We start from the raw sequence: 72,089 nt of genomic DNA on the forward strand, positions 1-72,089 counted from the left end.
CGTATCTTGTACACTTTTAATTTACAGCTGTTGGAAACAAAAATCTCTAAATTTCTAGGATTTTTGGGGGGGTACTTCTTATCTGGTTATTTAAGAGAATAAAGCAGTCTCTGAGATACTTAGCTTTTCAAACTGTAAATGGATGCTCTAGTGTTATATATTACTTTTTCCCCTAGTGTTATTTTACCAAAGCATCTTGTATTGGGGTATATCTGTGTCAGTGTGAAAAAAGCTGTGGCCAGATATTGGGGAAATAGGAGGCCGTGAGATACTTGGTTTCCCTCCCACCTCTAAACGTCAGTAATTATCAGGCGTAGTAGTATTTCTACTATTTTCATTTCCTCCTTTCAGCTTTGGGTTTTGTTGACTAAGACACTAAAATGGATTATACCTGAGGAAAAGATGGGATGTGCCAAATGGTTAGAGAAAGTTATTTTTAAAATCTACTTTTTGGAGGGTTTCTGTTATGTTTTTGTTACTAAGCAGAAGTTTGGGTGTATGGATGAGAGGCTTTTATGGAGTATTGAATCTACTTCTGCAGGTCATAGAAGAAAACAACTGTATTTTGTGAACCCCCCCCCATTATTAATTCTGGAATTTAAATTTAAGCAAAGTAACCTTCAATATATTAATTAAAATACTTACTAAAACCATATAACTTAGTAGGAAATCATATGGTATTTTCAAAAATTTCCCCAGTGCTGCCTAAGCAAATGAATGTTTTCTGTTCTTTAATATGTTATAGATAAGTATTTAATATACCAATATTACTGATGTTAAAATTGAAGTTGTCTAATTCCTGAGGTTTTTAGTTTGGGTTTTTTTTTTTAATATTAAATATTTAGTTCTTTAAATCTTAAAATCATTTAAGACTGACATTGCCACTGGGTGGCAGCCCTGGCTTCTCCCACTAAGCAACAGGAGTTAGCAAATATAATTAAGACTTTGATGTACAATTTTTCATTTTCATTACATCCGCTTTTTAAAGCCTTTTAGTTCATATTTCATTATCTTTGTCAGTCTCCCTTTGTTTATTGAAATGATTATTAGTAGACAGTGTAATAGAAATAAAAGTCGTGTGCTTACCTTTTTTGCTGTAAAATCACTTGAATATAAGTTGAAGAAAATAGTTTCAAAGTGTTAAAATATGACTAGGTAGTAAACATCTTTTTATTTAAACAAACATTTGATGATGCTTTCTTTTTCTCCATTTTTCCCCCCCAGTCTTCCTTTTTTTTTTTTAAGAGGTTTGTTTAAAAAAAAAGCAATTAATCTTTTGTATCACAGACATGAACTGTATTTATAGCAAACCCCACTGAGCTTATGTTAAGGATTTTGAGAAAGCAGCTAGGAATGGAGTAGCACTGGAAGTAGATTGCACATTTCTGTGCCATAATTAGATTCATAATAACTAGAGAGTTCCCAGATAGCCCACATGACCATTTTAACAAGCACTGCATTTACTTATCTTCCACAAGTTGGCCATCTGGTTGTTCAACAAAACAAAGCTTGAACAGCATCCAGGAAGTGAGGCAGGCAAACCAGGCTATAGAACTTTAACATTTGTTAAATCAAGCAAGAGAAAATGTATTCCACACAGATATAAAAGGTGTCATCACTCATCTTTTCTTTTTCTGTTGCCACATTTTTCTTCTTTCAGGTATCCTGTAGTTTCTCAAGTCCTTCTTTAGTCCCTCTCCTGTGCATGCACAGGTGGGCTGCAAAATGCCAGGGAGTTGATGAGCCAGTAATACCTATTGTGTGCTGTTATTATACTGGGACAAAAACCTCACTGGGAACTACGGAATTTTGTACTTAAACTTTTTATCGATTTTTAAAAAGTCTTCAACCAACCCTTATATCAATGACTGTTTTTATAAACCCTAATTTTACTCGAAGCAATTTTCTTAAGAATCAGAACAACCTTAAAAAACATCTATATAGCTAGTGAGTAGCAGGGCTTGTATTAGAAACTAGGTTTCCTTATTCCCAGCCTGATACATTCTGTTTGGTGACACACTGCCATCTGTCTGCTTGTTTTAGACTCAGAGTTCTGGGGGTAGCCTGGGTGGCTCAGTTGAGTGTCCAACTCTTGGTTTTGGCTCAGGTCATAAGCTCAGGGTCGTGGGCTCAAGCCTTGCATTGGGCTCTGCTCAGCAGGGATTCTGCTTGAGATTCTCTCCCTCTTGTGCTCTCGTTCTCTCTCTCTAAAATAAATTAAGTCTTACATTAAAAAAAAACAGGTAAAGAGTTCTGGGGAAGAGCATATTTACAGAAATTTTCTTCTACATAACGAGGAGACACTTAGCTATCAATTTGAACACAGATAACACACTTAACCCTGCCTAACCCACTTCTATAAATAACTTCTCCAAAATCTTGGAAGAAGTTATTTGAGAACTTTATATAAGTTCAGTAATGAAAGGCTATTGTTGCAGTATCTATTAATTGGTCATAGGTACTTAGGATTCAGCTGAATGTGTATGAACACATACAATGTATCTTTTACTATACACAGTAACACAGGTATGAAGCACAATTAAAGACAGTGTCACAGATACATCACTAAAAACAGGAAGGCTAACTAATCCATTGCTATTGCTGGCAGATGAGCAACTTGGGTTGGTAGAAAAAGGCCATCCTTATAGATACAGGTACATAAATTATCTCCAGCTTTAATGCTCCCATCCTGTCTTCTACTCCAGAGATTGCAAAGAAGCAGGGGCACTGCTGTCAGTGTAACTTGTGAGAATTAGGAAAAGGCACCTCTTACCCTTCACCCCCTGCCCAAATGCACGACCAGCCTTTTTCCTTGTAGAAAAGTCCAAATTTCACCACTGCCCCCTCCCACATCTTGGCTAGGTGCCCTGTTCAGGGTACAACCAAATAGGAATACAGTTCAGCCCACACTGTACAAAAAAAGGAATTGTTCACACTTAAAAATTGGGGAATTTAACATAAAATTTAGTTTTGGTTTCCCCTGAGTAATAAGCTGACAGTACTGGAATTGAATTCCCACAAGGTGACTATTGGATGGAACCTAATGTGAATGGTCCCTTTATGTTTATTAATGTACATGGTTAAAAAAAAAAGTGTAAAAGTCTCCTTTCCAACCCTTATCTCCCTAGTTCACATCTCCAAATGCAGTCGTTGTTAGGCCCTATTTCCTGTAACATGGAGTTTTTGGTTTAGAATCTGGAAACTTATTTTTCAGAAACACCTCAGATGCAATGTCCAAATCAACAAATTAGGAATGTAGCATTACAACATGATTTAGCCTTTCCACTTTAATATTTTGCTCCACGATAAGGGGGCCCTTTGTATTGTGTATATAGATAGATAGATCAGATAGATCTTTTAACTGTTTCCAAATGGCTTCACAACTGTAGTCACTTCTTTAAAGGACATTTGATATAAGATGACATCTTCATTTTATGTTCTGAACAGCATCCAGTGGACTTTTTAAAAAATGCAACACTGCTGGGGAAAACCATTATTTGATTCTACTGTGAAGCAAGGTAGGAAGCTCCTCTCTTCTGATAAGCTGGTTCTATTGGTTTAGCGAGTTTATATGACTCAACTCTGTCATCTTCTAAACACGTGCAGACCAGCATACTATGCATACTCCACACCCTAATTTCTTGCTGTTACATGACCTAAACCAAGTCATGTAACCGAAAGGAACCGAAATATATTTTTCTAGTTTACCACTGAGGTGTTTTTTGATCTGAAAGTATACAGCTTGCTGAGACTTTTTTGTTTAATGAGTAGAACCTAAATTGAGTGTGTGAGGTTTTGAAGAACGGGAGGAGTTTCAGTTACAATCGGCCATGTTCACAGAGGTAAATTTTTAAACCAAAGTGTCTTTTTAAGATTATGTTTGCTGGCCAGAGTACTTTTATTATCGAATATTTCAGAATTGGTCTGTTGCTCACAGTGGCTTAGCACAAACATTTAATTTATCTACTGGTCTGGCTGATTTTTAAATGTTTCACTCAAATTAGCTTTTAAGGCTAGGTAAAACTGGGCTCAGTATTCTGGAATAATGTAAATTTCATTTTTAGTTATAACTACAGAAGAGAGAGTAGTCAATTTCCTTTTGTCCAGTTTTTTGGTACCTTTTGGAATAATAATGACTTTCAAGCAGGAAAATATAAATAGACAATTAAAAATAGACATCTAAGGTAAAGATACCTAGTTGTTTTAAATAAATCTCTGGGCTGACTCTAAGAAGATTTGTATCTGAGACTATATAGAGAAGTTGCAGATAGCCTTTGGATAATTATGGAGATATTTGGGTTCCATAATGAGACTGAAGTGTTAACCTGTTTTAGAAGAACGATTATTGAATTGATTTTCTTGGGCTCTTATGGAAGAAATTTGTAATCCCTGAATAAGCACGTTGTTTCTAGGAGTATGTAATGCCAAATTTTACTTGTTTTGATATGTTTTCTAGACTATAGATAAGAGGAATGTTACAGAAAACAAATACTGATTTCCTCAGGGTATATGCTAATCACTTGGTGCCAAGATGAAAAGAATATTATTTGAACTATTATATATGTATGATTATGTGTCAGTGTTTAGCTTTTGGAGATACTTATCCATCATCCAGCCATCCAACCAACTCACCTCAAATATTTGAATGCTCACGTGTCAGAGTTTTGAGCTAGCAATATGATACTGAAGAAAATAGACAAATCTGTCTAAAAGCTGTCATAAAATTTATATTGCTAGTGAAGAGATGCCTAACAGTGAAGTGCTCTAAAGAAAGAATAGAGCAGCAGGTTGAGGAGGCTGAGAGTGAGAAGTGGGGTGTTAATTTATATAGGGTGATCAAAGGACGCCTCTAATAAAAAAAATTGACCTTTGAGCATATTGTGTGCTCCACTTAATAGAATCACTGATGACTGACCAGGATTAAACCGGTGGTTGAGTGAAAATACAGCAACTGTAGCCATTTAAAAATTATAGTACAATCTTCACTATTGCAGAGCATTGTTTCTGGTTTTCAATTTTTTAAAATTGAGTAAAATGGCATTTAAGTATAGAACTTTCAACTCAAAGGGCTGTTCTGAATAAAGCTTGATTCTCCATCTTAAGAGAAGTTGTTGGGGGATGTCACATTGAAAAAAAATCAATTCTAACTACAGGAAGAAGAACTTTGACAAAGTTTTTAATTGATCACACCCAAAGGAAAGAATTGAGGTTAAGGAAGGTTAAATTCCTGGTTCTCTCTGCTGGTGGCCAGACAATAAACTTAGGAAATTGGAAAGTATATTCAGAGGAGGTGAAAAAGGGCTATAAGAACCCTGAAAACCAGAGCTTGAAAGTGGAAATTACATCTGGAGCAGACTCAGTGGAAGCAGGAGTTAGAAGAGTCTAAGACAGGGGCTCCTGGGTGGCTCAGTCGTTAAGTGTCTGCCTTCGGCTCAGGTCATCATCCCAGGGTCCTGGAATCGAGCCCTGCATCGAGCCCCGCATCTGGCTCCCTGCGCCTGCTTCTCCCTCTCCTACTCCCCCTGCTTGTGTTCCCACTCTTGCTGTCTCTCTGTCAAATAAATAAAATCTTTAAAAAAAAAAAAAAAAGTATAAGACAAGGGGAATACCCTGTGTTACTTCCAAAAACAAACGGAGGGAGGGAGGAAGGAAGGAAAGAAAAATTGAGACTGGATTACAACTGTCAGATGTGCTAAAAACACAGGACACAAGTTAGGAATCTTGGTAAAGGGAAGGGAATTCTGTGCTAAGTAGGGCAAGGAATGGTTATTGGAATGGAGTAATTGACCATGTAGTCCATGCCAGAGCACCAGGACCTATCCTGCACTTGCACAACCCTAAGAGTGGTGGCCCTACTGCCCCCTCCCCCCTCCTTGCTTCATTTCTAGTCCCAGCCCTACAGAGCTCAGAGAGCTTAGGAATCTCTTCTTTGATCATCAACCTCCTTATCCCTCCCCACTGCGTCTTTACCTTTCCATAAAAACCTTTTCTCTTCTTGCTTTTTCTTCCATAATTAAATATCAAATACTTAAGTGTCAAGTAGTGTAATAGGAAAAAAATTCCTATTTCTAGACTGCACTTGCTTATAGTAGGAAATAGGTCCATTCTTCCAGCAGTTCATCTTCAGATATAGATGATCCTTCAACTCTGGAAAGCAGTGGAAATTAACCTGAGAAGTGCAGGAAACAGGTTAGCGGATAGTTTGAGCATGTTGCATGCAAGAGACCACAACCAGCTGATGAGGAGGTGTAGAAAGAAGTACCTCAGAGCCAGAAGAGGAAGGCAAGATCAGAGTGGGGGTGTCTAGGCAAGGGAAGGTGAGGCACAACCCTCCAGAAGTTCTCACCCAATGGCAGGCAGAGGTGATGATCTGAATTCCTTGAGTCATGAAACAGTCCTGACAGGGACTGTCATTCAAAAGCTGTGGCAGGCAGGTAGCATTACCCCTCAGTGTCCCTTGAGGTATGCTGAGCCCAAGACGGAAGCTCTCCTTGCAGTGGCTTGTGAAAACTCAGTAGTACTGTCTTGTCAGCATGGCAGATGGGCATCTTGACAGGAACCCATGCCCAAGTAGAGCTAACTATCCTAAGACCCAAGTTCTGTTGAACAACTCTCCTGCTTCCCCTACAGCATAAGTAAATGAGTGTTGTTCTGTCTGTCATTTTCTGTTTATGGACCTTTTCCTTTCCATCCTCAGTCTGTATTCCCTTTAACTTTTCGGTCCTTGAGCCTGGCTCATGCCACTGGCCCAGTGGCTAAACTGAATGCATCTCTCCTACCCAAATCTAAATTGGTAGATCCTTAGGATTCCATATTGAGATTTGTCTATTCCCTAAAACCTTTGCTAATTTCCGGGATCACTTACCCCACTGTGCTCCTTAGACACATTGTGGGGCAGTAAGGTGAGTGTAAAGGACTTGGAGTTAGGCAAACCTCAGTTGGAATTCCTGTCTCCATCCCTGATTAGCTCTGTGATCTACAATAAATAAATTTCTCTGAGCTCTGTGTCTTCATCTGAAAAGTCGGAATTGTCTCTTGTATAATGTCTTTATAATTATGGAAAACCTTCAGGGACAATTCCTGGCAGGTAGTAGATACCCAGTACTCATTGACTTTTATTGTTAGCTTTTAACATGTGGAAATTGTGGGCAGAAATGGACTTAGGATAGAGGGATCAGGAAGCCAGGAGTGGGAGAAGAAAAGTAAAAGTGGGGACAGGTGTTAACACCAGTATGTATGAAGCACTCCCAAACTGGGGTGTGTCCAGACCCAAAGGCAGAGGGGGCCAGGATCAGAAGCTAGGAGAGCAGTGAGAGACTGTGTAGAAGCAGCTGGTGACCAGAGGTCAAGGCACAGATGTGGCCACTGACTCAGTGCTGGGATCAAGGAGAACATGCACCAAGTGTTCTTGACCATGATGTAGTAAAAAATATACAGGTAATATTTACTGTACACTTACTTTGCCAGATCCCATTCTAAGTATACCATCCTATTTAGTCCTCACAACAGCCCTATGAATTAGGTACTATGGTCTCCAATTTACAGATGAAGACACTAAAACAGACTGTTTAAATGACTTTCCTAAAAAATACAACTAGTAAGTGGCAGAGCCTAGATGCCAACCCAGACAGTTGTCTCCAGAGCCTTCTTTTAACTACCCTCTAATAGTTATCTTCAACTGGAAGCCTTTCTTTGCTGATCCAGGGGCCGAACCGTAAGATGGGGAGCCTGCAAAGGACCAGCCAAAGTGAATAATCCCCAATGTATATATTGTTTTTTTTTTTTTTTAAGATTTTATTTTTAAGTGATCTCTACACCCAGCGTGGGACTCGAACCCACAACCCCGAGATCAAGGTTGCATGCTCCACTGACTGAGCCAGCCAGGGGCCTGTGTATTTATTGTTAACATTTTTTAAAAAAGATTTTATTCATTTATTTGACAGCGAGAGCAGGAACACAAGCAGGGGGAGTGGGGGAGGGAGAAGCAGGCTTCCCGCCGAGCAGGGAGCCCAATGCGGGGCTCGATCCCAGAACCCTGGGATCATGACCTGAGCCATGATCTGAAGGCAGATGCTTAACGAACGACTGAGCCACCCAGGCGCCCCTGTTGTTAACATGGTTAATACAGCATTTGTGAAGACTACTGTGTTCCTGGCACTGGGCTAATTGCGCTTTGCCTGTATTCTTTAATCCCACAACTATTATGTAAGACATTATCTATTTTGTAAATGAACCAATGAGGCTCATGGAGTTGCTTTCTTCCCATTCACATCAAAGGAGTACTACTTTCCCTATTCACTCCTCAACCTACAACTATCCCATGAGCCAATCTCTCCACTGAAACTCTTCTTACTGAGATTACAAATGGCCTTCCAGGGGCTAAATCGAGGGGACATTTTTCAGTGATCAACTCAATGACTCTTCTGCACTCCTCCTTGATTTCCCCATCCTTCATCATTTCCAGGACCACAGTTTGCTCCAGGGCTAACTCTCTGACCTATTTTTTCTCCCTATATCTCCATATCTTTTTTCCTGTGCTGGTCCTTATATATAGGTCTTCTCCAAGAGCACGTTCACGTGTCTCCTTAATCTACATACTCTCCTTGCATGTTTTCACCCACTTCCTGGTCTCTGCTACCGCTGGAATGCTGAAGGTAGGGGAAATGGTGCCATATCCTTGACACCCATAAGAGTTGAGGCAAAGATCATTAACTACTAGAGACTGCTGCTGCCCATAGAAGCATGTCAAATTGAAGTGTATCAAGGTGAACACATGAAACCTTCTGTACCACCCCCAACCCTACCTAGCCTGACCTCACCTCTCCCTCCTCCTTTCCATTTTTTTTTTAAAGATTTTATTTATTTATTTGACAGAGACACACAGCAAGAGAGGGAATACAGCAAGGGGAGTGGGAGAGGGAGAAGCAGGCTTCCCGCGGAGCAGAGAGCCCGATGCGGGGCTCGATCCCAGGACCCTAGGATCATGACCTGAGCTGAAGGCAGACGCTTAATGACTGAGCCACCCAGGCGCCCGTCCTTTCCATTATTTTGATTGAGGTGCTGCCATCCACCCAGTTACTCAAACCTAGAACCTGAAAGTCATGTTTTCCTCCTCCACCCTCCTAATCCACTCTATATCTAAGAGCTATCAATTCTACCTCCTTCATCTTTTGAATTTAGTCACTTCTCTCTACAGACCTGGGAAAGCCTAGTGGAAGCCAACAGTATCTCTCACCTCACTGACCAGCATAGTTTATTCCTTGCCCTCCTCCCTCCAGTTTTGTCCCTTCCACTGTTTTCTCCACTCTAGTCATAAACTTTTTAAACCTCCAATTCAGGGAATAACATGATGAGATTTGAGGTTTTAACCCCTCTTTTGACCTTCATTGCTCTCAGGATAAACTCTAACCTCTTCAACAAAGCATTCAAAGCTGTCTGGAATCCTGGTTCTGTCTGCCTTTGAGCCTCATTTCTTGCCACCCAATCTTGCTCTTCAGTTGAACGAAACTTCTTGTGGTTTCCTAAGTACACCATGCCTGGCTAATTTTTTTCAGCATTTAACACTCAGGTTAAAAGTCACCTCTTTCAGGAAGCTTTCTCTAATCCTCCAGGCTAGGTTAGGTATTTCTCCTTAATGCTCCTATATTTCTTTGTGGATATTTCTGTCATTTTATCTTCAGTATTGATTTATGATTATTCCCACACCTATATTCACCACCAGTTGAAAAGTTATTGGTTTAGGACAGGGTCTATTGAATTCCCAGATTCTAGTACACAGTAGGCCGTTAGTGAATATTTGTTGAATGAATAAATAATTTTCCCAAAGGGTATAATGGAAATAAATTCTGAAACTGGAACCAAAATCTGTGGCACTCTAAAACCCATGTTCTCCCACTAATGCACCCCACTAATGCTTACATCAAACAGTACAAAAAGATATGCACCACCCAAAAGAATTGAAAGTAGGTCTTGAAGAGATGTTTGTACACCCATGTTCATAGCAGCATTATTCACAATAGCTAAAAAGTGGAAGCAACTCAAATGTCCATTGATGGGTCAATGAATGGATAAGCAAAATGTGGTATGTACATACAATGGAATATTATTTAGCTTTAGAAAGGAAGGAAATTCTGTAATATGCTACAACGTGGGTGAATCTTGAGGACATTATGCTAAGCAAAATAAATCAGTCATAGAAAAAGACAAGTAATTGCATGATTCCATTTATATGAGATACTTAGTGTAGTCAAAATCATAAAGGCAGAGAGTATAATGGTGGTTGCCAGGGGCTAAGGGGAGGGGAGAATGGGGAGTTACTGTTTAATTGGTATGGAGTTTCAGTTTCACAAGATGAAAAGATTTATAGGGACGGATGGTGGTGATGGTTGCACAACAATTTGAATATATTAATACCACTTAAAAATGGTTAAGAAGGAAGTCAGAAAGACAAATACCATATGATTTCACTCATACGTGGAATTTAAGAAACAAAACAGATGAACATAGGGGAAGGGAAGGAAAAATAAAATAAGATGAAAACAGAAAGGGAAGCAAACCATAAGAGACTCTTAACTCTAGGAAATAAACTGAGGGTTGCTGGAGGGGGGATGGGTGGGGGATGGGGTAACTGGGTGATGGATATTAAGGAGGACACTTGAAGTAATGAGCACTTGGTGTTATATGCAACTGATGAATCACTAAATTCTACCTCTGAAACTAATAATACAGTGTATGTTAATTAAATTGAATTTAAATAAATTTTTTTAAATAGTTAAGAACATAAATTTTATGTTATGTGTATTTTACCAAAATAAAAAACAAATTTCAAAAAAATCCCCAAACAAAGATATACTGCAAGGAGTCTTGGTCCCATTTTTCTCCTCCATCTTGCTGATTCCCACTCTGCTCCAAGGTAACCAATCTTGGTAGTTTCTGTATCTCCTTCCAGGTTTTCTTTTTGCAAATATAAACAAATATAAAGCTATAATATTCACCTTCTGACTTTTTAAAAGATATATTTTTTTAACTTCTTTACTTTTTCTGGAGTATGTAGCAAAAGGAGCTAGTAAGTACCCAGTTTGAATGAACTCACAAGATGGAGACTTGGAAGAAGATAGGATAGCTATTTGAGGAGAGGGTAAAATAATCTTGCTTGCTCACCGCCATGAGGCTTCTAGGGACATCCAGGGTCCCCCAGGACAGAGCCTTGGTCAGCTATCTCTCCTAGGCAGATTCTCAAGCTCCTCAGAGTTACCCTTTCTCTGGAACTCTCCTAGGCCACTCCCTCTGATGTAATATCTGGGTTTGGACAGAAAGGAGGGAGCTGTCTGGGCTGGCTCCTCTTTTCTGAGCTGTCTGGGCTGGCTCCTCTTTCTAGAACAATTCAGTCTTCATGGCAACTCAGACCTCAGCTCCAACATCTGCATTCTGAAGCAAGGATGGCTGAGATGGACAGAATGCTTCATTCTGGAAGGAAACAGTGTTCCAGGTCGAGCTGAATCTGCCAAACACAGACCCTCTCTGTGGTTTTAGAAGAAATCTTGACAAGTCTTATCATGTGGTTTTTCTACGCCTTGATACCTTGTTTACTCATAGGTAAGTATGAATTAGAATATAGCCAATAGCTTGGGATTCAAATATAGGTTAAGAAGGTGAAAAATGCTTTAGCAGAGTTTGGAGTTTCAATATATGTTTAGAACATCTTATGTCTGTTTTTAAGAATGTTTCTCACATCTTAAACCTTCATCCCCACTCACAAAGCAAAAGCCTGCCTTCTGTTCGAAAATCTCTTTCCTAATGATCACAGAACAATTTGGAAAGATAAAGTATCAAAACAGATAGTCTAAAGATTAGCAGAGCTCCATGCATTTTATTATTTATCTCATCTGGTTTTAAAAGTACAACATGGTTATCTTGGTTTCTCTGTGTGTGCCTTGGAGATGTTAACTGTAAGGACAGGTTAAAGTAAAATAAAGATTCTAACAAAATATATATGAATAAAAAGGCTTAATTTGCAACCTTAGTATTGGGTATAAGACTTACAAAAATTGGATTTCTCCTGGTCACTGCAGAAAAAGTAGCAGTTAGGTACTCCATAGCATTTTTAAAAATTTGGTTTGGAGTATTTTCCCTACCAGTAAGATTATATAATTTTCTCTGCTCCATTCCTGGCTGCGTACCTACATGCTTTGTTGTTCCAAAATTGAAGCTCCTTAGTCTTTGATGTTTCTTCATGTCAAAACACTTTCAAGAGAAATTTCTAATTTTAATGCTCCAAGTTACTGGGCGCTTTGCAGTGTTGGTGGGAGCCTTGAGTACTTTCTGTCTTCTCTTTTTTCTTTTCTTTCTTTCTTTCTTTCAACACTGAGGACTAATTGTTTTAGTTTAAATCAGGCAACAAATTAGTCTAAAGCGATTTGCAAATGTTTAGAATGGCTTTAACATCAAATTTATAATGTCCCTTCCTAGCTCAAAAACTTCGCAGCTCCCAATTGTTCAGCACATGGCATTCAAATCTGCTGTTTGTTTCATGACCCAGCCTATTCAGGCCTCAACTCTATTCCCCACTGTTCTTTGACAACAAATAGGAACCACAGGTAGCTGCTGTCTTCACAATTGACCTGTAACACCCTCATTTCTTCCTCCCAGCTTTATGATTGTTATTTCCTACCAAAGCACCATCTCCAGTTCCTTTCCCCATCTCGAGCCCATACTCCCATCATCATTCCCTCCCCCTTTAGACTCTTCCCAGACTTCTCTCTCCTTTGACCCTTGACCCACATACTCTGCTTAGGTGGGTTACTTCTGTTTCCTGCACTGGCCTGAGGGAAAGGCCTGGACATCTTTTCTGGTGTCCTCACAGCTCCTAGCATAGGCTAATCATGTTGGTTATTTGGTTAGTTAGCTGACTGACTATTGGTGAAACAAGTTGCCAGAAAAACACACCCCCAGTAAGCCAGAGGGAGAATATGGGGAGGCTAAATGAGAAGGGGAAGGCTCAACACTTTTTTCCCGGATTCTTTTTCTTTTACTGAGGTGTAATTGACATATAACATTATATTACTTTCAGGTATACACCATAATGATTTGGTATTTGTATATATTGCAAAATGATGACCATAATAAATCTAGTTAACATCCATCATACAGAGTTGTGTAACCGAACCAATGTGAGTTGGCTCCTTGACGAGTCAGAAACTGCACCAAGTTAATTTGTTGCGCAAAGAAAACTTTTATTTGCAGCAAATAAGGAGATCATGGTGAATGGCTTCCAAAGCGGTTACTCTACCAGGGTGAATGGGTTCTTTTTGTTTAGAGTTAGAATGAATATTTTCGATAGGAAAGCCCTGTCATGGTATATAGAGGTGGGCATAAGGTTGCACATGTGCCTTAAGGAAACATGCCTAGGCCCACATTGTATGTTATATAAATGAGGCAAGTGCTCCTCCTTGGGCAGAGATTTTAGTATCACAATGAAGTAAAGGTAATTGCCGGTCATTCCAGAGGTCACTCCATGGTCCATCTCCGTAGGCACTAGCCTGGGGTTTAGCTCAAACAGTCTGGGTGGTCTGGGGCAGTGGAAGGTGTTGTCAGGGCAGTCGCCATCCCCTGGGTGTGGTTTTGGGTTTCATTTGCCTGAGTTAAGAGGTAAGCCAGAAAGAGAGCTTAAGGAAAAATACAAGACGAAGGTTAGTGAGTATAAGCAGGTGGGCAGTAAATGGCAGGTCTTGGAGTCTAGCTGGTGACAGTTACACATTTTTTTTCTTGTGATGCAATACAGTACTATTTAAATACTTCAAAATATGCAATACAGTATTATTTAGTCACCATGCTGTACATTACATCCCTAGCACTTAACCGATTTCACTTAAAACTGGAAATTTTTACATTTTGACTCCCTTCACCCATTTTTAAATTTGACATTTCTTCAGTGAGGCAGTCCAGTCTTTTAAGCCTTTTCTGAAACTCCTGTTTCAAACAGACCTGGAAATGAGTGTGCTCTTCTGCCACCTATAAACCTATACAGAAAAAAACAAAAACAAACCAGTAGAGGAAACCACAAGGATGTCAGAGCCAGAGAGGCCTGTGTGAGTTTTGACTCCATCGCTTGCTAGCTCAGTGACTATATCATACAACTTCATTTTCTTCATCAATGAAATGGTTAAAAAAAAAAAAGCCACCTTGAAATTGGGAGGTGTTTTAATTAAATGAGGTGATGCAAACAAAAGCACTCTGAAGATGTCAATGTGTGCCACCCCCCCATGTTAATTATTATCTGTGGGTTACGTAAACAGGTGGTGTTCTTAGCACATAATTGCTTTAGCCGAGGTTGCCTTTGTGCAATTTTGACTATTTCCTCTGGATGGTGTAGGTGATTGCAATGAATTCTGCAAATTCTAAATGAACTTCTGTTAGTTACTCTAGATCCCTGGACAGACGGGTAGAAGTTCTTGCTCACCTTTATAGAATTCATTTGCCTTGCCCTGACCCTTCCAAATGATAGTGTGTGATTCAGGAAACTGATCCCTGCTACCACCACCACCACTCCCACTACTACTATTTCCACTACTACTACTACCCACTACATCAATAACAATAGCAGCAACCACAATCACAGTGGCCATTTCTGAGCTCACACTGTGCTCTAGTTTAGCAAAAATGTTCTCTTGACTTCTCACAATCCTGCAAAGTATGTGGTATTATCACCATTTTACATACTATGAAACAGAGATTCAGAGAGGTTCAGTAATTTGCCCAAATGTATACATCTAGTAAGTGGGAGAATTGAGATTTGACTCTGGTTTGGCTGGTTCCAGAGCCTGTGCTCTCTGCAGAAGCTGAGACACTGAAGCAGGCTAGGAAAAGGGAGGACAGACGAAGTACAGGGAATAAAGATGCTGCTACCTTTTCTGAGCATTTGCTATAAGGGCTATTAGAAGTAGAAGTGGCAGAAGGGGACCCAAATGAAGGAGTTGATAGTAGACCCAGTGGGAGGAAGCCAGCATTGGCATCATTCTAGGGAGGAGATACAAGGATTTCTGTCTGGAAAATTTGCCCAAGGGCTTTGAGGTGGGTAGCCTTTACTTAGCAGCAAAACTGTCTAATGTAAGATAGATAGGGGATTAGGAAAAAGGAAGTCAGGCTGAGGCTAAATTCACTAAGGGAGCCAAGACCTGATTCACTTACTTAGTTTTCATTCATTTGGTATTTCTGGTACCTTCTGTGTGCTGGATTCTGGTCTAGGGGCTGATTATAGAAGAACAAATTGGAGTCCCTTGTCTTCAGGGAACATAGAGCCTGCTGGGAAATACATTTAAGTCTTTGACATTTGGGAACCTAACATTATAGTTTCAGCTATTCTTTGGCAATGAGAGGTAAGGTCTGCATTAGTGGTACTCAGTCTCAAATGCACATTGTAATCACCTGGGGAGCTTTTAAAACTGAATGCCTGGGTTTCACAGCCAGAGATTCTGAATTAATCTAGGGTGCTTCCTGGGCATTGGAATTTTTCAAAACTCCTGGCTGGGGCTCCTTAGAGAAGTGGTTAATTCCAGGACTGGGCAGAGAAAATACAGGACAAGTCTGGAGCATTTGTGGTAAGTAAGAAAGTACTCAAAAAAGGATGGAGTCCTAAATGAAATGAGTATTCTGGATTGGATCCTGGATTGGAAAAAAGAACATTAGTGGAAAAACAGACGAAATTCAAGTAAGTGTAGAGTTTGGTTAATGGTAATGTACCAATGTTGGTTTCTTAGTTTTGACAAATACATCATGGTTATGTAAGATGTTAGTATTAGGGGAAGCTGGGTGAAGGATATGTAGAAACTCTGTGTGTACTGTCTGAAGTTTTTTCTGTAAATCTAAAATTATTCCAAAAATAAAAATTCTATTAATAAAAATAACATGTAAAAAGAGATTGAGGAGTGGGAGTAAATAAAAAGGACACAAGAAGCAATCTGAAGGAGCACCTGGGTGGCTCAGTCCATTAAGCATCTGCCTTTGGCTCGGGTCATGATCCCAGGGTCCTGGGATAGAGCTCCATATCGGGTTTCCTGCTTAGCGGGTAGCCTGCTTCTCCCTCTCCCTCTGCCACTCACCCTGCTTGTGCTCTCTCTCTGTCCAATAAATAAGTAAAATCTTAAAAAAAAAACAAAACAAAAAACAAACAGAACAACAATCTGAAAGAGCTCCCAATGGCCAAAGCTGGAATAATTTGAGTAACAAAGTAACAATAGAATAAAATAAATATTCATGACCCCATACTAATATAAGTAGTTGAATGAATGAATGAATGAATCAATGACTGAGTGAATAAATAGTGGAGAAGGAACAGCTCTTCCTTACAGAATTCCAATTAATAAATAGTAAATCATGGTTAATTAGAACATCACAGCAATAATTGTTGCAAATAATAGCCACTAGTAAGTGCTAAAATTAATGGATAAAAGTTTGAGAAGCAGAATATTCACACAGTGTCAAAGTATGTCCCCTAAGTTATTTATTAATTATAAAGGGGGAAAATGGTAACTTTTATAGTAGAGACACCACCTTAACCAAGTGACCAAGGTTAACATCACCTGCAATAAGACATTAACATCATGTACTCCCTGTGAATACATGCTAAAAATGTATTACCTCAGTCAAATTATGGGAAAATATCAGACAAACTCAAACTGAGGAATATTCTACAAAACAACTGACTACTATTCTTTTTAAAATTAACATATAATGTATTATTTGTTTCAGGGGTTCAGGCCTGTGATTCATCAGTCTTATATAATACCCAGTGCTCATTATATCATGTGCCCTCCCCAATGTCCATCACCCAGTTACCCCATTCCCCTACCCCCCTCCCCTCCAGCAACCTTCAGTTTGTTTCCTGAAATTAAGAGTCTCTTACGGTTTGTCTCCCTCTCTGATTTTGTCTTGTTTTATTTTTTCCTCTCTTCCCCTATGATCCTCACATGAGTGAGATCATATGATAATTGTCTTTCTCTGACTGATTTATTTCACTTAGCATAATACCCTCGAGTTCCATCCATGTTGTTGCAAATGGTGAGATTTCATTTTTTTTTTAAAGATTTTATTTATTTATCTGACAGAGAGATAGCCTGAGCAGGAACACAAGCAGGGGGAGTGGGAGAGGGAGAAGCAGGCTTCCTGCGAGCAGGGAGCCCGATGTGGGACTTGATCCCAGGAGCCTGGGATCATGACCTGAGCCGAAGGCAGACGCTTTACAACTGAGCCACCCAGGCGCCTGAGATTTCATTTTTGATGGCTGCATAATATTCCTCTGTGTGTGTGTGTGTGTGTGTGTGTGTCTTTATCCACTCATCTGTTGTTGGACATCTGGGCTCTTTCTGTAGTTTGGCTATTGTGGACATTGCTGCTATAAACACTGGGGTACACATGCCCCTTCGGATCACAACATTTGTATCTTTGGGGTAAATACCCAGTCGTGCGATTGCTGGGTCATAGGGTAGCTCTACTTTCAACTTTTTGAGGAACCTCCATACTGTTTTCCAGAGTGGCTGCACCAGCTTGCATTCCCACTAACAGTGTAGGAGGGTTCCCCTTTCTCTGCATCCTCGCCAACATCTGTCAGTTCCTGACTTGTTAATTTTACCCATTCTGACTGGTGTGAGGTGGTATCTCATTGAGGTTTTGATTTGGATTTCCCTGTTGCCGAGTGATGTTGAGCACTTTTTCATGTGTCTGTTGGCCATTTGGAAGTCTTCTTTGCAGAAACGTCTGTTCATGTCATCTTGATTGGATTATTTGTTCTTTGGGTGTTGAGTTTGATAAGTTCTTTATAGATTTTGGATACTAGCCCTTTATCTGATATGTCATTTGCAAATATCTTCTCCCATTCTGTCAGTTGTCTTTTGGTTTTGTTGACTGTTTCCTTTGCTGTGCAAAAGCTTTTATCTTGATGAAGTCCCAATAGTTCATTTTTGCTTTTGTTTCCCTTGCCTTTGGAGACGTGTCTAGCAAGAAGTTGCTGCGGCTGAGGTTGAAGAGGTTGCTGCCTGTGTTCTCCTCAAGGATATTGATGGATTCCTGTCCCACATTTTAGTCTTTCATCCATTTTGAGTCTATTTTTGTGTATGGTGTAGGAAAATGGTCCAGTTTCATTCTTCTGCATGTGGCTGTCCAGTTTTCCCAACATCATTTATTGAAGAGACTGTCTTTTTTCCATTGGATATTCTTTCCTGCTTTGTCAAAGATTAGTTGACCCTAGAGCTTGAGGGTCCATTTCTGGGTTCTCTAATCTGTTCCATTGATCCATGTGTCTGTTTTTGTGCCAGAACCATACTGTTTTGATGATTACAGCTTTGTAATAGAGCTTGAAATCTGGAATTATGATGCCACCATCTTTTTCAACATTCCTCTGGTTATCCGGGGTCTTTTCTGGTTCCATACAAATTTTAGGATTATTTGTTCCATTTTTTTGAAAAAAGTTGAGGGTATTTTGAATGTGTAGATTGCTCTAGGTAGCATTAGACATTTTAACAATATTTGTCTTCCAATCCATGAGCATTGAATGTTTTTCCATTTCTTTGTGTCTTCCTCAATTTCTTTCATGAGTGTTCTATAGTTTTCTGAGTACAGATCCTTTCCCTCTTTGGTTAAGTTTATTCCTAGGTATCTTATGGTTTTGGGTGCAATTGTAAATGGGATTGACTCTTTAGTTTCTCTTTCTTCTGTCTCATTGTTGGTATATAGAAATGCAACTGATTTCTGTGTATTGATTTTTATATCCTGCCACTTTACTGAATTCCTGTATGAGTTTTAGCAATTTTGGGGTGGAGTCTTTTGAGTTTCCACATAGAGTATCATGGCATCTGCAAAGAGTAAGAGTTTGACTTCTTCTTTGCCAATTCGGATGCCTTTTATTTCTTTTTGTTGTCTGATTGCTGAAGTTAGGACTTATAGTACTATGTTGAACAGCAGTGGTGATACTGGACATCCCTGCCACGTTCCTGACCTTAGCGGAAAAGCTCTCAGCTTTTCCCTATTGTGAATGATTTTCATAGATGGCTTTTATATTGAGGTATGTACACTGTGAAGAGTTTTAATCAAGAAAGGATGCTGTACTTTGTCAAATGCTTTTACTGCATCTATTGAGAGGATCATACGATTCTTGTCCTTTTATTTATGTAGTGTATCACATTGATTGATTTGCGGATGTTGAACCAACTTTGCAGCCCAGGAATAAATCCCACTTGGTAGGGTGAATAATCCTTGTAATGTACTGTTGGATCCTATTGGGTAGTATCTTGCATCCATGTTCATCAGGGATATTGGTCTGTAATTCTCCTTTTTGATGGGGTCTTTAGCTGGTTTGGGGATCAAGGTAATGCTGGCCTCATAAAAAGAGTTTGCAAGTTTTCCTTTCATTTCTATTTTTGGAAACAGCTTTAGAAGAATAGGTATTAATTCTTCTTTAAATGTTTGGTAGAATTCCCCTGGATGCCATCTGGCCCTGGACTCTTGTTTGTTGGGAGATTTTTGATGATTGCTTCAATTTCCTTGATGGTTATGGTTCTGTTCAGGTTTTCTATTTCTTCCTGGTTCAGTTTTGGTAGTTTATATGTCTCTAGGAATGCATCCATTTCTTCCAGATTGCCTAATTTGTCGGCATACGGTTGCTCATAATATGTTCTTATAATTGTTTGTATTTCTTCAGTGTTTGTTGTGATCACTCCTCTTTCATTCATGGTTTTATTTATTTGGGTCCTTTCTCTTCTTTTTGATAAGTCTGGCCAGAGGTTTATCAATCTTATCAATTCTTTCAAAGAACCAGCTCCTAGTTTCGTTGTTCTATTCTACTGTTCTTTTGGTTTCTATTTCATTGATTTCTGCTCTAATCTTTATTATTTCTCTTCTGCTGGGTTTAGGCTTTATTTGCTGTTCTTTCGCCAGCTCCTTTAGGTGTAGAGTTAGGTTGTGTATTTGAGACCTTTCTTGTTTCTTGAGAAAGGCTTGTAGTGCTATATACTTTCCTCTTAGGACTGCCTTTGCTGCATCCCAAAGATTTTGAAGAGTTGTGTTTTCATTTTCATTTGTTTCCATGAATTTTTTTTTTTAACTCTCCTTTAATTTCCTGGTTGGCCCATTCATTCTTTAGTAAGATGCTCTTTAGTCTCCATGTATTTGAGTTTTTTCCAACTTTCCTCTTGTGACTTGAGTTCCAGTTTCAAAGCACTGTGATCCAAAAATATGCAGGGAATGATCCCAATCTTTTGGTCCCAGTTGAGACCTGATTTATGACCCAGGATGTTATCTATTCTGGAGAATGTTCCATTTACCCTCGAGAAGAATGTGTATTCTGTTGCTTTAGGATGGAATGCTCTGTATATATCTTTGAAGTCCATCTGGTCCAGTGTGTCATTCAAAGCCCTTATTTCCTTGATCTTCTGCTTAAATGATCTGTCCATTGCAGTGATTGGGGTGTTAAAGTCCCCTACTATTATTGTATTATTATCAATATGTTTCTTTGATTTTGTTATTAATTGGCTTAAATAATTGGCTGCACCCATATTAGGGGCATAAATATTTACAATTGTTAGATCCTCTTATTGGATAGACACTTTAATTATGATATACTGTCCTTCCTCATCTCTTATTACAGTCTTTGGTTTAAAATCTAATTTGTCTAATATAAGGATTGCCACCCCAACTTTCTTTCTTTCTTTTTTTTTTTAAAGATTTTATTTATTTATTTATTTGAGACAGAGAGAATGAGAGACAGAGAGCATGAGAGGGAAGAGGGTCAGGCGGAGAAGCAGACTCCCTGCCGAGCAGGGAGCCCGATGCGGGACTCGATCCCGGGACTCCAGGATCATGACCTGAGCCGAAGGCAGTCGCTTAACCAACTGAGCCACCCAGGCGCCCCTTCACCCCAGCTTTCTTTTGATAAAGTCTGTTAGCATGGTAAATGATTTTCCACCCCCTCACTTTAAATCTGGAGGTGTCTTTGGGTCTAAAATGAGTCTTTTGCAGAGAGCATATCGATGGGTCTTGCTTTTTTATCCAGTCTGATACCCTTCGTCTTTTGATTGTGACATTTAGCCCATTTACATTCAGAGTACCTATTAAGAGATACGAATTTAGTGCCATTGTATTGCCTGTAAGGTGACTGTTACTGTATATTGTCTCTGTTCCTTTCTGGTCTATGTTAGTTTTGGTCTCTGTCTTTGCTTAGAGGACCCCTTTCAATATTTATTGTATTTGTGGTCTAGTGATCACAAATTCTTTTAGTTTCTGTTTGTCCTGAAAGCTTTTTATCACTCCTATTTTGAATGGCATCCTAGCTGGATAAAGTATTCTTGGCTGCATATTTTTCTCGTTTAGCACCCTGAATATATCATGCCAGCTTTCTGGCCTACTAGGTCTCTGTGGATAGGTCTTTTGCCAATCTAATGAACCTACCATTGTAGGTTGCAGATCTCTTCTCCTGAGCTGCTTTCAGGATTTTCTCTTTGTCTCTGAGACTCGTAAGTTTTACTATTCGATGTTGGGGTGTTGACCTATTTTTATTGATTTTGAGGGGGGGGTTCTCTGTGCCTCCTGGATTTTGATGCCTGTTTCCTTCCCCAAATTAGGGAAGTTCTCTGCTATAATTTGCTCTAATATACCTTCTGCCCCTCTCTCTCTTTCTTCTTCTTTGGGGATCCCGATTATTCTAATATTGTTTCATCTTATGGTATCACTTATCTCTCGAATTCTGCCCTCATGATCCAGTAGTTGTTTATCTCTCTTTTTCTCAGCTTCTTTATTTTCCATCATTTGGTGTTCAGTATCACTAATTCTCTCTTCTGCCTCATTTATCCTAGCAGTTAGAGCCTCCATTTTTGATTGCACCTCATTAATAGCCTTTTTGATTTCGACTTGGTTAGATTTTAGTTCTTTCATTTCTCCAGAAAAGGATTCTCTAGTGTCTTCTATGCTTTTTTCAAGCCCACCTAGTATCTTTATAATCATTATTCTGAACTCTGGTTCATTATTCTGAACTCATGTCCATATTGATTAGGTCCCTGGCAGTCAGTACTGCCTCTTCTTCTCTTTTTTGAGTTGAGTTTGTCCATCTTGTCATTCTGTCCAGAGAAGAATAGAAGAACAAGAGAACAAAATACTAAAATGGCAACAGCGACCCCAGAGAAATATACACTAAACAAATCAGAAGAGACCCAAAACTGGGAGGAAAAAGGAGAATTTAATCAGACAGTTGAGCAGAATAGAGCAATACACTGGATTCTGTATATTTTGGTCTGTTTTTTAGAAAACTAGATCCCAAAGGTATAAAGAAAGAAAAACTTATATATGTACAAAAGTAAAATTAAATACAATGAAAGGATAGAATGTAACTGTAAAAATGGAAATTAAAAGACAAGAAAATCAAAAGAGAAAAAGAACAACAATAATAAAAAAAAGAAAGGATATAAACAGACAGGTGAACAGAACAGAGCAATACACTAACTCCTGAGTGTATTTTGGTCAGTTTGTTAGAGGAAACTACATCTCAAAATTGTAAAGAAAGAAACACTTCTATATACAAAAATAAAATTAAATACATTGAAAGGATAGAATGTAACTGTAAAGATGAAAATTAAAAAGAATTGAACAAAAAAAAGGAAGAAGAAAAAAAGAGAATATGATCAGGCGGGTGAATAGAACAGAGCCATATACTAGATTTTCGGTGTATTTTGGTCTGTTAGAAGAAACTGCATCCCAAAATTTTAAAGAAAGAAAAACTTAAATAAAATTAAATACAATGAAGGGATAGAATGTAAATGCAAAAATGAAAATTAAAAGAGATTTTTAAAAGGGGTTGATAAAATAAGTTCGTTGAAAAGGGGAGAAGAAAAATTAAAAAAAATAAAGAAAATTAAAAAAATTAAAGTTGAAAGATTAAAGAATCATGGGGAAAAAGCTATGACTTCTATATGCAGTATTCCCCTAGTGCTGGAGTTCTGCCGTTCTCATTGATCAGTAAACTTGGTCTTGGCTGGCTGTTCTCGCTGATCTTCTGGGGGAGGGGCCTGTTGCAGTGATTCTCAAATGTCTTTGTCCTGGGCGGAACTGAACCACCCTTGCTAGGGGCCAGGCTAAGTAAGCTGCTCTGGTTTGCTCTATGTGGCTTTTGTTCCCTGAAGGCTTTCTCCGTGCAGCTTTAGAGGACAAGAATGAAAATGGCGGCTTCCCAGTCTCTGGCCCTGGAGGAGCCAAGAGCCCGGGGCCCCACTCCTCAGTGAGCCCTCAGTTTTCTCTCTCTCCCGGTCTCCCGCCACACTATGTGCTTCTCTGGCCTGTGACCAAGCGTTTCTATCTCAGGCACGTGACCCCTTGGAGTTTCCAAACCCAGCAGATTCCTGCAGCGCACTCCCAGGCTGCTCCTCCCAGGGGAGGAAGTAGGGTCTCCTCGGTTCTGCCAGGGATCTCGGTTTATGGCTATGGTGAACTGAGAGCCCACTCCTGGGTTCACTCTTTGCAGCCAGCTTCCCTGCTCTGATACCCGGGAGCTCTGCCACACCTCAGGCACCCCTGGTCTTTCTGTGACCCTGAGGATCCTGAGACCCACTGTCCCAGCGAGCCCCCCCCTCCCCCCGCTTAGCTGCCTGAGTGATGTCCCAAACTGGAGCAGACTTCTAAAAGTTCCGATTTTGTGCTCTGCTGCTCTATCACTTGCCCGTAGCTGGCTCCCTCTCCCATCGGTCTATCTTCCCAAATATCACCTCAGATTCACTTCTCTGAACGTCTTACCTTCCAGAAAGTGGTCGCTTTTCTGTTCATAGAATTTCTGCTGTTCTTTTCTTTGATCTCCGATTGAGTTAGCAGGTGTTCAAAATGATTGGATAGCTATCTAGCTGAATTCCCTGGGACCAGATGAAATTAAGGTCTCCTCCTCCTCCGAGATTTTGGACTCTTCTCCCTGACTAGTACTCTTTTTTTTTTTTTTTTTTAAGATTTTTATTTATTTTGACAGAGAGAGAGAGACAGTGAGAGAGGGAACACAAGCAGGGGGAGTGGGAGAGGAGAAAGCAGGCTTCCCGCTGAGCAGGGAGCCCCATGCGGGGCTCGATCCCAGGATCCTGGGGTCATGACCTGAGCCGAAGGCAGACGCTTAACGACTGAGCCACCCAGGTGTCCCTGTGACTAGTACTCTTAAAGGTAAGGTCACAAAGACAAAGATTGAGAACAGATTGGAGGAGACTAACTAGATATGATAACCAAATGTGGGATCCTGGATTGGTTCCTAGGAAAAAAGAAAGGACGTTAAGGGGAAAACTGGTCACATTTAAATAAAGACTAAAGCTTCATTAATGATAGTGTACCAATGTTAATATCTTAATTTTCATATTATATTATGGTTATGTATACATGGAAAGCTGAAGTAGAGGGTATATGGGAGCTCTCTGTACTATTTTTGCAACTCTTCTCTAAGTCTGAAATTATTTTTTTAAGATTTATTTATTTGAGAGAGAGCTAGAGCACGTGAACGAGTGGGGGGAGGGGCAGAGGGAGAGAATCTTTCAAGCTGACTACCCGCTGAACAGGGAGCCCACTGGGAGGCTCAATGCCATGACCCTGAGATCATGACCCTAGCTGAAACCAAGAGCCAGATGCCCAACTGACTGAGCCACCCAGGTGCCCCTAAGTCTGAAATTATTTAAAAATAAAACTTAACAGGGGAGCCTGCGTGGCTCAGTCAGTTAGCATTGGACTCTTAATTTCGGCTCAGGTCATTACCTTGGGGTCCTGGGATCGAGCCCTGCATCAGGCTCTGCACTCAGTGTGGAGTCAGCTTGAGATTCTCCCTCTCCCTCTGCCTCTGCCACTCCCCCCGTGCTCGCTCTCTCTCAAAATAAATATGTAAAATCTTTTAAAAAATAAAATAAGACTTAAGGAACAAACAAAACCATTTCTCTAGTGATTCTAATGGGCAGCCAAGTTTGAGAATGGCTTCTGGACCCATGTTTCTCAAACTTTAATGTGCATATGAATTACCTGGGGATCTTGTTAAAATGCAGATTCTGGTTCAGTAAGGCATAGGTTGCACCTCAGAGTCTAGATTTCTTTCTTTCTTTTTTTTTTTTAAGATTTATTTATTTATTTGAGGATGGTGGGAGGGGCAGAGGGAAAGGGAGAGAAGACTCCCCGTTGAGCATGGAGCCCGACTTGGGGGACTGGACGCAGGGCTTGACCTCCCAACCCTGAGATCATGACCTTAGCTGAAATTGAGAGTCTGATGCTTAACTAACTGAGACACCCAAGCACCCTGAGAGTCTGTATTTCTTTTTCTTTTTTTTTTTTTAAAGATTTTATTTATTTGACAGATACAGCGAGAGAGGGAACACAAGCAGGGAGAGTGGGAGAGGGAGAAGCAGGCTTCCCGCTGAGCAGGGAGCCCGATGTGGGGCTCGATTCCAGGACCCTGGGATCATGACCTGAGCCGAAGGCAGATGCTTAACGACTGAGCCACCCAGGTGCCCCAAGAGAGTCTGTATTTCTAATAAACTTCTGGGTAATGTGATGCTGCTGATCCAAAGACTGTACTTTAAGACCATGAAGTATTCTATCACTTTCCTGAGGCATGAATTTACACACCTTTTAAAGCTGGGATGTAGACATCAGTTACTCAAGCAGCAAGTGGTGCCAGCAGCCTGCTTAGCAGCCATGTCCTAGTTCAGCATTGGTCTTTTCTTCTTCTGGTCACATACAAAGTAATTCTCTTGCAATAATTGACGATGTTTGAGGAAGAAATTTGAGCGCATAGTGTCAGTTTATAGTACCAGTATCCTCTATAGTGCAAGCCCCACGTTGTAGGCAGGAAAATGGTTCTCCAAAGATGTGCATGCTCTAATTACTGGAATCTGTGCTATGTCACCTTCCATGGAAAAAGGAATTTTTTTTTAAAGATTTTATTTATTTGACAGAGAGAGACACAACGGGAGAGGGAACACAAGCAGGGGGAGTGGGAGAGGGAGACGCAGGCTTCCCGCTGAGCAGGGAGCCCGATGCGGGGCTCGATCCCAGGACCCCGGGACCATGACCTGAGCCGAAGGCAGACACTTAACGACTGAGCCACCCAGGCGCCCCAGAAAAAGGAATTTTATTGAGAGAAGAGAAATAGAGAGCATGAGCTGTGGAGTGGGGGACGGGTGGGGCAGGGGGAAAGGGAAAAGCAGGCCCCACTGAGCAGGGAGCCTGACGCAGGACTCGATCCTAGGACCCTGGGATCATGACCTGAGCCAAAGGCAGACACTTAACCGACTGAGCCACCCAGGTGCCCCTGGAAAGAGGAATTTTAAAGATGTGACTAATATTAAGTATGGGATCTTGAGATGGGGAGATTATCCTGGATTATCAGGGTGGGCCCAATCTAATACATGGGTCCTTAAAAACTGAGAAACTTTTCTGGATGCAGTGAGAGAGAGATGGGAAGACAGAAGAGAAGGCAGGAGAAATTTGAAGCATGAAAGGGACTCAATCAGCCATTGTTGACTTTGAAGATGGAGGACGGGGACCTTGAGCAGGAATGTAGGCGGCCTCTAGAAGCTGGAATGTCAAAGAAACAGATTCTCCCCCAGAGCTTCTAGAAGAAATGCAGTCCTGCCAACTCACAGGCCCCTGGAGACCTGTGTCAGACTTCTGACCTACAGAACTGTAATATAATAAATCTGTGTTGTTTTACAAGATGCTAAATTTGTGGTAATTTGTTACAACAGCAGTAGAACACTTAATAAGCTGCAAGAGAGAGAGATCAGCATTGTAAATGAAGCTCTGTGCAAAATATGTTGCTTAGTTTTGCCCGCACTGAATCTTAATAGGTCACTGTCACCAGGCTCAAGTCCCTGTTGGAAACACCCAAAGGAGCTCCACCCAATGATCTTTCTTAAGATACTTGAGTCAGACTGCTAGAATGAGAAAAGTACAATGTTCTATAGAAACAAGAGCACAAATATTTACAAGGAACCAAAAGATTATACAGAGGGTTCCAGCATCTCTCTCCAACTCTGGTGAGAACCCTCATCCAATGTGGCTGAAGATCTAATTCTTTCAGGTTTGTCACCCTCCTTACTGCGGCTAATCTGTCTTTCCTGTTCACCCTTGAAGTTTACTCTCCTCTTTCCCCTTGACTATACAGTTGAGCCTTGAACAACACACCAATCCTGGTGTAATAAAAAATCCATTATAACTTTTTTTTTAGATTTTTAAAAAAGATTTTATTTATTTTAGAGAGCGCATGAGCAAAGGTAGGAGCAGAGAGAGAGAGATTGAGAGAGAGAGAGAGAGAAGCAGACTCCCTGCTGAGCATGGAGCCCCACTTGGGACTTGATCTCACCACCCTGAGATCATGACCTAAGCCAGAATCAAGAGTCAGATGCTTAACCAATGAGCCACCCAGGTGCCCTCCCATATAGCTTTTGAATTCTCCAAAACTTAATTACTAATAGGCTGCTATTGACCAGAAGTCTTACCAAGTCTTATCATAAACCATTGATTAACACATATTTTGAATGCTATATGTATTATATCCTCTATTCTATAATGAAGTAAACTAGAAAAAAGAAAATGTCATTAAGAAAGTCATAAGAGAGAATACAGTATAGTATTGTACTGTATTTATCAAAAGAGATCTGTGTATAAGTGGACCTGAGATCCCAGGACCCTGAGATCATGACCTGAGCTGAAGGCAGATGCTTAACCAACTGAGCCACCCAGGTGCCTCAAGAAGCAGCAGTTTTCATTTTGATACAGGAATGACACTGAGTATTTTGCCCGTAATCAAGTTAGATTTGGAAATTCACAAGTAGAAGAGAGTAACGCGAGTGCAAATTATTGCATTAACATAATGGGGCCACCTGAAAGTTGGAACATCTTTTGCTGTTTTCCCGCCTGGGCGCCCCCCATGAAGAAAGACATACCCAGTAATTCAACCTCAGGGTGTGTTGCTTAAATCCTTGAGTGCCCTAATCATCAGGTCACTCCCCCTAAACAGGTCACCCTCACTGATTTAATTGACTGGATCTAATTGTAGAACTTTATGTTTTTCCTAGGTACATTTCATACTGAGTTTATCCCATCATGATCTTTTAAAATATATCCTGTCATTCAGATAATCATAATTAATACTATTTTTTTTAGTGTGATGACTTCATAGTTGTATTTTTTAATTGAAAATTTGTTGAGGAAAATCTAGATTCATATGAAATTATAAGAAATAATACAGGGAGCCCAGGTTCCCCCAGTGGTATTTTGCAAAATGATAGCACAATATCACAACCAGGATTTTGACATCATTGATATAATCCCATCTTATTCTGATTTCTCCAGTTTGACTTGTACTCATTTGTGTATATAGCTTTGTGTATTTACCACCACAGTTAACATACTGAACTTTTCCAACATCACAATGATACCTTCTGTTGCCTTTTATAACTATACCCACCTCCCTCTTACCGCTTTCCCTTCCCCACTGTTACTAACCCCTGGTAACCACTAATCTATTCTCAATTTCTAAAATTTTATCATTTCAAAAATGTTATATAAATAGAATCATATAGTATGTAACTTTTGGGATTAGCTTTTTTCATTCAGCAAAATTCCTTGGAGATTCCCTAAGTTGTTTTGTGTATCATTCGTTTGTTCCTTTTTATTGCTGAATAGTATTCCATGGATGGATATACTATAGTTTGTTTAACTATTTAGCTCTTGAAGGACATATGAGCTAATTCCAGTTTGTCTATGGACATTTATGTGCAGATCTTTTGTGATATAAGTTTTCATTTCTTTGGAATAAATGCCCAAGAGTGAAATTGCTGGGTTATATAGTAATCACAAGTTTAGTTTTATGAGAAACTGCTAACATATTTTCCAGAGTGGCTAATACCATTTTACATTCCTACCAGCAATGTGTAAGTGATCCAGTTTCTCTGCATTTTCACCAGGCTTTTTTTTTTTTTTTTTAATTTTAGCCATTCTGATAGCTGTATAGTGCTATTTTATTGTGGTTTTAATTTGCATTTTCCTAATAGCTAAGGATGTTGAACATCTGTTCATGTACTTTTTTGCCATCTGTATGTACTCTTCAGTGGAATGTCTCTTCATGTCTTTTGCCCATTTTCTAATTATTATTTGCTTTTATACTATTGAATTTTGAGAGTTCTTTATATGTTCTAGACATGAGTCCTTTGTGAGCTACGTAGCTTGCAAAGATTTTCTCCCACTCTGTAGCCTCTCTTCTCATTCTTTTAATAGGTTCTTTTGCAGAGCAAAGGGTTTTAATTTTGATAATGTTAAATTATAAATTTTTCCTTTTATGAATCTTGCTTTTGGTATCAACTCTGCTTGGCCCTGAAAATTTTCTTAATGTTTTTTCTTAAAAGTTTTAGAGTTTTACATTTTACATTAAGTCTATGATCCATTTTGAGTTCATTTTTAAATAAGGTGTGGAATTTAGGCTGGGATTTATTAGAATTATTATTTGTCTTACAGATGTCGTATTGATCTAGTATTGTTTGTTGAAAAGGCTATCCTTCTTCTACTGAATTACTTTTGTACCTTTGCCAAAAATCATTTGAGCATATTTATGTAGGTCTATTTCTGGGACCTCTATTGTGTTTCATTGATCTAAGTGTCTATTTTTTTTTTTTTTTTTGCCAAACCATAATAGTCTCAATTACTGTAAGTCTTGAAATTGGGTAGATTTATTCCTCTCATTTTATTATTTTTCAAAATTGTCTTAATTATTCTAGTTCCTTTACCTCTTATGTATTTTAGAAAAAACTTGTCTATATCTACAAAAACCCTTGATGGATTTCGATAGGAATTACATTAAACCTGTATATCAATTTGGGGGAAATTACCGTTTTAATTATGTTGAATTGTCCCATCCATCAACACAGTATGTCTCTCCATTTATTTAGATTTTCTTTGAAATCTTTCACCAGCATTGTGGAGTTTTTTCCATACAAATCCTAGATATGTTTTGCTAGGTTTATACCTAAGTATTTCTTTTTTTTTTTTTTTTTGAGTGATTGTCAATAGTATTTCTAACTTTGGTGTATAAGTGTTCATTGTTAATATGTAGAAGTACAATTAATTTTTTGTTTATCTTGTATCCTATGAATTTGCTGAACTCACTTATTAGTTTTAGGAAGTTTTTGTTTTGTCTTGTTTTTTGTAGATTACATGGGGTTTTCTTTCTTTTTTCTTTCTTTCTCCTTTTATTTATTTTTATTTTTTATTTTTTTAGATTTTATTTATTTATTTGAGAGAGAGAGAATGAGAGACAGAGAGCATGAGAGGGAGGAGGGTCAGAAGGAGAAGCAGACTCCCTGCTGAGCAGGGAGCCCGATGCGGGACTCGATCCCGGGACTCCAGGATCATGACCTGAGCCGAAGGCAGTTGCTTAACCAACTGAGCCACCCAGGCGCCCCTCTGCTTTTATTTTTTTTAAGTATTACCTAACACCCAATGTGGGGCTCAAACTCACAATCCTGAGATCCAAAGTTGCATGATCTACTGACTGAGCCAGCCAGGTACCCCAATTCCCTGGGATTTTCTATATAGCCTATCATGTTACTGCAGACAGGAGGAGTTTCATTGCTTCATTTCCAATCTGTAAAGCCTTTTACATCTTTTGTTTGCCTTATGGCAGTTGCTACAACTTTCAGTACTATGTTGAATAAAAGTGGTGAGAGTAAACATCCTTACCTTGTTCCTGATTTTAGGGGGAAAGCGTTTAGTCTTTCGCCATTACGTAAGATACCAGCTGTAGGTTTTTTATAGATGGTCTTTATCAAATTGAGATAACTCCCTGCTGTTCTTAACTTGAAGAGAGATGTTTTCTTTTTTACATCACGAATGAGTGTTAGATTTTATTGACTGTATGATTTTTCTTCTTTAGTTTATTGATATGGTGGATTACATTAATTGATTTTCAAATGTTGAACTAACCTTGCATACCTGGAATAAATCCCAGTTGGTCATGGTGTATGATCTTTTTTATACGTTATTGAATTTGTATTGCTGGTATTTTGTTGAAGATTTTTGCATCTAAGTGCATGAGATACATTGTTCTGTTGGGTTTTGTTTTTGTTTTTAAAAACACACACTATCTTTGTCTGATTATGGTTTCAGGGTAATGCTAGCTTCATAAAATAAGTTGGAAAGGTTTTCTCTTCTATTTTTTTAAAAGGTTGTATAAAATTGGTGTTTATTTATTTATTTATTTTTTAATAATTGGTGGCATTCTCCAGTGAAAGCATCTGGGCCTGGAGATTTAATTTTTGAGAGTTTAAAAATCACTAATTATAGTTGTACATTGACATAGCTATATAATACCCATATATCTGACTAGAGAAATGTGTTGTATACTTTACCAGAGGAAGGATGTTGGAGAGGACCATGCTCCACCCTCCTGTGCCATCCCACTGCAGCTGGCTCTTTTCCTTTTCATCCCTTGGGTGATTGCAAAGTTGAGTGGGGAGGGTAGAATGCCTCCCTATGGGTACCCCAGGTGTTTCCTTGCAGGGCAGGCTATGGATGCTGTGACTGAGATGGAGGTGTATCACCAGGGTCCTACATCAGAGAAGCAAGGGCATCAGGCGGGATGTCCCCAGCAGCTCCCCATCCCCTCGTGGTCACAGGGCTTGATAACGAACAACAGGTGCCAATCTGGAGACAGGCACAGAGATGAAAAGACCCCGGGTGAGGGCCCCCATTCCTCCCACACTGTTATCGATGTTATCACTGCAGTTGTAACAGCAAAGGGAGGCAGGTGTTAGGCATTAAAAGAGAAGTGTGTAAAAGTGGGAGGAGAAGGGCCATAACAGAAGATCCAGACTGCACCCTGGGTTGCATGCAAGGATGGACCCCAGGACTGCCCACCTCCTTAGGAGTGCAGGTTCATTTCCACAGGTCTCTTTGATTCTGCGTGAAAACTGCAGACCCACTCTGGGCACACCACACACACCTGTGTGAGGAGATGTGTGGGTCCCACCTGGCTTAGGGCCTGTGGTCTGCCTGGTGGAGTCTCTGATCTGGCTTGGTGCCCTTCTGGATTGGACTCCTTCCACAGCAGACCTGAACCTGCACTTCCCAGCTGGCAGCTGATGCCCCATTTGGCTTCTTGGGGGATGTGAAGGGATGTGTTTTCGTCCCCGAGGATGGCAGTAGCGGAGAAGGAGGTAATGAGAAAGTGGCAGGAGCCTGCATTGGTTTGGTCACATGGTTAGTAAGTGGTAGAGCCAAGGCCTGCATCTAGGTGGATCTGACATAGAAGTTGTAAATAATGTGCTTCAGTTTTCTCATTTGTACAATGGAGAAACCAATGGTCCTTACCTCCCCATATGATCATGAAGATTAAATGAGATAATCATGTAACAATCTACCATGTGGCCTAGATAGAACATAGTAAATACTCATAATATTAGCCATTATTATTATTAATGTTAATATGCCATTTATCACCAAAGGCAGAATTACAATGACGATAGCAAAAATTTAGCATCAACATAAGTATGATGAAATTAGAATTGTTTCTCGTTCATTAACATGTGAGGCCTTTCATTAGAAACTAATTTGAAGCTGTGACATTCCTCTGATACGAACCCACATGTCAGCCTGTCTAAATGCCTCAAACCCAGATGGAGTGACCGTCCTGCCTGCCCCTCAGAACCTTTCTGTACAATCAACCAACATGAAGCATCTCTTGACGTGGAGCCCAGTGACTGTGCCTGGAGAAATAATATACTATTTTGTCGAGTACCAGGGGTGAGTTTTTTTGCTTCTAATTTTTCTCCCTTTAAAGAGTAGTTGATTCCTGGAGGTACAGTCCTCATTCCAGAGCTCAAGGAGACTTTGTGAGTCCAGAGATAGGTTATTTCCCATGAACTGTCTCCTCCTCTGCATGGGCATTAGGACAGTTGAAGAAGCAAGGAAAATTGTCCTGTGGATTTGACCATGAACTCTCTGGGAATATAAGTGTGTATAAACACATTTTGGTAGAGCTTCTTTTCAACAGTGAGCCAACTGTCCAATGCTAAAGAAAATCTTAAGAAATGAGTTTGATTCTGACTTGAGATGGATAAATCATTGGAGATGCAGATCCTTTGGAAGTGGGAGGAGACCTCAGTTTTCCTGACTTAGAGCATGCCCGTAGGAACCAAAATAAATCATGACCCTAAAGGTCAGCTGGACCTGGGGCCAAGCAGGACTCTGCTCTTCTCCAGGTGTCCAGGCTCTGAGAGCTGTTGAGGAGGGACAGGGACACAGAAGGCGCTCAATCTGTTTCATGAACAGTAAATACAAACTGAGCACTTATGTGTGTAGACATTCCTCTAGACTCAGGGGTACAGTTGACAAGGTTTCTAGATATGGGGAGCTTACATTTAGAAGAGGAGACAGACAGTAGAAGGGTAAAGACATATATACACTAGATCTGCACTGTCCAGTGTGGTAGCACTAGACACAGAGAGCTATTTAAATTTAAATTTATTAAAATTACATTAAATTAAAGTGTCTGTTTTTCAGTCATACCAGTCACATTTCAAGTTCTTGATAGCCACACGTGGCTAGTGACTACCACAGTGAACAACACTGATATAGAACGTGTTCTATTGGGCAGCACTGCTCGAGGTGGCCTCAGATAGTATTCCGTGCTAGAGGAAGCTAAAGGCTGATGCAATAGAGAGTCGACTCTGAGGCTCCTTTTAATTAGGTTCAGGTGTGATGAGCACTGGATGTTATACTGAACTAATGAATCATTGAACATTATATCAAAAACTAATGATGTACTATACCTTGGCTAATTGAATTTAAATTAAAAAAATTAGGTGGTCAGGGAAGGTAGGAGGTGATGTTTTCTGAGGAGGTGATGTTTAAGCTGGTATCTGAAGGACAGGAGGAGCCAACCAATGAACAGCAGGGATGGAACATTTGAGACAGTGAACAGGCAGTCAAAGGTCCTACAGTAACAAGAGCTCGGCATGTGGGAGGAATGGCAAGGAGGCCAGTGTAGAGGGAGCATCATGTTTAGGGGCAGAGTGAGAGAGAAGGCCAGAGAGTCTTCCAGGCCACAGGAAAGAGTTTGGATTCCATTTTGAGTGCTTTGGAAGCCAGTAAGGAGAGAAATGTCACGGTCTGTTGAGTGATGAATGGTTTGAAGAATGGCAGGAGTCGAAGCTGGAAGATCAGTCAGGAGACCATAGCAAGGCCAGGGATGACAGCAGCTGAGATTGAGGGGGTGCTGCAGAGATGGAGAAGCCAGGACAGACTGGGGTTTACACCTACGTTTCCCTTGTTTGGTGATAAAAGGACTAAGAAAGAATGGATGGTTGGTGAGGGATGAGAGTGGAGGAACTGGAGTGTGGAGCAAATGCTTGCTTTGCTGACCCATAAAAAGTAGGTGAATGAAGCAGTTACTTGCACCTGTCATTGAGCCTGTGTAAAAGGGGCTGGTGTGACGCTGTGCCCTGCTCTTCTTGGCCAGAGAGTATGAGAGCCTGTACATGAGCCACATCTGGATCCCCGGCAGCTGGTGCTCACCCACTGAAGGTCCTGAGTGTGACATCACCGATGACATCACTGCCACTGTGCCGTACAAGCTCCGTGTCAGGGCCACCCTGGGCTCACAGACCTCAGCCTGGAGCACCCTGCAGCATCCCTTTAACCGAAACTCAAGTAAGGCGCTTCTCTTCTTACTCTCCCACTCCCATTGGCCTCATCTTCAGGAACCAAATTCACTGAGACTGTCAGGATTCTTGTTAGCCTCAAATTGGCCTTGCAAAGCCAGAGTACCATGAACACACACAGTCCTAATGGGTCCATTTAAAAAATTACCAACTTCTTCCCACACACCCTCTCATTTTGAAAGAGACTTTGGAAGTCATTCCTGACTGTCTCTGTCGGGGTCTGCAGGTGGTGGGGAACATGGAAAGAAAGCTGTTCTGAAGTGGGGAGGTAGAGTTAGCACTGCTTCTTCCTACCTTGATCATGCCTCAGTACATCTTACATTGCCTCCCATCTGGTGCCTCCTTAACCTTGTCTTTGTTGCCTGTGTGAACAGCTTCTTCGTGCAATAGGATCTATACATTTATCAGACTCACCAGAAACCGTCACTGGGAAATGAATAACTTTTCTACAGTAATAGTACCTGGAGAATGAGTGAGAAAAAACTATGGGAAGAATCCAGATGCGTGGCCAAATATGGCAAGAGTGCAACTAATGGCCAGTGTATAAAAGGGTGTGTTTGTTTGGGGAACAGCAGGAGCAAGGGCTGGTCACGTGGTGAAGGGCTTTGACATGAAACTTTTCAAAATCAGTAGAGGGGAGTCATGGAAGAAGAGGGGGTTTAGGCCAGGTCTGTTTTCTACACCAATCTCTCTGAATGAGGTGTGGAAAGTGAACTGGGGACAAGTCTGCAGGGCAGGGGAAGAGTGAGGAGGGCATTGTCATTCCAGCTGAGCCAAGGCTGGTCCTGATCCTAGAAGTGAGGGACAGGACAGGAAGGAGAGGACACATTTGAGAGACATGGCTGAGTTAGAAAGGACAGAGCTTCGGAACCAGTTATTGGGAGACGGAGTGGGGAGAGACGATGATGCTGTCCAGCTTCCAGTTGTGGTTGGTGAGAACATCATCCAAGACAGAAAACCTAGGAGGAATAGGAGACACTCCTGGCCTTGGGCTCTTTGAGATCGAGGCTACTACAAGATAGATGCCACAGATGTCTGATTGGCAGCTAGAAATCAGGCCCTGGGGCTCAGGCAGGCCAAGATCAGATACAACACAAAATTAATAGCTAAAGGCTTGGGAACAGATGACATTGTCCAGGGAGAAGATATGAGGACAAAGAGAACCCAGGACAGGATCCTGGGAAACCTCGGGGCTTAAAAAGTGAATGGAGGGAATGGCAGGTAGCATCATGGAGGGAAGAAGGGCTGCTGATAGGTCTGAAGGAGGGCCCTAAATGGGTCTTTGGGAAAATGGCTTCATGGAATATTAGGGATGGCGGTGGGGCTGCTAGGTGGAGGATTGAGTGGAGGGGGCAAGGAGAAGGTAGCTCCTCCTCTGAGAGGCACAGGCAATAATGTGACCAGGTTGGAGCTGGGGGAAAGGCAAGGGAAAAGGCCTTTGGTGATCTCTGTTTTCTTGATGTAGCTGAAGATCCTCTGCTGTGAGTGAGGACAAAGAAAGTTTTGGGGCAGCATCTATTGTAATAGGATGAGTCAAACGTTACTGAGGAGTATATAAGATTGGGTAGAAATCAGGAGGATTCAGCAGGTCAGGGAGCCCAAGCTGGAAGGGGCCGAGGAAGGTGAAGACAGATTTGAAGGGGCAGTTGGCCCTCTTGAGTCAGACAGGTATAATTCAAATCCCAGCTCAGCCACTCGATAGCTGACTCGCTGCCTCCTCACCTGTAGGTAGGGCCTCGCTGGGTGGTTTTGGGGACTATATAAGGTGAGATGTGTAAATGTTCAGGGCAGTGCTGTCCTATCATAGCACTCAGCTATTGGTGAGTGTTCTATTATTATTGCCCAATGGATGCTTGGAGCCGAGAGCCAGAGAGCAGAGGAGGGAAGAGGTGGGGGCAGAGTGGGACCACCAGAATGGGATACCGATAGGAATTTTGGTGCAAAATGTGGGTTTCTCTGCCCAGGCGTCTCTCCCCAGTCACTGAGAGGATACAGCAGAGGCAGTGGGATCCCAGTGCAAGGCACTGGGGGAGGCTGAGGGGCACTGGAGGGTTCAGTGCCCAGGCAGCACCCAGCACCACCTCTCTTCAGCTCCTAGGAGCCTGGGTCTCTAGTCAAGACCATTGCTGGGAACTGGCAGCTATTGTTGGAAAGGAAGGTACAGGTCAGATGGAGCTAAAGTGCTTGTAAAACTACATGGGCAGGGGCGTGCAGTAATAACTTGTGCCTGAGAAGACCAGTATAAACAGGGTCTTACTGCAGGAGAAGCTGAGGAACAGGAAGGAGCCTCTGGATCTGCACCAGAAGGTAGAAGATGTCATCCTATGTGATCCCTGTGCAGGCAGAGTTAGCTACGGAGTGAGGATGGAGTCCTGACTCCTATAGGGGCATTACATCTGTTCTTTTGTCTTTGAAAAAGGCCATCCCAACTTCTCTGCAGGCATGTGAAAAATCTTGTTTTAAGGCTCTTCTGAAAAGGCTCTCCTCTTCAGGGGAAGCCTTGTTGAGAGCAGAGGTTCTTCACCTTGATTACACATTCCCCAGTTACAGCAGAGCTTTAGAACCACCTGTCTGGGGCCCATCCCCAGGGAGTCTAATTTAAATGATCTGTGTGCATTCTGTTACTGGGAGTTTACAATTTCCTCAGGTTGTTCTCATATATAGCTGGATTTGAGATCCACTCCTATGGAGGCTAAATACCCCCAGACAGCAGAGTCTACAAGTGTGGAAAGACATGGGCTCAAATTCTGGCTGTTCACTGTGTGACTCTGGGCAAGTCACATAACTTCTCTGAGGCTCAGTTACATCATCTGAACAACAGGAATAGTGTGTGCCTTCCCAAGCCTGCTGGATGGATGAAATAAGTATGTAGAGTCACAGGACAGAGGTTCCTGCCACAATGCCATCAGAAATTTTCCTCTGAACTGAAATGATGTTAGGCCCTTTTCTCTAATTCTACTCTCAATAAATTTGGAGAAGAGAGGATCCAGTTTTAATCATGTTTACTTAAAACTGAAGCTTCTGAACTGAACTGGTTATGTTTTGCACAGTTGGTCTATGACTTCCCCAGGTCTCCTGTCTCCTATCCAGGCAGCTCTTCAAATGCCAGGAAATGCTCTGCTCTCCAAAAACTCCCCCCAGGAACTGCTTTTCCTCTAAATTCCCCCCTGACCCCAGTGCAGGGGGATTTAACCCAGAACACACCCCACTGCACTTCCCAAGCCAAGGCCAACCATTGGGGTAACCCTTCTGGTCCCGCAGTGCTTAGATCTGACAGGCCAGTATGGATCCGTCATCAGTAGCCAGGGACTGGAGGCTGCCTGTGTGTGCCCTTCTGTTCTTGGTCTGCTGATGGGAAAGAATCCACAGCGGCTGCTGGCCATCCTGTATGGGATCCAACAATGTGAAATATGGGTGTTTGTGCTTAAGCTGTAATTTCTAGAGTTGATTATTGGAATTTGTAAAGCCCTCTGACTTTCTAACATCCCCCTTAGAAATATGAAGTGAAGAATTCTTGGACTGAGAATAGAATGGCCCACCCATCCACAGGCTGCTGATTTCCTAATGCTTGAAAGTCATCAGCAGCTAGTATATATTACTGATCTCTTTGAGCTACAGAGATACACATGTCCCTGCAGGTAATGTTCATTCCTAAGGGGCAAAGAAAGGACCCAACTGTTCAATATAGACCTCAGCTCATGCAGGTGTTTGGCAAGCATTAAGAAATAGCATCTGCTCACTTAGATGGGTCAGGGTGAGGAACAGTTTCTGCCAAAAAAGTAAAAAGAGGAGCACGGGTTATAAAATTTTAAAACAGAAAGAGATGTTTACCTGAGTATTCAGTCACTTTTCTTGAGTATGTGTGCCTCCTGAAGAAGGAGCAGAAGACTTTACTATGGTCAAGGAGAGGAGTGAAAAAAGAGAATTGTATTTTAAGTCTTTGTCACTTAAAAAAAATTTGCTCATCATTCAAAAAGCATTTACTGAGTACCTGCTAAATACAAGAGAGTATTGGTATACAGTATCCCCCTTATTTGCAGGGGATACATTCTAAGACCCCCAGTGGATGCCTGAAATTGAGAAGAGTATCAAATCCTATATATACTATGCTTTTTCCTGTACATACATACTTAGGATAAAGTCGAATTTATAAATTAGTCCCAGTAAGAGATTAACAACAATAATAATAGAAGAACAATTATAACAATTACACTGTAATAAAAGTTATGTGAATGTGGTCTCCTGTCTCAAAGTTATCTTATTGTGCTAGACTGGTCCTCCTCCTTCTTGTGATAATGTGAGATGCTAAAATGCCTAGGGGAGGAGTGAAGGGAATGACTCAGGCACTGTGTATTGACCTTCTGAGCATATATCAGAAGGAGGACCATGGGCTTCCCTCCGGATCACAGGTAACTGAAACCCCAGCAAGCGAGATCTCAGATAAGGGGGATGATGGTATGGCTTCTGCATGCTGGGGAGTTCCATCCACACCCCGCCCCCTTCCTTACACCCCAGCATGTTTCTATTGATGACTTGGTTCTGGTCTTTCAGGACAGAAACCAGCCCTGTCTGGAACTGGCTTTGATTCTCCCCTTGTCTTGCCAACAGCCACCCTCACACCGCCTGTGATGGAGGTCACCAAGGATGGCTTCCACCTGGTTATTAAGCTGGAAGACCTGGGGCCCCAGTTTGAGTTCCTTGTGGCTTACTGGAGGAGGGAGCCTGGTGCCAAGGTGAGACTTCCAGCCTTGGCCTTGGAGTCAGGCCTCAGGGAAGGAGACACAGACCTCTGAGAGGTGGGTGAGGAAAGCTGTCCCCTGAAGTGCTCACTATCTAGGGGTGGCCTGAGCACGAGCAGGCCTGGGTGCGGGGGGTGGGAAAGGAGAGATGTGAATACACTGACAATCCTAGAGCCTCCTCTTCAAAGAATTGTGTGGGTCTGCCGCAGGCTCAGGTCAGACTTGCTGAAGTATGGGGGTTGCCTCTTTGCCCTAAACTCAAACATAGTACGATTTACAGTACCTCTCAGTGCATTTCTTCTCCCTCCTCAGCCTGGCTTCTCAGCCATTCTCCCTGGCAGGTTTAGGTGGAGCAGACCAGGGTGTTCCAGGTCATCTAGATGATTTCAAAAGTGTATGAGACTGGCACAAGCCTCTCGAGGGTGTGTATCTGGGTAGGGTGCAGAAGTCAGGGCAGAGAGCCAGGAGCTGGCTTGTGAATAAACCTGTCTGATTATCAGCTAATTGGCCACCCAGAATGCCTAGGTGGGGCACTGCCCATCCTCCTGTGGGATAGTTGGCTGCCGACTGGGTTGGGTGGGATGTCCGCACTCCCAGAGTGATTGGCCAAACGAACAGAAAGGCTAGAGCTTGAGCAGGAACTGAGGGATAGTCAGACCTGCTGGACACCCTGTCCGGGATGATTTGCAAAGGCTATTCCTGCCAGCACAAGGAAAACGGGCTTTATTATAAGTCTGGATAGGATGTAGTAAGGGGCTTTCACGGAATCTGTGAACAGAGCTGGCCTAGGCTACCCCTGACCTCATAGCAGTATCTGGGGTGCAAAGCACATGTCCTTCCACCTACTCGACAGGGAGGATCCCCTGAAAGGTGATACGTGTAGGTGGGGCAAGCAATAACAATGGTTTCCGGTACTTATTCCTGCTGGGTCAGGGCCCAGCGGTAGGACAGGACATTGCCAGCCAGGCAGATGGAGTAGTATGGCGGACAGATCGGGACCTGGGCAGGAGGAGGCATGCAGCCCCCTCAGATTCTTTGGGATGGAGCCCACTCCTCAGCCTCGGTAACAGGCAGGGCCAGGGCCGGGAGAGGAACATGTACCCTGAGTCACGGGGGCTTGGCCCAGATAAGCCTCCACAGGTTCAAACGTGGAGCCCAGGCTTCCGTGGGCGGGTGGAGATGGAGGGGAATACAGATGGATGGACAGGTGGGTAGATGGATGAACGCGGGAGCAGACATAGCCCGCCAGCTCCCCTGCTCCTATGCAGCACTGAGGCAGCACTGGCCATGCCACGCCCCCGGCTCATCAGGTCTCTGACCTTCAGGTGTTTGTGCAAATGTGACCCTATGAGAGAGGACTTCCCTAACCACTCTGTTGAGTGCCTCCTCCTCTTCCTACCTCCTTGCCCTGCTTCCTTTTGTTTCACAGCCCCATCACCCCCTGACATGTGTCACACATTGTCTGTCGCCCCCCACATCAGCTCCACAAGAACAGGCACTTTTTTGGTTCAGTGCTATATACCTCAGGGCCTATAATAGAAACTGGCATGTAGGAGGTGCTTAATAAATAAATAAATAAGTATGACTGAATAAATGAATGAGAGGGAACATTCTCGATGCATCCCAGAAAGGAAGTATCTAGAACTTTCCTTCCTTGGCTCTTCTTGCCCTTTCCTGTTCTGCTCCCCCCAGGCTGTAATTGTTTTCTGGTCTCCTAAAGGAACATGTCAAAGTGGTGAGGAGCAGGGGCATTCCGGTGCACCTGGAAACCATGGAACCAGGGGCTGCATACTGTGTGAAGGTCCAGACGTTCGTGAAGGCCATCAGGAGGCACAGTCCTTTCAGCCAGGCAGAGTGTGTCAAGGTGCAAGGTACGGATGGCCTGCCTGTTCCCTGGAGTCCTGCACAGGCCACAGCCCCTCCTGGTGGATGCTTGGCTGCCTGCTGGGGTCCTTTGGTTCTGAGTTTCCCCTAGGGTTCACTGACCTGCCCCCCAGCCGGGTGGGTGTCTGTGGTGAAGGTGTGGTGAAAGTCTGGTTTACCCCGATGGCAACGGCCTGGGAACCAGAGTGGGCTGGAGGTACCAGAGAAGCAGCCAGGGGTATGAGAGTCAGACCTTGCAAGGAGGCCCCCCGCTCTATGTCACCGCTGCTTTCTGCTGGAAGGGACATGGTGGAAAGTCTACAGAGTTCTGTTTGACTTAATATTTCTTCTTTCAATTTTTAATATTTACTTATTTATTTGATTTATTTATTTTAGAGAGAGAGAGCATGAGCAGGAGGGGCAGAGGGAGAGGGAAAGAGAATCCTAAGCAGACTCCGCACTCAGAGCTGAGCCTGACACAGGATCGATCCCAGGACCCCAAGATCATGACCTGAGCTGAAACCAAGAGTCAGACGCTCAATCGACTGAGCCACCCAGGCACCACAGCCCTTGAATTTTTTATAGTCTGAAACCCTACAGTGTTAAAAATTCCTCTGAAAAGAAACAAAACAAAACCCCACATCCCACGATTTTGCTACTCAAATATCACTGACATTTTTGTGTATAACTTTTTCATCTTTAAAGAATTATTATTTAAAAAATTTAGTACTTTCATATGATTCAAAAAATACAAGATACATGTGGAAACTCCTTTCTATTCTTCCCCAATCCTTGCAATTCCAGCACCCCCCCCATAGGTATTAGCTTCTTGTATATCCTTCTAAAGATTTTTATTTTTTTAAAAGATTTTATTTATTTATTTGAGAGAGAACAAGAGAGCACAAGCAGGGGCTGCTGCAGAGGGAGTGGGAGAAGCAGACTCCCTGGGAGCCCGATGTGGGATTTGATGCGGGGCTCCATCCCAGGACCCTGAGATCATGACCTGAGCTAAAGGCAGATGCTTAACTGACTGAGACACCCAGGTGCCCCATCCTTCTAAAGCTTTTTAAATGCATAAGAAATAAATGAGAGAATATATATATTTCCCTTCTTTTTAGCACAAATGGTACCATATTCTATGCATTGTTCTGGATCTTGTCCTTTTTGCTTTATATATCTTATAGATTTTTCCATATTGATAAAGAACTTTCTCATCCTTCCTTACAACCTCACAGTATATAGTTGTATGGATGGATAACAAATTTAACTAGTCTTTCATTGGTGGGCGTTTCTTTTTTTCCCAATATTTTGCTCTTACAGGCAATGCTTTAATTAATTACCTTGTATATGGATCATTTTGCTGGTGTGTATATATTTGAAGGATAAATTCCTGGAAGTAGAGCTGCCTGGTCAGAGGCATGCACATTTGAATTTGGACCGCTGTTCCCAGACTGCTCTGCAAGGTGGTGTGATTGTTCCATCACCGTCCATGTATAGACACACACTGTAGTCATGTTGCACACACACTCTGTGCTTGCTTTTTCACAAATATCACATCCATCATATTTCCACATGGATTTTCTGATTACTATTTTATGCTACTTTTAAAAATCATTTAGGTTGGGTGCCTGGGTGGCTCAGTAGGTTAAGCGACTGCCTTCAACTCAGGTCATGATCCTGGAGTCCCGGGATCGAGTCCCGCATCGGGCTCCCCGCTCGGCAGGGAGTCTGCTTCTCCCTCTGACCCTCCTCCCTCTCATGCTCTCTGTCTCTCATTGTTTCTCTCGCAAATAAATAAAAATCTTAAAAAAAAAAATTTAAAAAAATCATTTAGGTCAAGTTTGTTAGCGAATTCAAACAACACAGGGGTGCAGCGGGGAGCCTGTTTCTCCTTCTCCCTCTGCCTGCTGCTCCCCCTGCTTGTGCTCTCTCTCTATCAAATAAATAAATAAACAAAATCTTAAAAAAATAATTCAGACAACACAGAAGTATGTAAAGTGAGAGGTGCATGTTCTCCATTCTCCCCCACACCACGCAGGAGGTTTCCTCTGACAGGTTTGACATTTAATCCTCCCGTCGTTGTGTGATACCAATGCTCACAGGCACAGATGGGACTGTACTGTGCTTACCATTCTGCACCTTACTTGTTTTCACTTAGAAGTATATTGGGATCATCTTTTCATATCAGTACATGTGGATCTACCTCATTTTTTAAAGAAGATGCATAATAAGTGAATTTATCGATGTGCCAAAATAGATGCAACCATCCTCCTACTAACAGATATATTCTGTGCTTTCCAGTCTTGCCACTATATCATGCCGTGGTGAACAAATTGGGTTATATCCCAATTCCCATTTTAATAGCTGACTTCCTGAGCTACCGTGCTGATGTCTTATAAGATATTAAATCATCTCCTATTTGGGGGTATTTAGATCATTTCTATGTTTTAGGTCATGATGATGATGTTCCTTGGTTGATTGATTGATTCATTCAGTGACTACTTATTGAGCATTGACTGTGTGCCAAATGCTGGCCTGGTCACTGGGATGCAGCAGGGAAGTCCTTGCCCTCATAGGAGCTTATCCTCTCGCTGGGGAGACAGGCTACAAACAAGTAAACAAATGAGATAGTTTCACTTGGTGGGACGTGCTATGAACAAAACACACCAGAGCATGCCTGGAGGTGGAGGTATGCCGCTGTGGGTGGACAGAGACTGGTTGGGAGGCTGTTGCCCTAATCCAGATGTTGCTAGGAACTGCTTTATGCATATAATTGTTTCCTTCCTTGAAACTATTTTTTGGAAGCCACTCAGAGGATAAATGAAAGGGTGCGAACGTTTGTTTATCTCTTGATGGGTACTGCCGAAGTATCTTCCAAAAGCATTGAGAGAAAGCACAGTGCCCCCGGCCACTATGTGATACCACCATCTTCTCTGCGGCCTCCTTGGCCGTGCGCCCTTCACATGGTGGGTGAGTAGTCTGACCTACAGGGGCTGCAGGAGTTGCTCCACGTTACATAGAACAGCAAGATGGGGACGTAAGCGGTCACCCCTTCTGCATCTCCAGATGCTCACACCTGGCACTTTCCGATACATTTACTTAGTAGAATGACCCTGGGCTTTGGAGCCAGCGCTGCCTGTGTGACCTGGGGTAAGTCACATAACAATTAGCAGGGGCTCGATGGCTCGCAGTTACCACGTGACTGTTTTCTGAAGTCAGGATTCTCCTCCACAATGTGAGTCAATGCCAAGAGCAAATTGTGAAACACATTTTGTTTTCAGTTACCGCCCAGCTCCCTTCGGTGCTGTTCTCTTCCGGCCCCTCCCCCTCATCCTGCCGGGGCCCTGGCCCTCTGCCTTCCTCCTGGCAGCTGCACCGAGGTTCATGCTAACACAGCCAGTGGCTTAACTCCCTTTCCCTTCCCAAGAACAAGAGTTCAATCTCCCCTGGGGCTTTCTGGAAACAATGCCTTCCTCTGAATTCTAAAAAAAAATGGCTTTAATGGTGGTAATTTTAGTCACTAAGGCATATATCAAATCTCAGGATGTTGGCATCTGCCATCTCAGCCGACATGCAGAGCCAGCTCCAGGAAAGTGAGACAGGCCAGGACTGGTGAGTTCATCTTCACTGTTGTCTCCTAAGATTGCCCTCATCTTTTCACCTCTAGGAGAGACCCTCCCCCTGGTGCTGGCCCTGTTTGCGTTTGTTGGCTTCATGCTGATCCTTGTGGTTGTGCCCCTTTCCGTCTGGAAAATGGGGCGGCTGCTCCGGAACTCCTGTTGCCCCGTGGTGGTGCTCCCCGACACCTTGGTAATGGTATTCTTTTTTCCTTTTGGCATGACGCTGACCAGATGCGGTTTGAGCCTTAGTCTGTGGCTTTACAAGCTTTTGCATGAAGAGAAGAGAAGAGGATTTATAGAAATTCACTTCTAATCAGTGGGGCTGGGAGAGAACCCCCTTCTCCAGGGAGTGGTGACCGTCCTCAGGCTCCCGTCAGGCCACTGATGCTTGCCCTTAGGACCTGGCACAGCCAGGAAAGCAGGTGTGTTACGCCAGCCGGGATGCTCGGCATTTCGAGAGTCACGCGCAGCCTTACTCTTCTAGACTGGCCTGCAAGGACTCTTGGTTCCTTGCCATAATTAAAACAGCAGCTACATCCAGTAGTATGTTCCAGCCCAACATATTCAATTCATACGCCAAGAGCCTCATTGGTTCCCAGGGCAAAGTGTATTGAGTGAAGCATGAACTGTGGGCACTGGGCCACACGTTTGAGTCTCCAGTGCAGGTAGGTCCTGTGCCCACCCCAGGGTGGGAGAAAAGCAAAAGCAGGCCTCCAGCAGCTCCCTTTGTTCCATTTTCCTACCTCCTGTGCCCTCTACCCACCCCTAGACCTCAATACATAAAGCAGCACAAAACAAAACTGAGCAAAAACAAACACAAACAAACCCATCCCTGTCACCTCAGGGATTTCTCACAGTTCTCTCCTGGGAAGAGGGAGGTAGCAGTCGGCGTCTCAGAGGCAACTAGACTCAGAACTGCCTGTAGTTCCTTATCAGCCTGGAGTCACGCTGGAAGGAGTCACTCTTGTGATATCCGCATGGCCCTGAGAGTGAGTGCCATGTTCTCGCTGCATGGGGGAGTAATCCTCCCTGTGACCCATTCTCCAGGACACCCCTTCACCTTGTTATCCTAATGTCATTTCTCTGTTTCTTTCCAGCGCTTCTATGTAGTCCTAACTTTAGCCGACTCTAGGGCAGAGTTAAGCAACAGGCATTGTTCTAAGGCTTTACGTACATTGACTCATTTCATTTTTCCTCTTGCATAATTGCTTACCAATGTGCATTTCATCAGTGCCCTGCCAGCCACTCTGAATGATTAAATGGTTCACTGCTAACCATGAAGGCACCATGGTGTGAACATAGCGGGGCAGGGCGGGCCTTTTCCCCTTCAGCCAAGAACCCCAGGGCTAAAAATTGCCAGGACCATTAAAGGATGTGTATTCTGCACTTGTTGGAGTAGTGTTTTATAAATATCAGTCGGGTCAAAGTGTTTGATAATCCCGTTCAGATATTTTGGTATGGTTCTGTTAGTCATTGTGAGGGAGACGACAAAATCTCCAACTAGGAGTGTGGATGTGTCTGTTTCTACGTTTGTCAACTTTTCCTTCATGTATTTTGATGCTCTGTTTTGGTTGCATACATTGTTGACATGTCTTCTTCAGTAATTGAGTCTTTTATCATCACGAAATGTTCCTCTTTATCTCTGGCAATATTCCTTATCCTGTTATCAATATTGCTCTGCACTGTTTACTGTTTGTGTGGCATATCTTCTTTCCACATCTTTACTCGACACGTATCTGTGTCCTCATATTTAAAGTATGTCTCTTGTAGCAGCATATGTTGGTCTTAAAAAATTTTTTTTAAATAAATCCATTCCAATAATCTCTGCCATTTAATTGGAATGTTTGGTTCATTAACACTTAACCCCGGTCCTCTCACTTTCTAACTTTTGTGTTTGTACCTGTATCTGTCACTGTTTGTGGCACCTCAGACTTGCCCTCAGACAAGGAACTGTGAAACTCACCCAGTGATGTTACCTCCTACCAAGTGCCAACTTTTGGTTGCTTGCCAGCGACTTAAGGAAGTTAATTTTATATTCTGATCAGTTTTTATTTTATTTATTTTATTTATTTTTATTTAAAAATATTTTCTTGGGGCGCCTGGGTGGCTCAGTTGGTTAAGCAACTGCCTTCGGCTCAGGTCATGATCCTGGAGTCCCGGGATCGAGTCCCGCATCCGGCTCCCTGCTTGGCAGGGGGTCTGCTTCTCCCTCTGCCCTCTTCCCTCTCATGCTCTCTGTCTCTCATTCTCTCTCTCTCAAATAAATAAATAAAATCTTTAAAAAAATAAAATAAAATAAAATAAAAAATATTTTCTTTATTTATTTGAGAGAGACAGAGATAGCGAGAGAGAGCACAAGCCAGAGGATGGGGAGAAGCAGGCTCCCCACTGAGCAAGGAGCCCAATGCGGGGCTCGATCCCAGGACTCTGGGATCATGGCCTGAGCCGACGACAGACACTTAACCAACTGAGCCACCCAGGCACCCCTTGATCAGTTTTTAAAGTTATTATCTGTAGGAGGATTGGTCTGATTGGTGCTCCTCCACTGTAAGTAGAAGCAGCACCCTGGAGTCAAAGAAGAGGTCCTGGACCAACCCAAAATGATAATGGGAGTGGAGCATCCCTGGCTGAGGTGGTCACAGCTCTTCTTTTCCACATGTGGCAAAAAAAATTCAGCCTTCCTTAGCTGAACTCCATCAATTAGTCACCTTTTATGGTTTTCCTCTCAACTCTGTTCCTCATGCTTACCCTCTATTCACAGGGTATTCCATTCCTAACACCCTCTCTCATTTTTCTTCTTCTGGGTCTACATTCAGCAGCTCAGCAGAAGTTCCTCCCTACCTCAGGGTCAGGGGCAGTAGAATCCTTCCAGGACCCATAGTGAGTGACAGAGCAAAGGGCCAGGGAGAGAACCATGTAAAGGGTCAGTTGCTTATAGAATTTCAGGTGCACAAGAAGAGCCCTTAAATGGCAAGAGCTCCTAGGGATCCGAATACATTATGAGCCACACCCTATACATAGCTTTTGGAGAAAACCTAACAATTTTAGAGGGGACCAGAAATAGGGATATTCTATAAGAGTGTGTGGCCACTTTCATCCATTGGAGATAGATACCACTACCCTTGACTACCTTTTGCTTCTCTGTTCTCCCTACCATCCTCCCTACATTGTTCTAGTGTCTATTCTATGTGCATTTCTTTCCATAAGGTTTTTAATTTTTATTGTTTCTCCCTCAATTTTTTAAGTGGACAATTTCTCTGAGTATATGTATTTCCCACAATGCTGTATGAGAAATTGATCACTAGTGTCCATTAAATCCCAAACAGATTCTGGAGCTGTATGTCACCACTACTCCTTCTCTGCCTCAGCCTTGACTTTAGCATAGCCTAGCTGCACTGCAACATTTACCTTAGTTATAGATAATCCTCCAAAGTATTAAAAAATAACTTCCAGCCATCCTTGCAAAACCCATGCATCTTTCCAATTAAACCATGGGAAATTACCAAGTGGAAATCCTTGACAATTCTTCAAAAATCCCTATTGAGTGTGTGTTTAATTTATCTGTTTGGATTAAACATTTTATGTCTACATCTATAATTTCACGGTTGGTGATGGTTACACTCTGAAATACACCATTAAGATTTTCTTTCCATTCAAATTTATATTACCAAGTAATAGTCTAGAGCAAAGATATATATGCAAAGAAAATTACATCAAGAATGCTCAGTGTATAGTCCCTATTTTAAAGTATTATTTCTTTTCATTGTCTTTCATCCATCATTTCTTTATGGGGATGGAGGCTTTGGTACTAAAGGGTCTCCCTTTCCTTGCTGTGGCTCACTTTATTCTTTCTCTTTTTGCTGTCACATTCCATTATAATGTAGGTAGCAAGTATAAAGACGGCTCCAAGTTAGTCATTCTTCAGTGGGTCATCCCAGGTTTGGCTTTGTGTACTTCATAGAAAGTAGAGTTTGTGAGCTCTGATGCCTCTGAGGCCCAGAGAGGTACACACACACACACACACACACACACACACACACAAAGCGTGCACCGCAGTGAACATAATTGGATAGGGGGAAATGGTAGGGACCATGACAAACATGTTTCAGCTGAAGAAGGCAGCTGTTTTTCAGCTCTAGCATGTTGCTAATAGGAAATGTGAGCCAATGCTACCAGATCTCCAAGGTTTTTTTTTTTTTTTTTTTTTAAGATTTATTTATTTATTTTATAGAGAGAAAGAGAGAGAGAGTGTGTGTGTTGGGGAGGGGCAGAGGGAGAGGGAGAGAATCCCAAACAGACTCCCCACTGAGTGCAGAGCCTGGTGCAGGGTTTGATCTCATGATCCCGAGGTCATGACCTGAGCCGAAATCAAGAGCCAGATGCCCAACTGACTGAGCCACCCAGGCACCCCACCAGATCTCCAAGTTTTAAATGAGAAGCCAGAAATCCATTTATGAGAGATCTCCTGATTTTTTAAATGTTGAAAAGTAATTCAAATAAAAAAATCAACTGAACCTTGCTTGAAAGTTTATTCCAACCTATGGGACAATAGTTTTACATCTTCTGAACTTCTGAGATTATGTGTCTTACTTTCATGTTCTAGAACTACACTGTCCAATATGGTAGCCACTATCTGTAGTTGACTCTTAAGCACTTGAAATGTAACTAGTCCAAATCGAGATGTACTGTAAAGTACACATGGATTTTAAAAAAAGCATTAATGTTTTTATATAGATCATAAGTTAAATACTATTTTAATAATAAAATGCATTATTAAAATTAATTTCACCTGTTTCTTTTTACTTTTTTTTCTTTAAAGATTTTATTTATTTATTTGAGAGAGAGAGTGAGAGAGAGAGAGAGCACAAGAGCGGGGAGCAGGAGAGGGAGAAGCAGACTCCCTGCCAAGCAGGGAGCCCAATGCGGGACTCAATCCGGGACTCCAGGATCATGACCTGAGCCGAAGGCAGTCGCTTAACCAACTGAGCCACCCAGGCGCCCTCTTTTTACTTTTTAAAATGTGCTACTGGAGAATTTTAAATTGTTTATATCGCTCAAATTATGTTTCCATTGGACAGTACTTCTCTAAAGTTAAAAAAATAATCAAATAGGATGACTGCAGATTTAGGTGGCTGCTATCCTAAGGATCTGACTAGACCAGCAGCAGTGAGTTATGGTCTCCACACTGACACTCCCCCTCAGTGAACCCTGTGTGTATGTGGTCCTTCCCTGTTATTTGCTCATGAACACTAGGCCTGAGCTCCACAGCTGCCTCTTTACAAACAAGGATCAAGGGCCCCTGGCTCCATGAAGCTAATGTTTCCCAGGACAGAGGTTGAGGAACCCGTTGTGCCTATTTGCTGTGTCCATGTGCCTCTCTTTGGAGTGATGACAGGAAGGGCCATGGGAAAGAACTGTAGAAGAACCTAATGAACTTGGTGGGGGTGAGCAGGCTAGCAACAGTGGGGAGAGTCTCTCTGAAATGTTGACACCTGCCTTTTATTGGGGTTGCTGAGAGAAGATGGTAGGAACATGAATATGAGTGGGAAGGGACTCCTGTTTATGGAGTCCCATCTCTGGACTGGGCACACTGCCATGTGCTGTACATTGAGCATCTCACCCCAGGTCATTATTTTCAGAGTTCTCTGCTGGAAGGTTAGATTTTTTTGACCAGAATTACCTTCTGGGCTTTTGTGGGGCAGCGTCCCAGAGAGAGGAACACTGACATATCAGGGCCCTGAGAGATCTGCCGGTCACTGAACTGGGGGATGATCAAAGTCAATGTTGGAAGCCCCTGAACCAGGGATTAGAACTGCCTTTGGGGTTTTTTGCTGCTTGAAAGTTAACCAAGTAGCTGGGATTTCTGTGACATTCTCTGTAATTGTGGCTACTACCCTATTGCTGCTACCATTCCTCTAATGAATAGTGATGAAAATTATTTTTTTTTCCAGAAAATAACCAATTCACCCCAGAAGTTAATCAGCTGCAGGAGGGAAGAGGTGGAAGCCTGTGCCACAGCCGTGCTGTCTTCTGAGGAACCCTTCAGGGCCTGGCTCTAGCAGGCTGGGGAAGGTCTCCATTGAAACTGAGAATCTGACTGGCACGGCACAGGAGCCATGAGGGGGAAGGCCCTGTAGCTGTTTTCCACCACCAACAAAGGACAAGGAAAGCAAGAAGAGCCTGCTGTGTCCATGTCTAGAGGCGACTGTCAGAGGCAGACTGGTTTGGCAGACACAGCACTGAGGGGGGTCAGGAGATGAGACCTCTAGAACTAGGTCTGTCTGCCCTTCACTGACTGAATGACCCTGGAGAAAGTAGCTTGGTTTCTCTGGTCCTCAGTTTCTCATCTGTAAAATGGGGGAATTAACCATACAACTGTGAAACCACTATATATATCTGGCACTTGCAGAGCTTTGGGAAACTGGCAGTACTGTACATTGTGATTGGTTCAACTTTTCTGCAGAGCAGGATAAAAATTGTAACGAGAATGATAAAAACTCTTTCCACCAGTTGACTTGGAGAGCCCACTTTCCTAGAGGAAACCTTGATGAGGAAAGGAAGGCTGGCTACAACAGTGTTGACTTCACTTCAAGCCAAATGCCTGTGCGGGGGTTAATGGCTCAGCCAGCTCTACAATACATGCCCTAGAAGGAGGCCACAGGCCCGTGGAAAATGGGACGTGCTGTGCATACATGAGATATTGTAAAGGGTAAATAACATATGCCCACTGAAGGCAGCAGGTAGAATGTGTGTGTTCGAGGAGAGAATACAGAAGGATGTCGATAATAAATGTGGTGTTTGCTGTGTTCCTTTCACCTGTAGAGTTGTTAAAGTATAGAATTAAAAAGAGAAAGGGGTCACCTTGGGTAATCTTTTTGGTTTCTTCCAAAAAAGTGATCTTTGGTGTTCTAGTTACATCATCAAAGTGAGAGGCTCCTGAAGGCCACCATTGGTCAGGAGTTGTGGGGGTGACCCCAGGTAGAGGACGTAGGAGATGGGACAGGGAAAGAGTGGCAGGCAGCTTCTGGCCTCATGAGAACCCTGACCGGTGCAGCTGGCCAAAGCCTCACCTGGTCACGGTGCTCCACAGGAAATCCCTTTGGGTACCTCTCCTCCTTAAGATAGCTCACTCAGGGTGTCTGTCCTCAGCCCCTTCCAGCATGTTCATCCAGGACCCACCTTTGGAAGCCTCTTCCTTCCCCTCTCCCTACCAGGTGAGGAAAAGAATCAGGGTTAGAGAAGGAATGGAGAGGGAAGTTTCTTGAGAAGTGAAGGGATTGATGGGCAAGGCCTGTGCCTCCCTTCTTAGCCCCCAGCTTTGGGGCCTCTGAGTTGGTTTGTCTCCACACCAACTTCCTGGGCCCCTTCCAGCCAGCCCAGAGGTGGGGACAATCTAACTACTTCAACCAGGTGTTTCTCCTATAAGATAGAGGCCTACAACCCCCTCTCTTCCTGGTGGGGTCTCAAGTAGCCAGAGGGTGGGCTCTCCAGAAGGATGGTAGTGCTGAAGATCTTTTCCTTAGTACCATCATGTATGCTTCTGTGTTGTTGGGCTTTTTCATGAAGAGTATGTGTTAATTTTATATTTAGCCTAAACTGGGAACATATTTTCAGTGTGCAAAAATAAAGGCTATACCACTATCCTGGTCATCACTCTCCCCCATCCCACTTCCTTGCCCCTCCGCCCTGGGACTGCTATCCCTCTGTCACCTATCCAGGCCTAGAACCCAGAAATCACCCTTGATTTCCCTCTGCTTGAGTGCCTCTCACAATTTGCCCCAATGCTTATCCATTCCTGCTGGCATATATATGTATATAAAAATTTCTCTCTATTATTCTGTTGTCTTCCCAGTTCCTAAACATGCATTTACTGAGGTCCAGCCATGCATCAGAGATTGAGCTAGTTCCCCATAGTAGAGGGGCTCCCTCCTCTGCAGCTGGTTATTCCCTCCTGGAGTGTTTATATCCTGACTCCCCAGGCCTCCTCTCCTTTTACCCACATCACCTGGCTCTTTAAACTATGACACTTTAAGGAGTGAAAAGGGGCACAGTTAATAATTACAACAGAACAGGAAGACTGCGCATCTCTGCACTCAACCCTGTAGAAAACCCCTGCCCCCAGAATCAAGCCCAGCTCTCTCAGCCCTGTCCTCAGGGAACAGCTTTCAGAGTCCAGTTGAACAAAACCCCCCTGCTCCATGGAGTTTACATTTCCACCGGGGGAAGGGGAAAGAATAACAGCAAAATAATACAAAACCAAATAATGATAGCAATTACTTTTTAAAAGTGAATGATCTGGTATATTGGGAGTGTACAAGTCCTATGAAAAATGAAAAGGTAGAGCAGAAAATGAAGGGTGGGGGCAGGTTGCAGCTTCCTCTAAGTGCAAGTGAATGGAAACGAGTGGACCACAACTATCTCTCAGTTCCATCCTTATATAGCCACACGGGGTGGGGAGATTACAAGTGGCTCTAGAACCGAGTACTTTGGCAACAAATCTTTAGGAGTCTGCAGTCCAAAACAAAAACTTTATTTAGTATTTGTACTATTTTTATTGATAGTGTATTTTTGTTTGTTTTTGGAACTATTCTCTTAAGTTGTCAGAGCAAGTAAATAATTATGTTTATTTTGATAGGAACCTAGATTTCAAGATTGGTGAAAGGGAAGGCTAACTGTAGATGCACAAATTTGAGTGGGAGCAGTGTGTTGTTAGAACTGAATTGAGCATATCAATATGAAGTCATGCCTTTGTAAAACATGTAATTAAAATATATTTCTTTTCTGGCTTTTTTTCCCCATCAAAATGGCCCAGTAGCAATGTTACCCCATAACGCACATAATGCACCCTCATGCCTACATTATGGTTCTTAATGCTATTTCTCTCCCAAAAGGAACCAGGGTTTCTTGGAACAATGTCTGATCCCATGTCTGGTCTGGGGCAGAAGACTATGAGGCAATCTCAGAACACCTAACACGTTGCTGGGCCAGAAGCAAACCCTGAAATAACCGGGGCATTTGAAAGCTAAAAGGGTCCCCACCGGCCAAAGTTGGGCCAGTGTGAGCATCAAAATGAGAATACTGGCTGACATCAGCACATTTGAAATGTCATGAGCCCACAATAACCCATAAAAAGAGCAAAGCTAGTACAGTGAATTCTCAGAAATGACGAATAGAATGCATTTCAATTGAGTCTTGTTATGCAGTCATGTTGGGTTTATTGACTCACCATGTCAATGAAGAATACTGGTGAATGTAAATACCTCAGTCAGAAGGCATTGTTCTCCACTGCCACCAGTCCCTGGCCCAAGCTGCGACTCTATCCCCTCAGGACATCTGCAAGAGCCCCTTTACTGGCTGCTCCTCACTTCCAGGCCTTCTGCACTTGCCCGTCTCCTGGCCTGCCAGGGATTCGCAGGGACGTGCCTTTATTTTCCTTTTACAGAGGTTTCGTAGGTTCAGTTTGTCTGTTTAGCCTCTGTGCTACTTCTCCCCATCTTTTACATATATATGTGTGTGTGTATAATATATATATCATATATATATATATATAATATACGTATATATATATCTTATTTCTGTGTGCCTTATTTTATCCGTAGGCTAATTCTCTGTGGATTCAGAGCTCTCCGTTTCCTTTGAATCTGGACTGACTTGATTGATCCCTTCAGGGAACTTTCGCAAAGCTTCTGGCGCCCACCTGGAAGGGGGACCTCATTAAGTCCGCGGGTGTCTGGCGCCACCTTGTGTTGAGTTCTGCAAAAAGTCCTCCCTCCTTGGGAGCCAAGTTTCAGGGATGGAGAAAGAAAAACTCAGACACATTTCCTAGAACTCAATTACAGAACTTCCATGGGCTTGGCCCCTAACAAACCTCCACTGTCATTAGTGGATTCAGAATTTAGTGGCAGCCATATCCTCACTCGGGCTCTGTCCGCGTGGCTTTCCCTCCCTACTTGGCCCTTGCTTCGGCCTCACTCTGTCCGTTTTTCCTCTGTGCTATCCTTCCTTATTTCTTAAAAAAAAAAAAAAAAAGAGTTTTCTGAATTTTTATTTTTCCTGTGTGTCATCTTTCTAGCCTATTCTTGAACTAGACTGACTTTCTGGGGTGTTCCTCAGGCCATGGTTCACGAGAGGGTAGTCATATCAAACTTTGGCACGGTGGCACCTACCCTGTAAAATTTGAACCTGGCATACAAGATCTGACCCCAAGTTACAGTTTGTCTTGTGGGTTCCAGGGGCCCCGAGGTCCTCAAGCATCTAACAAAAAAGCCTGGAAAAAGCCCATTCTTGCCTGAAGTGGGAGCAGGAGGCTCCCAAAAGGAAGATAGAGCCCTTCCTGCCTCCCTCAGTGAGAAGCTGCAAGCCCAGGAGAGTTTGTAAAACCCCATTAAGGGGGGCGCCTGGGTGGCTCAGTCGGTTGAGCGACTGCCTTCTGCTCGGGTCACGATCCTGGAGTCCCGGGATCGAGTCCCACATCAGGCTCCCTGCTCGGCGGGGAGTCTGCTTCTCCCTCTGACCTTCCTCCCTCTCGTGCTCTCTGTCTCTCATTCTCTCTCTCACAGATAAATAAACAAAACAAAACAAAACAAAACAAAAAACCATTAAGGATCCTGGAGGGAAAACTGAGTAGGAGTGTTCTTGGGTACCTGCAAAAAGCCTCAAGAGCAAAAGCACAAACGCTCTTACTGTGAAGGTGGCACTTGTCCCTGGTCCCTCACTGGACCCCCTGGGGGAAATTTTTAAAAACTATTGAAAAACTCCTGGCTGTTAGAAAAATGAGTGTCTGTACAAACGTCAATAACTGCTACATTTTGCTCCTGTATTTTAAGCCACTCATCTATGAAGGGACCCCATGGCTCCTCATTTCCTGGACATGCCGGAGTCACGTCTCTGCCAAACTGCCTCGGTGCAAGATGAAGCCTACAGACACCACCTTAGGTTTCTAGCCTTAGGAAATCCTACCCCAGAACTAGGGCCCTCGGATATCATCCCGCCTACATTAGTGAGGCCGAAGGGCCTTCGCAGGTGAGGCTCGTGTCAGGAAGTTAACGCTCCACTCTCTCGCCTTCACGTCTGAGTCTTGCAATTGGAACTAGATCAAAATGGAATAGCGCCTTCTCCTCAGATTAAGCCTAGATTATGGAGGATTGCCAGTGGGGTGAAGAATTACTGTATTTTAAATGAAGAGTTTTAAGTTAGCAGATGGCAGCGAGTAGATGCTGCAATTTAAATATGTGTAACTGTAAGCAGTTCCGTTTCAGTTCCTGAGAAAAACTGTCAGAAAAAAGGATTCATCTCCTTCCTTCCTTTCCCTTCATTTTTTTTCCTTCCTTCTTCCTTCCTTCCCTCCCTACCTCGCTGCAAGTTGAAGAACTGCTAGTCAGCAGCTTGGGTCTGAGGTGTGGTTCTAACCATGCAGGTGCTAGGGATGTGTACGGGATCAGCAGGGTGTGTGCCCGAGGTGGGGCCCGCTCTTTCCTTGGCTAATGACTCATTTAAAAAAATCACACCCCCCCCAAAAAATCACATCCCCCCAAAAACATTTATTCCCAAATCAGAGTTTTTGAATTAGACACCATTTAAAACTTCTAAAAGGTATTAACGATTTTGATAATTGAAACCAGATAATGTATCTTTTTACCTTAAATTCAAATAATTTTACCTTAAATTCAATTTGTGATTCACTTGAAGTCATAAATGCGGCTCCTACAGAATGCAAAGTCAGGAATTTAGGGCATGGCTTATTTGATTCTGGGGCAGAATTTGGATGTCTCCTCTAACATTAACTAGCTGTGTCCCATGAGGCAGTGTGCTATGATTTCTAAACACTGATAGCTTTTATGAAAGGTTCTTTGAGAACCCACATAATCTGGAAATTTTATGAATTTGTAAAATTTTCTTCTTGAACTTTCTGAGAATGGTTTAAAGGTGAAATAATCTGATAACTTTTTTTTTCAGTTACTAAAAGATTGTGATATAATTTGATATATCTGGTAATGTATTTTTATTTTTTTAAAGATTTATTTATTTATTTGAGAGAGAGAGAGAGAGTGTGTGGGGGGGTAGGGGCAGAGGGAGAGGGAGAGTCCTGTGCGCTGAGTCCCATGCTGAGCGCAGAGCCAGGCACAGGGCTGGATCTCCCAACCCTGAGATGGTGACCTGAGTCAGATGCTTAACTGACTGTGACACCCAGGCATCCCTGGTTATGGTTATGTATTTTTAATTGAAACTTTAGTGAAGTATATCTGGTTGTATTTTATGACATTCTTATTTGGCTTTGGCAAGTTTGAATTTTGTATAAAGTGAAGGTAATTGGTAATTGTATTTTCCAGAGACTTCAGAAAATTTGGAGTTTTACTCTCTGTTGATCAATAATTAAAATAAGGGCAATGATAATGTATATGAAGCAAAATCTGAATTTTGATCCATGAGTCAAAAGGAATTTCAGGTGAAATCTTAATATACAGCATTTATAGGTACTGTTGGATAATCATAAATAATTTGATCCCCTTGTGAGAAAATTAAGAGCTTTGACTGGACTTAAGATACTGCTAATTGACTTTGATTCTTCACTGCTAACCTTGAGGTAACAATACATAACACAGTATATTAGACTGGTAAGGGAATGTTGAACATTATAAAAGAAGGGTGGATTTATAGTTCATAAAAGGAGGAAGATAAATTAAAAAGCTTAGAAGATTAGAACAGGATTTTACAAAACAAACAAACAAACAAAAAACAACCGAATACATGAAAGTAATATAGATTGGATAGGTTAATTAACAGGAGGCAGAACTCATGTGTACCTCTCTTGATATTATACCTCTGGGTTAAGCCATGGTAGATGGGCAGATAATGGTGAAATGCAACCATCGTGCAGAATTTTGGCCACTATAGTGTTGGAGTTCTCGCCATCATCTTGTGTCACAGAGGGCCTTCTTTCTCCTCGTGGCTGCCAGTCTCCAGCTCCTAAGAGCTTTGGTTGGTTGGCTGTTGTAATGCTAGGGCTCTCAGATTGAAAATGAAGGAAAACGGTCGAACCAAAACTCTATGCCAGATAAGGACTCACAGAGCCAAATGTGAGAGATTATAAGTGACTCTAGAGCAAAGACTTTTTTTTTTTTTTTTGGCAAATCCTTAGTGGAATGCACCTAGAAACAAACAAAAAATAAGTATTAGAAAAATTGAACCTTTGTTAGGTAATTAGATAGTTTGCATTAATGTTGTAAAGCTATTTTAGAATTACTTTCTTTTCAGACAAATAAAATAGGCGATTGTATTTATTTTGTTAGGATTCTAGATTTTTTTTGGCATAAAAGAGAAGGAAGTACCATTGTAGAATCAAGGATTTGAGTAGGAATACTGTATTGTTAGAACTGAACTGGAAACATCGATATGAACTCATACTTTTAAAAGAACAAAAATTGTAAACTGAAAACATGTGTTTTGTCTCTTCGTCTGTTGAAGTGGCCAGGGAAACGTGTCACCCGACAGCGCATCTCAGCACACTCATTCCAGCCTGTAGTTCTCTTTTCCCATTGAAAGCACTTGGGAGAAATGGCAGATTCCGAAAGTTCAAGATGAAACTGAACCGCTAAACAACAAGAACAGGAAGCAGGAGAGTTTAAACGGATTGATGGAATCAAAAGGACATAAGAACCAATCTAGAAGGGGCTCCCACTGCCAAAATTGAGACAACTTGAACATCAGAAATAAGAGTATTGGCTGAGGTCCGTTGACATATAGTAAACCTGAAGTCATGGGTATAAAATGGAATTCAGAGTGCATCTAAATCATGTAGACTAAGAGAAGGTTAAAAAAAAAGTGTTTTGTTGGATTACTGTCTTCTCGATTGCATAGACATAGAAAACAGAGACTAATAAACACGAATGTCTCAGTCAGGAGGAATTTTTCTATTTCAAGGGAACAGAAGTGGATTGACCCTGTAAGTTATAACCCTGAATCAGACAGGGCCACATAAAAATATCAAAATCCAATGGAAGTATCTTTGATGATACTCATGTATTAAGAAGACCCATAAAGTTGATGTTTAGTAATTAAGGTTTAATGGATCCTGGCCTTCCAAACTTCCTGAGTCTGGCTTGTGTTTGTCTCTTCTGGCCAGCTTGTGGCACTCTCTGGGGACAAGGCAGGAAATAGGAATTATGTAGTTTTGGTGACTCCATGCAACAGCTAAATGCTCTGATATTTGCAGTGTAAAAATGAGAGGTAAAATTTGTACTAATTAAAATTAAAAAAATTTTTTTTTTTTACTTAGAACACATTAAACAGCAAATAAAAACCACCATGACAGGCATAGAAAAAGATCACAGAAGAAAGGGAAAAGCTTTTTATATGCCTTTAATGACATTTTTTCTGCTTCATGCACAAGGGGCCTCACAAATTATGCGGTTGACCCTGTTTGTAGTCAATGTGCATCACCAATGAAGGAGACAGAGGAGGTAGGAATCACTCCTGAGTCCAGGGCCTGAGAAACTGGGAGAATGACAGACTGGGAAGGCGGAGTGGCCTGTGCTTGGGGCAAGGATAATGACTGTGTTTTGGAATATAGGAGGTTTGGGGTGCTACATGTCCAGAAAGCAGTGGGAGCAGCAGTCCCAGAGCACGAGGGGCTGGCTGTGTGGAGGGAGGTTGGGAGGTGTGAGCAGAGGATTGAGGGTCCGTCAGTTTGTTCTGTCTCTTCAGCTTTGCAGTTTCCTGGAACTCGAGGGAGCTGAACTGCAAGCGGGGGGGGGGCGGGGGAGGGGTTGATTGTCAGCCTCCCGTGCCATACAGGGAAGAGGCCATTGGGTTTGGCAGGACGGCTGTGTTAAATGTGGGGGCTGAGGGTTCCACTGCCCAGAGCTTCGAAAGGAATTGGGAAGGAGTGGACGGGGCAGCCTACTCCTTCCAAAAGCATGGGTCCAGGAGGAAAGAATCAAGGAGAGAAAGTCAGCAGTGGCTGGGGTAGCAGATGCAGCATGCCAGACTGACTCGGGGAATGTTAACAAGGACTCATGTGGGGTCCTCAGACGACTTGAAGAAGGATCTCCTGGGGCAGGTTGGGGGTCAGTGGTAATCTGCTGTTCAGAAAACAAACGAAAAAACAACAACAAAAGAAAAGGAGAACAAAACCCTGCAATTATTCAGAAGGTTGCTAGGATTCAGAACACTGAGCTGGAGCCTGCTCCTGTTTAGATACATTTTTGTCCTAATGTAGCTGGTTCCTTGCTATGACCATGGGCACAGGGGGTTGAGGATCGGCCCGAGTGCCACAGGCCTTGCGTGCCCAAGCTCCCCGAGGCTGATGGGGTCGGAATGAGCGTGCGAGGCCTTGCAGGTCGGGGAGCCAAGCCTCTGGAACAGGGCAGCTGCAGGGAGAAGCTGGATCACAGGAGCAGGTACTTGGGGTCCCGCGACATCTGCCTCATTCCAAGCCTTAACCTACATAAATGTGCATGCACCCCTGAACGCAGAGCTGGAGGCACCTGGGCTGCCTTGCTAGGGTGGGGCTGTGCTGGACAGTTGAGGTGCCACCCAACAAGAGATACCTGGAAGCCTTGAAAGTGGGCAAACCCCTGGGCCCCATCAGGCAGCCCAAATGGGGTCTGACTGTTGCAAGTTAAAGGCTGCTACCTCTGAAAGATGTTCGGGGCGTGGGATCCCTCCACACAGGAGGCTGTGCGGGTGGTTTGGGACCTGGCTGCGCTCCACAGACCTGGAGGGCCGCAGCTGCACTGGGTGGGCCGATGGGGTGTGTACTGCGCAGGCGGGAGCCGCGCAGGTCCGGGGAGCCAGCGCCGGAAACACGGCAGCTGGAGGAAGAGGCTGGGTTCCCTGAGGGAGCTACTGTGGTTACCTGGCAATGCCTAATTCCAAGCCCTAGCTACAGAAATGCACATAATCCCCCTGAAAGAGAAGCTGGACGAGTCTGGACTGCCTGGCCAGGGCGAGGCCTGGTGGGCTGCCCAGGTACCATTCCCTAGAGACATCTGGGAGCCTTGATGACTGGTAAGCCGGGACCCTAGCAGGCAGCCTGTCCAAATGGGGACTGACTGTTGCCCCTTTAGAGCAGCCGCCTCAGAGAAATTTTGCGGGGTTGGACTCCCTTCACTCAGGAGGCCACGCAGGTGGTTTGGGACCGACCTGACCCCACAGGCCTGGAGGCCCCGGGCTGCCCTGGGCAGGCCGACAGGGTGTGTGCTGGGCATGCATGAACCATGCATGTCAGGGGAGCCAGGGACCTGGTGCAGGGCAAGTGTCCAGAGATGCCCTACAAATTTGCTGCGAGCTGTGGGGGGTTCAAGGCTGCCGGCTCTCACCTACACAAATGCGCATATTCCCCTGGGGGCAGAGCTGGAGGAATATGGGCTCCCTTGCCAGGGTGGGGCTGCGCGGGAAGGTCAGAGTATCCTTCAATAAGAGACACCTGGGAGCCTTGACTGAGGGAGGAGCCTCGGACCAGGCAGGCAGCTGGTCCAAGCAGGGACCAGTTTTAAATGGAGTGTTGGAAATATCTTTGGGGTGTGAGCTCTCTACACCCTGAGGCCATTCAGCTGGTGGGGGGAGGGTCCTGCCAGTGTCCCATGGGCCTGGGGGTGTCCCCTGCAGCCCACGGCCTGCTAACAAGGTGCAGTGTGTGAACTGGGACCCTGCATGCGGGGGCAGCACAGGGGAGCCAGGGCCCTGGAACAGAACTCTGTCGGGTGAGGCCTGCTTATAGGAAGGGGCTTCAGGGACTACCTAGCATCTGCCTAACTCCACGCCTTCACCTACACAAGTGTGCATATTTCCCCGGGGGGTGGAGCTGAAGGCATGTGGGCTGCTTTGTCAGGGTGGGGCCCCACATGGGCTGGCCAGGAACCCTCCAGTGACAGACACCTGGGAGCCTTGCTTTCTGCAGGAGCCCTAACCATGTCAGGTAGCCGTTCTGAGTGGGGACTGACTGGTGCTGGTATAAAGCTACTACTAGAAAAGAAAGATTTTCAGGGAGTGGGCACTCTCTATACCCAGGGATATGCACGCAACGTGGATGGCTCAGGAACCACACAGAAGTAGCCCGTCAGCCCCGCCCCTCAGGCCTCAGCAGCCATACATCACCTTCCTTTCTGGGACTGGTCTGAACCCAAAAGGCCCGGAGGTCCCAGCAGCCAAAGGCTGCCTGGCCCAGTGCGGGCTGTGCAGATGCCACAGTGCAGGTCAGAGGAGCGAGGGAGCTGCACCAGGCAACTGTAAGGAGAGCCTGGGTCAGAGACGCGGGCTGCTGGGGTTACTCGGCGTCTGCCTAATGCCAAGCCCTAAATGACACAAATGCCCGTAATCTCCCTCAAGGCAGAGCTGGAGGCATCTGGACTGCCTTTCCAGGGTGGGGCTGTACGGGACCGTTGGGCGACCCTCCAGTAAGAGACACCTGGGAGCTTTGATTGCGGGTGAGCCCTGGGACCCCATCAGACAGCAAGTCCAAATGGGGTCCTTGAGGGTCCTCTTGTTCTGCCTCTGTGGCGTTGGGGGATTGCTCTCTCCTTCCATGATACAGCCTTCCTTCCCTCCCCCTTGCCTACACTGAGGTCCACGTTCTTGTCCCTCCCAGGAAGGTGGACACCACTCTGTGGGAGCTGACGTGGGGTGGACCAGCTTAACATCCTGGAGAACCCCACTGCCAGAGGCAGTGGGAGCAGAGGGACCAATAATGCGGCTTCAGGCTTCAGACCCCCTGGATTTGAATTATGGCTCTATCACTTAATAGCTGTGTGATCTTCAGCGAATTACTTAACTTCTCTGAGCTTCAGTTACTCATCCGAAAAATGGAACTGACATTACTTTCCATCAGGATGGGTAGATGAGTAAATGAGAAAACATATGTAAAGTTTTTAGCGCAGTGTCTGGTGTACAGTTGGTTCGCAGTGGTTCTAGTCAGCTGAACTTCTTGCTGATTGGCCACTTGCTCAGCTCTCGGGGAGGGTGACGTACGGCTGCTGAGGTGGGAGGGCTGTGGCTGTATGGGCTGCTTCTCTCCTAAGCAAATGTAGTTCCTGAGCCATCCATGTTGCCTCTCTGGGTCTGGACTCTCCACCTGCCCCAGTGGGAGTGCTCAGGCCCCTCTTCTTGTTTTTCTGACCCTAATTCGTTGTTGGAGATTCAGAGTTTGGGCTGATAAGCCAGGCTGGGCTGATGATGCAACCGCCGGAAAGAATGGGAGCCTGGTGAGAGCAGCACATTGGAGGCACAGAGCCTTCTGAGCCTGTGGGAGTAGCAGGCTCACATATGTGGTATCAGCATTTGCACCTGAGATTTTATCTGAAAGTCCTGAATCATCTCTGAAGTGTCCCACTGTGAGAGGGAGGGCTTGAGGAAGCTTCTGGCACTGGGGCTCTCCGGAATGTGGAATAGTCTGTCCTCCATCAGCTCTCATGGAGAGGTGTCCCCTCTTCTGGGCAGGCAGGACAAGAGAGGGAGGGATTTCTGCCAAAGCCAATAAAAAGCAAGCAAGTTCTTCCCATCACTGAGGGAAAATGTAGTTACTTGCAGAGATGGGCTTGTTCACTCTGTTGCAAAACTGAGGTGACTTGGGGCTGGGGCATATATCCTGCTTGTCTAGCTCACTAGTGTCTGAGGCATGATTGGAAGACATCTGATCAAGATGATGGAGTGAGCACACATCAAACCCTCTCTGTAACCTCCTCCAAACAGAGGAATGATAGATCACACACACATATACACACACTCACAATCTTTGTGGACCAATAGTGAAGAATAAACCTATAGAGTAAGCTGAATAAGGATAGCCCAAGGGTAGAAGGAACTGGGTGTAGATATAGGTTGGGCTTCAAAGCTCATGTGGGAATGGAAATAAGTATACCCCAAGCTTGGCAGGAGAATGGAGCCATGCTCACTGCCTTAAGCTGAGGTTGGGGCTGGTTGTCTTGTCTGTTTAGTGAACGGGGACTGAAAACACTCCAGAAGTGTGCTGCTTGCCCATGGTGCAGGAAGAAAAAGGGGCATCTTTGTCTGACCTAGTTCTGCACAGGGGAAAAGCATCAGGAATTTTATTGGCTTAGAGAAAACACTTGAAACTCCATAAGACCTAGTCCCGAGTGTGTAAACTAGGAGGAATAGGCTAAGATAGCTGCAGAAGTATCTACCATAGAAGGACTTTTTCATGGAATACACTGCCATGCAGAATGAGCTATAATATAAAAATGACAAAGGGCATGATGAAATTCATTATGAGGCATATTTCAGACTCAGCAACCAGAAAAATTCATAACACAAGAGATGGAAATAATGGATACTTTGAAAATCTACTGACTCATGGGGTATCTCCATCCTCCCTTAAAATTTACCTGGGTGGGCAGTTTTTTTTCCTTGTCAGTTGATGACTTCTTGGGTCACTCTTAGGTGATAGAAAGCTCTATAGTCACTTTAACACAGTCACTTTAATTCAATTCATAATTAAAACTGCCTATTCCCAGTATTAAAAACATTGAACTCTTATGAGAGAGAAAGCTGCTTTTGTCTTTAGCAGGTTGGGTTCCTTACTTCAGGGAAGTGTGTGGTCTGTTTCCATTTCTTTTTTACCTCCTCTTCCTGCACCTGCTGCCATTATGGGCCCATCTGAGATTGGATTTCAAGAAGGATAGAGTGGAAAGGGGGCTCAGGAAGGGACTTACTTGTTTGGAACAGTTGAAAGCTCAGTTTGGGTTCCCTGGGACTGGTTGAGATTTAAAGCTGATTTCCTTCTCCTATGGACGCTTTCATGAGCTCTTTGTAAGCTTTTCTGTTGAAATTCTCAGACTGTAAGTCCACGATATAGGCAATGAATTTAATTTTTCCAGCTTTTGATGGTTACTTTTATGTGTCAACTTGACTGGGACATGGGAATGCCCAGATATTTGGATAAACATTATTCTGGTTGTGTCAGTGAGCGTTTTTCTGAATGAGATTAACATTTGAATTGGTAGACTGAGTAAAGCAGTTTGCCCTCTCCAATGTGGGTGAGGCTCATCCAATCCAGTGAAGTCCTGAATGGAATAAGAAGGCTGAGTGAGAAAGAATTCTCTCTCTGCTTGACTGTTTTCAAGCTGGGATATCAGTCTTCTCCTGCCTTCAGACTCGGACTGGAACTTACACCATTGCTCTCCTGGGTCTCTAGTTTGTCAAGTACAGATCCTGGGACTTCTTAGTCTCCATAATCCCATGAGCCAATTCCTTATTATCTATCTATCGATCCATCTCTAACTCCCACACTAATACAGATTTTGGTACTGAGAGTGGTTCTAGAGGAACAGAATTTTAAGGATGAATTTTCTGAATCGGTTTGGGGGTTTCTGGAATTGGTTCTCTAATTAGGTTTAAACATGCTAATGACTCTATTTCCTATAGTAAAGAGGACACTGACAATCCATGGCATAATTTGCCAATAAAGATGTGCAAAATATCATTATTGGACATTCTTAATCAACCACTAATAAACAAGGAGTTGGGTAACTGTGAATTTAGTATTTTCTAACATTTTTTTGAAAAATAACAAATCTAATGAGGTTGGCTGGTTGCTTCTAATGTTGCTGGACAAAGTGTCAAAAGAAAAGGATGAGCTCAGGGATTTGAATTCCCAGCTCAAATGCCACATAAATCACCTGAAAGCTTCTATGTGTACCCTGAAGGAGACTCTTATCTACTATAGCGGAAGAGTTGAAATTGCTGAAAATCAAATGCAGAATCTTACCCTGCAATTGGCTGAATTATAATGTAAATTGAACACCCAGCCTTGTAGGGTATTAAAGTAAGGGCATAGACTGGGAAAGAATGGGATCCTGTAGGTTGAATTGGAGGTGTCTAGGAAGTTCCTGATGAAGCTGGGGACCTTGAGCCCCCAAATGTTGATGAATCTTTTTTGCTTGTGGAAGAGGCCTCCCTACCCCCAGTAGAAGCTGCCTTCCCACCCCTAGTGGTAGTGATTCCCTACTCAGAGAATTAACTCTGCATTGGCTGAGGAAGCTATAATGGCCACCCCTGAGGCAGTTGCCATGCAAGACAATGGTGAGTTTCTCAGGCCCCATAGCCACCTCCCACCTTGGCTTCTAGACCTATAACTAGACTCAAATCCCAGCAGTTCCTAAAGGTGAGGTACCAAGTGTGACCCGTGAGGAGATGCACTACACTCCAAAAGACTACTTGAGTTTTCTAATTTGTGTAGACAGAAATCTGGGGAACACGTGGGAATGGATGTTGAGGGTGTGTGGTAATAGTGGAAGGAACATTAATTTGGATCATGTCGAATTTATTGATACAGGCTCACTAAGCAGAGATTCTGCATTTATGCTGCAAGCTCAAGGAGTTAGGAAGGGCTCTAACAATTTGTTTGTTAACATAAACATGGACCAAAAGGTGGCTCACAGTGAGCAAAAGTGGTGGCACTCAGCTGCCAAAGGCAAGGTGAGTGTAGTTACTGCAGTGGACAGCAGAGTCAAAGCAGCAATCAAGGGGTGCCTCGGTGGCTCAGTTATTAAGCATCTGCCTTCAGCTCAGGTCATGATCCCAGGGTCCTGGGATCGAGCCCTGCATCGGGCTCCCTGTTCGGCGGGAAGCCTGCTTCTCCTCTCCCACTCCCCCTGCTTGTGCTCCCTCTCTCGCTGTGTCCCTCTCTGTCAAGTAAATAAATAAAATCTTAAAAAAAAAAGCAAGCAGCAATCAAGAATAGTCCAACTCAGACTGACCTATGGCATTGGCTAGTTGCTCATGGTGTGAAAGTAGAAGTGAAAGTAGACAGGAAACCTACTAAATTTTTACTTGGTCTGTATGATAAAAGTTCTAAGTCAAGTGAACAAGTTTAACCTGAATCATAAAAACAGAGTCATAGCTCCTCAATCAATTCCCAAACTTGAGCCAGTTTATAAACCCAGAACCCCTTGAATGAAGGGGAGGCTAGGTCTCCTTTAGGAAGGACCCTGGTACACAACCAAAAATGTATACTGTTAATCTTCTTCCCAGTCTTTCCCAAAGGGATTTATAGCCTTTAGGTGGGCAACTGTGCACTGGGGAAAAGGAAATAATCAGAGCTGTTGGGGACTACTGGACATGACTCTGAATTGACATTAACTCCAGGAGACCCAAAATGTCACTGTGGTCCACTAGTCAAGGATAGGGAGTTATGGAGGTCAGGTGATTTTTTTTTTAAAAAAGATTTTATTTATTTATTTGTCAGAGAGAGAGAAAGTGCAAGCACAAGCAGGGGGAGCAGCAAGCAGAGGGAGAAGCAGGCTTCCTGCTGAGCAGGGAGCCCAATATGGGACTTGATCCCAGGACCCTGGGATCATGACCTGAGCTGAAAGCAACTGCTTAACCACCTGAGCCACCCAGGCATCCCTGGAGGTCAGGTGATTTAATGGAGTTTTAACTTAGATTTGACTCATAGTGGGCCCATTGGGACCTTGAACACATCCTGTGTTTATTTCCCTTGTTTTAGAATGAATAATTGGAATAGATATACTTAGCAGCTGGCAGAATCCCCACACTGGTTCCCTAATTGGTGGAATGAAGACTATTAGGATGGGAAAGGCTGAGTAGAACTGTTCCTACATAGGAAAATAGTAAATCAAAAACAATACCAAGTTCATGGAGGGATTGCAGAGGCTAGTGCTACCATAAAGGACTTGAAAGAAGCAGGGGTGGTGATTCCCACTATATCGCCATTTTACTCACCTATTTGACCTATTTGGAAGACAGATGGATCTTGGAGAATGACAGTGGATTATGGATTATCGTAAGCTTAACCAGGTTGTGACTCCAGGTGCACCTGCTGTACCAGACAGGGTTTCATTGCTTGAGCAAACCAACCCATCCCTGTTACCTAGTGTGCAGCTATTGATTTTTCCCATTGCTTTTTTCTCAATACCTGCTAGTAAAGATCACCAAAGCAGTTTGCTTTTGCCTGGGAAGGCCAGCAGTACACCTTCCTTGTCCTACCTCAAGGGTATATCAACTCTCTAGCCCTGTGTCATAATTTAATTCAAAGACATCTTGATCACCTTTCTCTTCTATAAGGTATCATACTGATCCATTACACTGATGACATTATGCTAATTGGATCTAGTGAACAAGAAGTAGCAACTACTCTAGACTTATTGGTCAAATATATGTGTGTCAGAGGGTGGGAAATAAATCTGATTAAAATTCAGGGGCCTTCTATCTCAGTGAAATTTCTAGGGGTCCAGTAGTGAAGGACATGTTGAGATATCTTTTCCAAGGCATCTGGCCTCACATGTGGCGACATATTCCTCATTTGGGTGTGTTACTCTAGCCCACTTACAGGGGCCCAAAAAGCTGCTAGTTATGAGTGGGGCCCAGACAAGAGAAAGCTCTACAACAGGGCCAGGCTGCTGTGCAAACTGCTCTGCTGCTTGGGCCATATGCTTCTGCAGATCCAGTAGGGCTTAAAACCGTCAGCAGCAGATAGAGATGCTGTTTGGAACTTTTTACATGCCCCTGCAGGTGAATCACAGCACAGGCCCTTAGGATTTTGGAGCAGTGTTCTGGATCTTCAATAGATAACTACATTCCTTTTGAGAAGCAGCTCTTGGCCTGCTCCTGGGCCTTAGTAGAGATTAAACGCTTAACTATGGGCAACAAACTTACCACATGGCTGAGCTGCCAATCATGAACTGGGTGTTATCTGACACCCCAAGCCATAAAGTTGGACACAACAGTACTCCATCATCAAATGGAAGTGGCATATATATTTGTGATTGGGCCCGAGCAGGCGCAGAAGACACAAGTTATATGAGGAAGTAGCCCAAATGTCCATGATCCCCACTCTTGCTACATTGACTTTTCCCTTTCAGCCTGCACCTTTGGCCTCATGGGGAGTTCCCTATGATCAGAAGAAGAGAAGATTTGGGCCTGGTTTATAATTATACAGGCACTATCCAAAAGTGGACAGCTGTAGCACTATAGCTCCTCTCTGGGACATCCCTGATGGACAGTGGTGAAGGGCAATCCTCCCAGTGGGCAGAATTTGAGCAGTGTGCCTGGTAGTTCACTTTGCTTGGAAATGAGAAATGGCCAGATGTGTGAATATATGTTGATTCATGGGCTGTAGCCAATGGTTTGGCTGGATGGTTAGGGACTTGGAAGGAACATGATTGAAAAATTGGTAACAAAAAATTTGGGGAAGAGATATGTGGATATGTGTTTCTTGCCTCTGAATGGGCAAGAAACATGAAGATATTTGTGTCCCACTGAATGCTCACCAAATGGTGACTTTAGAAGAGGAAGATTGTAATAATCAGGTTGATAGGATGATCCATTAGGTGGATTCCATTCAGCCTCTTTCCCCAGTCATTCCTATCACGATTCAATGGACTCATGTATGAAGTGGCCATGGTGGCAGGGATAGAGGTTATGCATAGACTCAGTAACATGGATTTCTCTCACCAAGGCCAACCTTGCTGTGGCCACTGATAGTGCTCAGTCTTCCAGCAGAGACCAACATTGAATGCCATATAGCACTATTCCCTGGGGTGATTAGCTTGTGACCTGGTGGCAGGTTGATCACATTGGATCACTTCCATCATGGAAGGGGCAGAACTTTTTTCTTACTGGAATAGACACTTATTCTGCTTATGGATTTGCCTTCCCTGTGTACTGCCAAGACAACCACCCATGGACTTACAGAATGCCTTATCCACTGTCATGGTATCCCACACAGTATTGCTTCTTCTTCTTCTCTCTCTCTTTTTTAAAGATTTTATTTATTCATTTATTTGAGAGAGAAGGGGGGAGAGAGAGAGGGAGAGAGAGGGAAAAAACATAAGCAGGGGGAGGGGCAGAGGCAGAGGGAGAGAGAGAATCTCAAGCAGACTCTGTGCTGAGTATGGTGCCTGACTCGGGGATCCATCTCACTTCCCAGAGATCATGACCGGAGCTGAAATCAAGAGTCAGACATTTAACTGATGGAGTCACCCAGGTGCCTCCAGAATTGCTTCTGATCAAGGAACTTCACAGCAAAACAAGTGCTGCAATGAACTCATGCATATGTGGAATTCATTGATCTTACCATGTTCTAAACCATCCCAAAGCACATGACTTGATGGAACTATGGAATGGCCTTTTGAAGACTCAATTATGGTACCAACTAGATGGCAATACCTTTGCAGGACTAGGGTAAGGCTCTTCACAAGACTATTTATTCTCTGAATCAGTGTCCCATATAAAGTAGTACCTTTTTTCCCAAGCCAACATTCAAGGGCCCAAGAATCAAGAGGTGGAAATGGGAGTGGCACCACTCATTATTACCTCTAGTGACCCAATAGCAAAATTTTTGTGTTTCCTGTTCTCATGACCTTATGCTCTGTTGGCCTAGAGGACTTAGTTACAGAGGGAGGAAAGCCTCCACTATTGAACTGGAAGTTAAGACCACTGTGTGGCTACTTTATAGTCCTCATATCTCTGAATCAACAGGCAAAGGAAGGAGATACTGCGCTGGCTGATCTTGACCACCAAGGGAAACTGGACTCCTACTCCACAGTGGAGGTAACAAAGTGTATGGAATACAGGAGATCCCTTAGGGTATCTCCTACTATTACCATGTGCTGTGATTAAGCTCAATGGAAAACCGTAACAGTCCAACCCAGGCAGGACCACTAATGGCCCAGATCTTTCAGGAATGAGCATTTGAGTCACTTCAGCAGGTAAAGCGCCAGCTGAGGTACTTGTTGAAGGCAAAGGAAATGGGTAGCAGAAGAAGATGTTATAAATACCACATGACCAGATACAGAAATGAGGAGTCTGTCTCAAGTATTCCTCCTTATTGTGTTATGGATATGTTTATAGGTGTGTATGAGTGTATAAAGCAAATATCTTTGTTTTCTTCCCTCTTTTATTCCTTTATCATGCAACATAAGATATATTGACTTTATATCATAGTATTTAAGTTATGGGATATCAGAGAGAAGTAAACAGTATACAAGGACTTTATCTCCTTGAGAATTAGTGCGGTTTTAGTTGTATGCGGGATAGTTATATCATGTTGGGTGGCATTATGACCTTGTTATAATCTTTATTTGGAGATAAAGCATGTTTTAAGGAGAGGCATATGAATGCCAAATTGACAAGGAGTGGGCTTGTGATGGTTAATTTTGTTTCAACTTGACTGGGCCATGGGGTACCCGGATATTTGGATAAACATTCTGGGTGTGTTTGTGAAGGTGTTTCTGGATGAGATTAACATTTGAATTGGTAGACTGAGTAAAGCAGATTGCCCTCTCCAGAGTATGTGAGCCTCATCTAATCCACTGAAGGCCTGAAGAGAGTAAGAAGGCTGAGTAAGAAAGAATTCTCTCTTTGCCAGTCTTCAAGCAGGGATGTCAGTCTCCTTCTGCCTTCAGACTGGGACTTGACTGCAACTTACAACATTGCTCTCCTTGCCAACTGCAGATCTTGGGACTTTTCATCCTCCATAATCATGTGAACCGATTTCCGTATTATCTATCTATCATCTGTCTATCTATCTAGTTCTGTTTCTGTGGAGAACCCAAACTAGTACACAGCAACACTTTCCTCCTTGGCATCTGGTTTTCCCAGATGGTGCCATCTACTCTGGATTCACAGGCCCTTTGGCCTCCTCAGAGTGAGCCAGGCACCCACCCTCTTTGTTCCCCAACAGCAGCGAGCACATTTCAGCCTCTCTGCATGGAATTCTAAAGTTGGGCTTTAGAGATAAATTGCCCCCACTTCACCTTTCCCCAGCAGTGAAACTCAGAGCACTCCAGCAGCTCTCCAGAGACATCCTCCTTACAAATCCTTTGAAATTTCCAACAACTCAACCCTTTTTATAGCCTCTCAATGGGTGACAGTTATAATATTTGGATATTACTTTTAAGTTTAACATCATGTTACATATTGAAGAGGTAAAGAGGGAATAGCATCTTTGCAAGGAGACCAAGAGATTATTAAATATGAACAAGGGGGTTAGATATCACATACAAGGTATTCTAGAACTCTAGAGATAAAGTTTGGGGACTCAGGAACTGAGGGGCCAGTGATAAACCTTCATTTGGAGATTTGGGGAACAGACACCTTCCCCTTAAAATGTGATATGAGATAGGCCCCTAAATCTAAGGGCGGAGGTAAGGAAAGAAAACTTATGCATTGACTAAGTTTAAATATAA

General features: G+C 43.1%; 1 protein-coding gene across 3 annotated transcripts; it reads left to right on the plus strand.

Moving 5' to 3' along the window:
- Positions 1-10,832: 10,832 nt before the first annotated feature.
- Positions 10,833-51,785, plus strand: IL20RB (interleukin 20 receptor subunit beta). 3 transcript variants are annotated; one of them, XM_034995435.1, is made up of 7 exons: positions 10,833-11,595; positions 32,658-32,784; positions 34,502-34,692; positions 39,312-39,436; positions 41,163-41,313; positions 44,973-45,115; positions 50,877-51,785. In XM_034995435.1, the coding sequence occupies exons 1-7, from the start codon at positions 11,556-11,558 to the stop codon at positions 50,982-50,984; spliced, it is 885 nt and encodes a 294-aa protein (XP_034851326.1). In that variant the 5' UTR covers positions 10,833-11,555; the 3' UTR covers positions 50,985-51,785. The 3 variants fall into 3 exon arrangements, with proteins under 3 accessions (XP_034851326.1, XP_034851331.1, XP_034851317.1); XM_034995440.1 differs by lacking the exon at positions 44,973-45,115; XM_034995426.1 differs by lacking the exon at positions 50,877-51,785 and having other exon boundaries at positions 44,973-47,023.
- Positions 51,786-72,089: the final 20,304 nt, after the last annotated feature.

Source organism: Mirounga leonina, unplaced genomic scaffold, assembly GCF_011800145.1.
Source record: "Mirounga leonina isolate KUSES-001 unplaced genomic scaffold, KU_Mleo_1.0 Mir_115, whole genome shotgun sequence".
Taxonomy (NCBI): domain Eukaryota; kingdom Metazoa; phylum Chordata; class Mammalia; order Carnivora; family Phocidae; genus Mirounga; species Mirounga leonina.

Bases quoted from the DNA above. Each gene is read 5' to 3' on its own strand.
- IL20RB (XM_034995426.1), top strand. From the start codon at position 11,556: ATGTGGTTTTTCTACGCCTTGATACCTTGTTTACTCATAG. The intron at 11,596-32,657 runs GTAAGTATGAAT...CCTCAAACCCAG, and splicing joins GATACCTTGTTTACTCATAG to ATGGAGTGACCGTCCTGCCT. The intron at 34,693-39,311 runs GTAAGGCGCTTC...TCTTGCCAACAG, and splicing joins TCCCTTTAACCGAAACTCAA to CCACCCTCACACCGCCTGTG.